The 71,538-nt window shown below is 43.6% G+C and overlaps 4 protein-coding genes across 9 annotated transcripts in view; all 4 read right to left on the reverse strand.

Annotated features, from left to right (window-relative positions):
* The window catches only part of tmem132a (transmembrane protein 132A), a 24,745-nt gene extending 22,714 nt beyond the window's left edge, over nucleotides 1–2,031 (reverse strand). For all 3 annotated transcript variants that reach the window (XM_082536902.1, XM_082536903.1, XM_082536901.1), the window contains exon 1: nucleotides 1,817–2,031. In XM_082536902.1, coding sequence (XP_082393028.1) covers nucleotides 1,817–1,830 — 14 coding nt within the window. In that variant the 5' untranslated portion in view covers nucleotides 1,831–2,031. The remainder of the gene's footprint in view (nucleotides 1–1,816) is intronic.
* Nucleotides 2,032–17,903: 15,872 nt separating this feature from the next.
* Nucleotides 17,904–34,526, reverse strand: cd5 (CD5 molecule). 2 transcript variants are annotated; one of them, XM_082537421.1, is made up of 7 exons: nucleotides 34,299–34,526; nucleotides 27,859–28,014; nucleotides 24,295–24,417; nucleotides 23,564–23,614; nucleotides 20,877–20,942; nucleotides 20,010–20,108; nucleotides 17,904–19,970 (listed from the first exon to the last, which is right to left on the reverse strand). In XM_082537421.1, exons 1-6 carry the CDS (start codon nucleotides 34,348–34,350, stop codon nucleotides 20,038–20,040), a joined length of 519 nt encoding a protein of 172 aa, XP_082393547.1. In that variant the 5' UTR covers nucleotides 34,351–34,526; the 3' UTR covers nucleotides 17,904–19,970; nucleotides 20,010–20,037. The 2 variants fall into 2 exon arrangements, with proteins under 2 accessions (XP_082393547.1, XP_082393546.1); XM_082537420.1 differs by having other exon boundaries at nucleotides 17,904–20,108; nucleotides 34,299–34,523.
* Nucleotides 34,527–38,248: 3,722 nt separating this feature from the next.
* On the reverse strand, nucleotides 38,249–49,672 carry vps37c (VPS37C subunit of ESCRT-I). 2 transcript variants are annotated; one of them, XM_082536917.1, is made up of 5 exons: nucleotides 49,273–49,672; nucleotides 48,564–48,673; nucleotides 46,406–46,577; nucleotides 44,540–44,622; nucleotides 38,249–42,388 (listed from the first exon to the last, which is right to left on the reverse strand). In XM_082536917.1, the coding sequence occupies exons 2-5, from the start codon at nucleotides 48,654–48,656 to the stop codon at nucleotides 41,672–41,674; spliced, it is 1,065 nt and encodes a 354-aa protein (XP_082393043.1). In that variant the 5' UTR covers nucleotides 48,657–48,673; nucleotides 49,273–49,672; the 3' UTR covers nucleotides 38,249–41,671. The 2 variants fall into 2 exon arrangements, with proteins under 2 accessions (XP_082393043.1, XP_082393042.1); XM_082536916.1 differs by having other exon boundaries at nucleotides 38,250–42,388; nucleotides 49,063–49,671.
* An 11,153-nt stretch (nucleotides 49,673–60,825) lies between these two features.
* The window catches only part of LOC309708675 (uncharacterized protein), a 17,443-nt gene continuing 6,730 nt past the window's right edge, over nucleotides 60,826–71,538 (reverse strand). The window contains exons 2-6 of one of the 2 annotated variants that reach the window (XM_082536920.1): nucleotides 66,395–66,461; nucleotides 66,200–66,310; nucleotides 62,494–62,550; nucleotides 61,296–61,445; nucleotides 60,826–61,160 (exon numbers count right to left, since the gene is read on the reverse strand). In XM_082536920.1, coding sequence (XP_082393046.1) covers nucleotides 61,053–61,160; nucleotides 61,296–61,445; nucleotides 62,494–62,550; nucleotides 66,200–66,310; nucleotides 66,395–66,461 — 493 coding nt within the window. In that variant the 3' untranslated portion in view covers nucleotides 60,826–61,052. The remainder of the gene's footprint in view (nucleotides 61,161–61,295; nucleotides 61,446–62,493; nucleotides 62,551–66,199; nucleotides 66,311–66,394; nucleotides 66,462–71,538) is intronic. The other variant, XM_082536921.1, reaches the window with a different exon arrangement.

Raw genomic sequence — 71,538 nt, forward strand, 5'->3', positions numbered from 1 at the left:
AGAATGAGCAGAAAAAAAAAATAAAAATGCATATATCAATCACCTGGATCACCTGCTGAGAAAGAAAAAAGAAAGCAAGCAGAAGAGAACAAGAGTAATAGAATAAACAACATCACAATGATATATGGGAATATGACAGTAAATACTAAATATTAAACATTATTGTGCAGCACATAAGATCAACAGAACACAGTGTGCTTTGAGGTAGGAGCCAAAAAGGGTGTAGTTTGTGGGTGTGATCACCCGTGTGTACACCTGTGAGCATGGACGCGCTTGTTTTTAAAAGGTTCCTTCATGTAATGATCTGCTAGAGGGTGTGGGGGGGCACAGCCCCGTCCTCCAGGGCATGAAGCAGGTATGGAGGAGATCAAAACTCCAGACATCCAGAGGCCCCCAGAACACAAGAGACCAAGGAAGACCAACAGAGGGGCAGCCGCGCTACTGTCCCAGTAAGAGCTGAGGAGAGTCCCAGATGAGGGCTCACTCAGCAGCCGCGGAGCAGAAACCAGGGGGAGTTGCAGTGACGCGCCCGTGAGCTCCGCCGGCAGCCAGCTGTGCCTGAGTGACCGAGCCCCAGGCCGAGAGGCCGGGGGCACCCCACCTCCGAAGTGGCCCGAGCGAGCCCCAGGCTCCAGGCCCCGATAAGCGGCCGCCAAGGAGTGAGCCGGTGTGTACCTGGACGCCCATCCCCGGACACAAAGAACCACCAACGCACCGACACCTGAGGGAGTCCGCCACCGGCAGGGGAAGTGGTGGGGGGAGATAGACCTCCAAACCTTGGAGGGCCTGAGATGTCCCCAGAGAGGTGGCGTCTGATACCCAACCTGACATATAGACACAGACATACAGGCACACACAGATACAAACATCCATTCCCACCCTCATGCTCTCATATGCACTCACTCCACACTCAACCAACGTGGAGACAGACATGAAGAGACGCTGTACACACAATCACACTCCCCAAGCGTACTCTACAAACCGGGTCTAGGTACCCTTGCCCCTGGAGGGGAAACTGCACCCTGAAGAGCATTTGAATCCTGTGAGTGACCTGTAAGGCTACAGGTATTTTTTAAGATCACACAAACGGCTGTAAACAACAAACCTTATGTTTCATGGCGACAGGATGGTAAATGGTAAATGGCCTGTATTTATATAGCGCTTTACTAGTCCCTAAGGACCCCAAAGCGCTTTACACATCCAGTCATCCACACATTCACACACAGGTGATGGCAGCTACAGTGTAGCCACAGCCACCCTGGGGCGCACCGACAGAGGCGAGGCTGCCGGACACTGGCGCCACCGGGCCCTCTGACCACCACCAGTAGGCAACGGGTGAAGTGTCTTGCCCAAGGACACAACGACCGAGACTGTCCGAGCCGGGGCTCGAACCGGCAACCTTCCGATTACAAGGCGAACTCCCAACTCTTGAGCCACAATCGGATTTGCACTTCAGGCAACTCGAACTTATTTTTAACGAGCTACAAAATGGCCAAAACAGAGAAAAGAGAAAAGCCTACGCGCCGTCATAGCTCAGCTGGCATGTGCCAGCACAGGATCACAGCCCAAACAACAGAAGGTACAGCTAAATATATCTGTGTGTGTTAGGAAATGTTCTCATTGGTCAGTGTCAGGATCAATGTCTGGACATGGCTCACACAGATGAAACACGCTAAAGTCATCCAGAGCAAACACACAACTGGTTACTCTGTGAGACAAACCTGAACTGAACCTACTCTACAAGCAGAAATTTGATGATACACACACACACACACACACACACACACACACACACACACAGATATAAAACACTCACCTGCATTTGTCCATTTCAGCTCCAGATTCCAACTGTTTTTTGAGGCATTTTAAAACTTGTTGACGTCACTGATTCCAGTAAAAGAACAAAAATGATTTAAAGCAAGAAAAATCATTAATATGAAAAATAATACTCTCCTTTTTGTCTTTCTTGGTTATCTTTAGTGGTATGCTGCTGCTTTAAGCCCCTCTTACTCGCTCTCATGCGTCCCTCCCTCTCTGCACCAGATTCATCCAATACAGATTTTCTCATTTAATATAGTAAGTAATCTCCTCCACGCTCCTCCCCCCATGCAGTTCTTTATGAGCTCATTGTTTCTTATAGGTTTATCTTCCTACTCTCCTCCCCTCACCCCTTTTTGTGCATCTGTCACTTTTTGTTTTCTCAGACATCTTGGTGATTCTGTGCATCTACAGTATGGTGGATTGTTGGGTAGTAGTAGTAGTAAATGTGACACTCATTACAGTAGCTGCTTATGGTTTAATGGTATGGGTTATGGTGGATTTACAGTTTTTTACAGACGCTAGGACACATTTCTCAATACTTAGGTCACTTTTGCAAAACTCCTCACACAGTGAGCACAACAGAAGTCTATGTGGGCTAAACTGAGGACCAGTTATCATTGTTTTGGCACAAAATGCATTCAATGACTACATCTCTCAAATTTCATGAATTATCTTCTCACTCAGACACAACAACTGCCAAAAATCTTTGTACGTACAGGACACTTTGCATGTGCTTACATACTGTTTTCAAAACTGTTAAACTTATGGCCAAAACAATAACACAATGCAAAACTTAAAAAGACAGCAAAATGCAACAACAATATTTTATTGAAACATATTTTAAATCTAAACATGCAGTTTAACCAGCCACAGCTGATTCTCATTGTAGATGAACATCTACACAGGTGTTACTCCTTCAATTGTTCAACTCCTTCAATTCTGGCAGCCAGAAGATTCTTTCCTAGGTGTGTTGCCCTAGATGACATAAGATGTGATGTGGATGAGAACCTGTGGCCAAATGGAGAAGACCGAGTAGATTAGCATTACTATTGTATGTGTATCAGTGGATGGTGTGTATACAAATTCTTGTATTTTGGGATTACTTAGTGCAAAAAACTAAAAATACATAAACAAATATTAACGAATTCTGCATGATGTCTGATTCATTCCAGTAACATATATTGAAATTATAAACAGAGATGTGTCCTTGTTTTACACAAGAAAACACTGTGTAATGCTACATGTTGTTAGTGTTTTTTAGGTCATTGTTTTGTGGGTGACAAAGTGTGTTTGTCGGCTGTCAACCTTTGCTAGTGTTCTGGAAGAATGAGTTTATTTGAGACCTGAATGAAGTGTTTTGGTAGTTGTAGTGCATTTTGAATGTGAAATGAACTGCTTTGCCAAGCTGAAGGTCAGTTAGGAGGATTGTGTGAACAGTTTTGCAAAAGTGACCTAAGTATTGAGACATGTGTCCTAGCGTCTGTAAAAAACTGTAATAATATGGTGATAAAATAGTTCTTAGAAGTTTTCATTGGCATTATTAAAAAGATTTTTTTTTAACTTAAATCCCTGAACAGTGACTCCTGCACCTGCAGGTTTCAGTCTGTGGATGTGAGGTTCAAAGAAGCAGGATGGGAAATCAAGTTATTGGATTTAGTTTGTTCTTATAATTTTGCTTTGGCAGTAAATTCTCTGCCACTGACTAGCTTGTTTTGAAAAGCAAAGACTTGTAAACACAATAAATAAAAAATGTTACCTAAATTTCATTTAGGCCTTTTACAGTTTCTGCTCGTTGCTTGAACACTATAAACCCATGCTTAGACTAAAGTAACACAACTTGAAGCTTTTGTTACCATACCTCAAACACATGTACCCATACCTTAAACAAAAGTGCTGCTTTGCACTCTGGTTGCAATTATGCAACACACTTACTCCTTTATGCAACACACATGGTCCTGCATACTACACTCTATTTCATACATAAGACACTTCGTTCAAAAATGAAATTTCAGGGTGCCATTTGGAAAACACATGTATCCAAAATACAAAACACATCGGGTAATTGCAACCACTCAAATATACACCTGAAGGCACTTACTTGCAAAACTGAACACCAATTAGCCAACCACAAAAAGCCCTCAGTTTAGCCATTTCAAGAACTTTGCAAGCATGGATGGAGGGAGAGCAAGAGGAAGAGGAGGAGGAGGTCAAAGAGGCCATGCACGGACCCATATTTCTGATGATATAAGAGCAACTTTGGTGGACCATGTCATCAACCACGGCCTGACTATGAGGGAAGCTGGGCAGAGAGTCCACCCACATCTAAGCCGCTTCACAGTGGCATCTGTAATAAGAAAATTCCGACTAGAAAACAGGTCTGTCTTCATCTCACTGCCTTCTACTCTACTCAGATGGTTTTCATAGTACTGTTCTACAGTTACCATATCAAGTGTACAGGGTATTGCAGGGTGCTAATGCTCCTTTTGCAGCCAAAGTGGTAGTTTCTGTGAAACATACCATGATTACTTATATTGAAGTACAGTGTTGTACAGTGGATGATACAGTATATACAGTGAAGTACTGTAAGAAAAATAAGCAAACCGATGACAATATGTGGTTGTATTTCTCTAGAATGACTCGAAGACCTTCTGGGGGAGGACGCCAACGCCTGTTCACACAACAGCAGGAACTTGCTGTTGTGGACCTAGTGAGGGCAGACAATGCCATCCGTCTCCACCAGCTACGACGGAAAATACTTGCAGACAGGCGAGTGTTCAGCAACATAGACCATGTGAGCATCACCACCATCAGACGCATCTTGGGTAAACACAGCATCACCATGAAGCAGCTCTACAGAGTCCCATTCGAGAGGAACAGTGACAGGGTCAAAGGACTTCGAGCTGAATATGTACGGGTACGTGTAACTGTCCCTTACATTTACAATAGAGTATTGGTGAAGTCCAGTAGCAGCTGAATATGTACCATATCAGTACCACATGGATCCATTCTGAGAGCTACACAGGTACCTGTGTGATGGGGTGAGGGTGCTGTATGTGTAGCACTGTAGTACAGTGATATGTTCCCCTTTTTTTCAGAGAATCTTGGCCATGGATGGAGCTGCACAGCCTCATGAATTCATTTTCATTGATGAAGCTGGATTCGACCTGTGCAAAACAAGATGACGGGGTCGTAATGTAATTGGCCAAAGGGCAATTGTGCACGTCCCAGGGCAGCGCGGGGGAAATATCACATTATGTGCCGCCATATGCCTTCGAGGGCTTCTGCACCATCATGCAATACTAGGTCCATACAATAGCCAACACATACTCACATTTCTAGATGCTCTCCATGATATAGTTGTACAGAACAGACCAGATCAGCCCAGGTTTGTGGTGATATGGGATCATGTCAGTTTCCATCGGGCTGCTCTGGTCCAGGCCTGGTTCTCCAACCACAGTCAACTTGAAGTGGTATGCTTGCCCCCTTACTCACCATTTTTAAACCCTATAGAGGAATTTTTTTTGGCTTGGAGATGGCGTGTATATGACCGCCAACTACATGCCCGCATGCCTCTTCTGCAGGCAATGGAACAGGCCTGCGGCGACATTCAGGTGACAGCAATCCATGGATGGTTTTGACATGGAAGAGGATATTTTCCCTGGTGCCCAGCGGGAGAAGACATTGCTTGCGATGTTGATGAGGTCCTGTGGCCAGACCCCAACAGACGGCGGGATCCATGAGCCCACGTATGCACAATTGTCATGATTTTTTGTTTACAGTATAGTGTTTTTTCTATTACTGTATTATGGGGGTTTTTTTGTTTTGGTTTTTTTTGCTTTATCTGAATTCATGGTACTGCAATGTACAATATTGAGTAGGTCTATTTGCTTTTTTGGTTGTTTGGAAATGTGTCTCCTGAAAATATGCCTTCTGAATGAACAATGGAAATCAAAGACTGCAGTGTTTTATATAAAGTAGACTAGTGTGTTCCTCCTGCTCTGTAAGTGTTTGCATATGATGCAAGTATGTGTCATTTTGTCGACAGAGTTACATTTTGACAAAGGAATGTTAGGTTTTGACAGCAGAGTTTAGGTTTTGAGAGTAGAGTTTCAATTTGGTGCAGATGTGAATGGTATATTTCCCAGTGTTGTGTCATGTTTACTTGTGTTTAGGGTTTTGGCACAATGAGCAAAGTTTTGCAAAATGTGTTCAGGCAACGGGCAAAAACTGTAAATACAAAAGAAAAAAAAACATAATTAAGCTCCATATCTGTAACTGTAATTCTGAGCTATTTTTCAATAGACGATAAGCTGTGACACAAGAGCAGGCCAAAGGTAACTGTATACATAAAGCATAAAATGAAATTAAGACAAGTAAGTGTGCTATATTTTTGGTTTTATTCATTTTATGAGCTCTAATAAAATGGACCAAATATGTAATTCATTTGTGATTTTAATTTAACCCTTTAACAGGTTTGTGATTGTAAAATATGTTTTGGTACTCAGATGTTTCGGTTAGTTTTGTTATGCGACAGATGAATCAGAACCACAGTGTCAGTCATTTCTTGGGTTTATGCTGATGATGCATCATCACATCCGCCTGACTTCTATCACCTCTCTCAACAAACACAATTACAGACCTGGAACAAAAGTCTGTTTGTAAGAGTGATCATGTCCATTACAGTCTTCCTCGTGTGTGTGTGTGTGTGTGTGTGTGTGTGTGTGTGTGTGTGTGTGTGTGTGTGTGTGCATGTGTGTGCATGTGTGCATGTGTGTGCATGTGTGTCTGTGTGTGTGCGCATGCATGTGTGTCTGTGTGTGTGTGTGTGTGTGTGTGTGTGTGGATGCATGTGTGTGTGTGTGTGTGTGTGTGTGTGTGTGTGTGTGTGTGTGTGTGTGCATGTGTGTGCATGTGTGCATGTGTGTGCATGTGTGTCTGTGTGTGTGCGCATGCATGTGTGTCTGTGTGTGTGTGTGTGTGTGTGTGTGTGGATGCATGTGTGTGTGTGCATGTGTGTGTGTGTGTGTGCGCATGCATGTGTGTGTGTGTGTGTGTGTGTGTGCGTGTGTGTGTGTGTGTGTGTATGTGTGTGTGTGTGTGTGTGTGTGTGTGTTTATGTGTGTGCATGTGTGTCTGTGTGTGTGCGCATGCGTGTGTGTGTGTGTGTGTGTCTGTGATAGTAATAGAACAGCAGAAGGGGCTTAGAGAACAATGGATCTGACACTGAGAGAAGAGATTAAAAGCAGAGGGAGGAAAACAAGAGTAATATACCATTAAAATTTCACTGTGCAGACCCACTACTAATATGGTTTGGCAGAAGTGTCCTGTGCTTGTGTTGAATTACCTATGTGAAGTGGTTTTGTTGTTCTTCAAGAGGAGATTGCCTTCCACTTTTTCTCCTTATGCATCAGCATAATCAGAGATGCCCAGGGTTTCCTCCCTACAGTCTCCTCATTCAAACCAAGAAGTGCTGCAGGGGGAGAGAAACATAATGAGTGGAATAAACTGGAACAAGGACTTTTTAGATGAAAGCATGGAAAATACCATACCAAATCTTTATTTATAAAACAACCACAGATGACACAAAGTCCCGTACACTGGAACTAATTAATAAAAATGCATAAAATATAAATAAAACCTATTAAAAATGTCAAATAACTAAAAGACAGGACAGATGGTTTGAAAGAGGAGTAAAAGAAGCCATTTATGTCCACTGTGAGCGACCATCTTTGAACAGAGGCGGGGTTTATGACACCAACTCTCTGCCATCTATAATCCAGTGTTGAGATCCTCCCCAGACGCCTTAACGCCCACTCACATCCTGGGCCATCTGACCTCAGGAAATCACATGATAAGGTGGGGCCAGGTTTCACAATGAGCTCACCCGAAACCCTGGCTGATTGTGACCTACACACGTTGGCTCATGTGATTAGGTAGAGGATCATCAGGGGGTCCTTTTGTCCCTCTGTGGGGGGAAACTCCCACTAGGTTTATATCTGGGACTCTCCACCATTTGACCTTAGAACTGAAGAAGCTTCTCGGATGAGAGGTGAAACGTCTTCAAGCAACTTAAAGAAGTCCAGATGCTTTTCTTTCCAACCTCCTTAGACTACGATGACCTGGATGACTGAGAACCTTCACAGACATATTACCGTACATTTTGGGAGGAACACCCTTCAACTGGTGCGGGAGCATGAAAGAGAATCAAGGAAACTAGCGGATTATAGGAACCATCTCCGTTTCAACCTAAGATGAAGACAAAGCAGAGTTGTTCCTAAGAGTTCGCGCCTTGGATCCACTGTCAGGGGATACAGAGCAGACTTGATTCTACAGAGAGCACAAAATCAGCTGCTAAGTGAAAGGATAAGACAGGTCCACTTCACTATATATGCCCTCCAGAGCAAGATTAGCCAGACTCTGCAGGAACTGAAAACCGTTCTACCCTCTCCAATCTTAGAAGAGGTTTACAAGTTTGTGAACAAGGCTCAGCGTGCCCAACACTCTAAAGGAAAAGAAAAACAATGCAGGAAATTCCACACCTTGCTTTCAAAAGGCAAGGCAAGTTTATTTGTATAGCACAATTCAACAACAAGGTGATTCAAAGTGCTTTACAGAGACATTAGAAACAAGAACAAATAAAAAGCATGATTTAAAATTGATTAAAACAAGCAAACAAGCAAACTAACTAATTAACAAACAAACAAACAAAACAGTATATAAAATCAAAACAGATAAAATCAGAAATAGATAAGATCAGTAGTTAACCATTAGAGAAAAAATGACTCATAGCCATCTCTCAGAAGTAACATTATGCACAGATACTATCAATGCCACTGATATTTATTGAGACTCATTTTCTCCGGTTGATCTTTCTGAATGTTCAACAAACTGACCCCACTGCCCATTGTTCATCCAGTGGTGCTAGTTTCAGTCATTGTGCAAATGAGTTAATACAAGTCATACCATTTTGTGTTTTCACTATTAGTGTTTTTTAAACGTGGTGCTAAATGTTAAATGTTATTATTTAGGTTACTATAAAAACATGACAAATCTGTGCATGTTGACTTTTATTGCAGTGTTCACGTTTATTGCTGTTTCTCTCTTCAGAATAACTAATCTAACTTTGTCTTCATAGTTTAGTATATGCCACTCTTCCACATTTGTCTCTTTCTTATTCTCATCTCCTTTCATATTTGTCCCGTGTCAATCCCCCCCAGCCCCCACCTCCACAGGATAATCTGCAGCTGTAATCTACCATCATCTGTCATTGTTTCTCTGGATGGAACATTTGCAGCAAGGCCAGATTAACATCCCATGCTGTGACCTGAGCAGGGAGGACAGGGCAAAATACGCCCACTCATATACAGATAGATACAAACATAGAGTCATGTTTCAGTCACTCCCAAGGACATGTTAGGCACTTTGTTACTAGCAGCCTATAACAAAAAAAGTTCCCATTTCTTTAGTTGAATCTATGAAAAGGAGCATAAACCTGGTGTAGGACCAGGAAGATGCACTGTTCACTGAAGCATCATCAGATATGGTCTCAGTGGCTGTTGAGAAGCTAGAGAATGACTTTAGTGCAGTACTACCATGACATGTGATATTACAGTCACCAGCCACTTCATTAGGTTCAACCTGCTTAAATCCCCTTATGCCTGGAAGCTCTCTTAATTCTTAATGGCACAAATAGTGCAGGAAACATCACTGAAATGACTGTCATAGATTCTAGGACTCAAGGTTATCACATTTAGGTGTGCATTTATTTACAGTGCAATCACAAAGTGCTATATACAGTGGTGCAGGTGGGGGAGCGAGACTCCAGGGATCCAGGGAGAGGTAAGAAACATCCAGTCTTCACACACTCTTCACTGGCAGCCACAGGCTCACCAAAGTCCAGGAGGGAAATCCAGGGAGCTCTGCACAAGGAGACTGGGAACATGTTAGCATTCAGAGGCAAGACAACTAGAGCAGACGATGGTCAGTAGCCACAGTAACTGGAGAGAGTTCAACGATCCAGCGAAGACTGCAGTTCAGCCGCCATCTTAAGTAATGGCTGCGATGATGAGTTCATGAGTCGCAGGTGGCTGATTGTCAGCAGGTGTGTTGGCAAAAGGCAGACCAGCGGCGGAGTATCCTGCTGTATGACGCTAGTATTACCACAATAATCACTGAAGACAGAAAGTCATCACAATATTAATCCTTAATGACCTCATAATTTCATGCAAATTGTCCCTCTCTTTTCCTGAGAACCCCAGTTTCAGGAAGTTTTTGTCTGTTTGTTTACATGCTCTCACTGGCACAGATTATAAAGAACAACAAAATAAACTATCATAGCTGTGCAGATGACACACAAATATATATCACAATTCAATTCAATTTTATTTATATAGCGCCAAATCACAACAAAAGTCGCCTCAAGGCGCTTCATAGATACAGAGAAAAACCCAACAATCAAATGACCCCCTATGAGCAAGCACAATGTCACCAGGAGACCGAGGCCCTGTACAGGCTCTTGGTAAATGCATTGAGGAAATTAATGACTGGTTGTGCCACAATTTTCTCCAGCTAAACAAAAACAAAACTGAGGTAATAGTCTTTTGCGCCAAAGAAAAACGATTACAGGTCACCAGAGAACTTCAATCTATACATCTAAAAACCACAAACCAGGCGAGAAATGTGGGTGTAGTGATGGATGCAGACCTAAACTTAGAAAAACACATTAAGACAATAACAAAGTCAGCTTACTATCACCTCAAGAATATTTCAAGGATAAAAGATCTGATGTCTCAACAGGACCTGGAAAAACTAGTCCATGCTTTCATCTTTAGTAGGCTTGATTACTGTAACAGCATCTTTACAGGTCTACCTAAAAAATCAGTCAGACAACTACAGCTCATTCAGAACTCTGCTGCTCGAGTCCTCACTAAGACCAAAAAAGTGGACCACATCAGTCCAGCTCTGAGGTCTTTACACTGGCTGCCTGTCCGTCAGAGGATAGACTTTAAAGTTCTGATGCTGGTCTATAAAGCTCTGAATGGTTTAGGACCAAAATACATCAATGACCTCCTGACCCAGTATGAACCTTCCAGATCCCTCAGGTCATCTGGATCCGGTCTTTTATCAGTTCCCAGAGTCAGAACCAGACACGGAGAAGCTGCATTCAGCTTTTATGCTCCTTATATCTGGAACAAACTCCCAGAAAGCCTCAGATCAGCTGAAACACTCAGTTTATTTAAATCCAGGTTGAAGACTCACCTGTTCTCAGCTGCATTTGAATAAAGCACCAAATCCACACTTTAAGCTTAAATTTCAAAACTTACTGTCACAGACCCGGCTCTGGAGGACTCGGGGGTCCGTGACCAGTTTTGACTGTTGTTATTGTTGTTAGTATTATTATTATTTGGTGATGTGTGTTTTCTCCACAATGCTGTGTTAGTCTGTGTCCCACTCGTATGTATAGGCAGGGTGTGGCTGGAGGATGGAGCACAGCCACCTGCAGGCCTGATGGGTGTGGCCCTGCGAAGGACTGGCCACACCTGAAGTTCCTGCCACACCTGTTGGTGATCAGGGCTCGTCGGGGGAGCTACTTAGGAGAGTGTTGGAGCTCCCACCGGCACGGGATCATTGAGTTATCGTACCAAGTTAGTGTGTCAGCATATGTCTGTGTTGTTCGTATATGCCCGCCGAGGGTTAGTGTTGACGGCTGCCTCTATGGTTTCGATGCAGGAGGAAGAGTGGTCCAAAAAGGCAGCACGCACGGGGTGTGCGGAAACACAACAGCGGGGAGCACGAGCACAGACGTCGGAGGGAAGCACGCACACGGGGTTCAAGGGAGCAACGGGGAGTTATTGTGTTTACAGCTTTTCACTGTGAATAAAGAGCACTGTTTGCATCGCAGAGTCTGCGTTTTGGGTCCTCCTTTCCCCACATCCCCGACCGTGACACTTACATTCTAACTACTGATTTTATCTGTTGTTCTGATTTTATCTACTTTTTTTAAATCAATTTTAAATCGTGCTTTTTATTGTTTTTGTTTTTAATGTCTCTATAAAGCACTTTGAATGACTTTGTTGTTGAATTGTGCTATACAAATAAACTTGCCTTGCCTATGGTTGAGGAAAGATCCCAGTCCCATGAGTCGAAACTCATGTTCAAAATCCTGCTCCTCACATACAAGGTCTTAAATAATCAGGCCCCATCTTATCTTAATGACCTTGTAGTACCATATCACCCTATTAGAGCACTTCGCTCTCGCTCTGCAGGCCTACTTGTTGTTCCTAGAGTATTTAAAAGTAGAATGGGAGGCAGAGCCTTCAGTTTTCAGGCCCCTCTTCTGTGGAACCAGCTTCCAGTTTGGATTCAGGAGACAGACACTATCTCTACTTTCAAGATCAGGCTTCAAACTTTCCTTTTTGCTAAAGCATATAGTTAGGGCTGGACCAGGTGACCCTGAATCCTCCCCTAGTTATGTTCAGTGTTGGGAAGGTTACTTTCAAAATGTATTCCACTCCATTACAGATTACATGCCCCAAAATCTATTTTGTAACGTATTCCATTACGTTACTCAATGAGAGTAAGGTATTCTGAATATTTTGGATGGATAATATATTATCATATTTTTTACAACTACATGAATGTACTGTTGCTGTGTGATTTATTACTATTACTGAAGGATACTCGTCATTCCAATACCAACTCAATTTTAAAATCTTAAAATGAAATGAGTAACAGGGTGGACATTAGGTAAGGCTGCACTTTTTGCTGCGATCTTGTATAGAAAACTATTTCTGTATCAGTCATATGTTTTCTTTCTGTCTGTTAATAATCATGTGAAACTGCACATGATTATTTGCAGCTAGCAGGTTGTTAATGCTATCCATCAAGTCTAAAACCAGCATGTTAAAACGTCAAATATTAAACACAATTAAATTATGGGGGGATGGCTACAAAAACTCCAGAGGTGCGATGTCATCATGCTCTGCGTTCTCGACACCGGACTCCGTGAATTTACGAAGTCCAGACTAGCAAAAACGCGAGTACAGATAAGATAAGATAAGATAAGATAACCTTTATTAGTCCCACACGTGGGAAATTTGTTTTGTCGCAGCAGGAAGTGGACAGTGCAAAAGTTATGAGGCAAAAATTAGAATACAATAAGAATAAATACAGTACACAACTGTACAGAATAGAATAAAATAAAATACTATATACAGTAGAATAAAATAAAATAAATATACAATAAGATAAAAATAGAATACAAATACAAATACTATATACAACTGAGTAAAAATACAACGATGACAGAAAGGATTATTGCACTTAGTATTATTGCATATGTATGGATGTGTGTGTTTGATCAGTTAAAGTCTTTATTATGGAGTCTGACAGCAGTGGGGAGGAAAGACCTGCGAAATCTCTCCGTCCCACACCGTGGGTGCCGCAGTCTCCCACTGAAGGAGCTGCTCAGTGCTGTCACAGTCTGCTGCAGACGGGCGTACATGAGTATTTAGAAACAGCCTAATAGTCTGCAGTCTATGAACTAACTTCAGCTAACACCAGCTAACAATGTTAGCTCGGTGGTGAGTAGTCTACATTAATAGTAACAAAAATCACACAGCAATAGTATGTCGCCCATCCCATTTCCAAGTAAGAAATGCATTCCTGCCCGTGCACTGCTGGCTCCAGGTCCATTTTGTATCTGACACCACTAACATTAACAGGTCGCTTACATTAGAACCTGGGGACAGGAAGAGACTGAACAGGGTGATCCGAAGGGCCAGCTCTGTTCTAGGATGCCCTCTGGACCCAGTGGAGGTGGTGAGTGACAGGAGAATGGCGGCTAAGCTGTCATCCCTGTTGGACAACGTCTCCCACCCCATGCAGCAGACTGTGACAGCACTGAGCAGCTCCTTCAGTGGGAGACTGCGGCACCCACGGTGTGGGACGGAGAGATTTCGCAGGTCTTTCCTCCCCACTGCTGTCAGACTCCATAATAAAGACTTTAACTGATCAAGCACACACATCCATACATATGCAATAATACTAAGTGCAATAATCCTTTCTGTCATCGTTGTATTTTTACTCAGTTGTATATAGTATTTGTATTTGTATTCTATTTTTATCTTATTGTATATTTATTTTATTTTATTCTACTGTATATAGTATTTTATTTTATTCTATTCTGTACAGTTGTGTACTGTATTTATTCTTATTGTATTCTAATTTTTGCCTCATAACTTTTGCACTGTCCACTTCCTGCTGTGACAAAACAAATTTCCCACGTGTGGGACTAATAAAGGTTATCTTATCTTATCTTATCTTATCTTATCTTATCTTATCTTATCTTATCTTATCTTAACCTCTTCTTACATGTTTTGTTTGGGTTTTCAGCAATCAGAATCAGAGAAACTATATACATCCCAGATGAGCTGAACCTGCGCCCAACTGTGTTCAATCACCAAAGTTGGAGAAGGCATAGAGAGGGGATAGCCAAACAAATGAAATCGGAAATGACCGCCATGTATTCTATTTATTTCAACAAAGCAACTGTATTCTGATTACCAACGATTCAAAAGGTAACTGTAACAGAATACAGTATTTTAAATACGCAATGCCAGTACATGCCGTTACTCCCCAACACTGTTTATGCTGCAACAGGTGTAGGCTGCTGGGGGATTCCCATAATGCACTGGGTGTTTCTTCTTCCCTCACTATGTGTTAACAGACCTCTCTGCACTAAATCGTACTTGTTATTAAGCTCTGTCTCTTTTCCACAGCATCACTTTATCCTGTCTTCCTTCTCTCACCCCAACCGGTCTCAGTAGATGGCCAGCATATGACCCCCTATGAGCAAGCACTTTGGCGACAGTGGGAAGGAAACACTGTCACGGTTCTGGGTCCGTTGGACCCAGTATTTTGAGTTTATTATGTTTTGGTTTAATTTTGCATCATGGATTGTTTTCTTGTTCTCTTGTTGTGGTTGTGATTATTATTATTAGAATTTCATGTTACTGTTATCCATGTTTTAGGAATTGTGGTTTCATGTATAGTTCAGTTCCATGTGTCATTTTCTGTCTCTGTGTTGAGTCCGTGTCTCTGAGTTGCGATTCATGTTTCCTGTTTTATTGTGAAAGTCTTTGTCTTATGTTAGTGTGTGTGCAGCTTTGTTCCCCCTGTCTCGTTAGCCCTGATCTCTCCCAGCTGTGCCTCCCTCCTGTTGCCGATTCCCCCGTTACTACCCTGTGTATATAAGCCCTGTGTTTTCCCATGCTCGGTGTCGTGTCGTACCATCAGGTTGTGCCTGTGTGTTTCTGTTCTCCGTATTCAGTGTTCACGTCATGTTTTGTTTTCGTACCAGCAATAAAGCTGAGGTTTTTGAGTTTCAAGTTAGTGTCTGAGTCCTGCGTTTGGATCCTCCTCTCCGCCTGCCCGCACTCAGAGCCCTGACAAAAACTCCCTTTAAACAGGAAGAAACCTCCAGCAGAGCCAGGCTCAGGGAGGGGCGGGGCCATCTGCTGCGACCGGTTGGGGTGAGAGGAGGACGACAGGATAGAAGATCACGGGTGTGTCCATGTCCTCCTAACAGATGTTGGAGCTGGATGTGTTGAGAAACAAGATCTTTTTGTTTCTTTGTGCAACATGGGCCAAAAGTGCATAGAGGACTTATTGTTGTATGAAGAAAGTTTAATAACTCAGTTAGTACATTATGAAATAACATTCTTCAGTAATAATATAGATAATCAAGATGAGGCAGTAACTTACCTCTATATATATACATATATGTAAGAAATAAGAAAGAAAGACACTGGGCAACAATGGCCTACATGGCAGAGTTCAAGACGAAACCCACTGCTGAGCAAAAGGAACATAAGGGCTCATCTCAGTTTTAACAGAAAACATCTTGATTATCTCCAAGACTTCTGAAAAAACACTCTGGAGTAAAAGTAACAGCATTTCAGAAAACATCATACCACAGTAACATTTGTTGGTGTCAGCGTGATGGTCTGGGGCTGTTTTGCTGCATCAGCACCTGGAAGACTTGCTGTGGTAAATGGAAGCACGACTTCTGCTGTTTACCAAAACATGATGGAGAATGTCCGCACATCTGTTCATGACCTCAAGCTGAAGCTCACCTGGTTCTGCAGCAGGCCAATGATCCAAAACACACCAGAATATCTACCTCTGCATGGCTTAGGAAAAACAAGATGAAGACTTTGGAGTGGGGGGGGTCAAAGATGAGCGAGCCTAAATTACATTTTTAGGATAGGGGGCAAAGACATTTCATACAGGCCCATGTAGGTTTGGATTTTTTCCCCTTACCAATAAATGCCTTCATTTAGAAACTGCATTTAATGTTTCCTTGTGTTATTGTTGTCTAATAGTTACATTTGTTTGATGATCTGCAATGTTTAAGTGTGACGAACATAAAGAAAAATAGGAAATCAAGAAGGAGGCAAACCCTTTTTCACACCACTGTGTGCTCCAGTTTGTGCGATATATAATGTTAACATGTTTACATGGTTACTGACTTCGACTGGTTATATTCCAGTTTATTGTGACAAAGCCAACACACAGCCATGGTCTTTTCCTTTTTGCTTCATCAGAGTTCTGCTGAACTGTGCCAATGAGCATGGCTGCCTTCTGTTTGCTTTCCAGCACATTTACAGTTTCCATTCACAGAAAGAGTGATGGTGTCAGAGCCAGGCTGTTTTGGCTAGCAGGGAGGACAAGGCTCTCTCTGGAGCGTTCCTACATGGTTTGAGTGATTATATGAAAGATGGATTAGTTGCTACAAACTTGCCTGTTCAACTCGTGTTGCCATTGGCTGCCACCAGGCCTGAAATGGTAATCTGACATGCCAGGTATTTGCCAGGTGGCATGAAGAGCATGTGGGGCAATGGGTCAATATAGTTTTATAGCAGGCTAGGTAGTGCTGTGCACCAAGCCTACAACCACTGACAGCAGCCCATTTGTTCATTTTCATTACTGACACTGGATTACCCAAATCTCTTAACACAACCAGCCCCTCCCTACCTCCCGTGTGCTCATGTATCTTTTCAGTTTATTGTTGAAAATATGGTTGATACAGATAGACAAACAAAAGTGAAAAGACAGAGCGAGAGAAAGAGAAAAATAAACTATACATAGATGCAGCAAAATGCATGTGATTGGTACATGAGCTAGTACCAACACGACTAAAGGAATGAGGTGACCTTTCCGGTCCAGTGGTGTAAAAATAACAATCAACATTAAAAACATAGAGCAGTTTCCAGCTGTACGTGCCCCCACATGCTCGGCCTGCAATCATCATCACAGTCCATGGAGCCGATCCCAGGCTCACCTGTCCCAGCCCCACATACTTGTCTTCCTGTGCAGTACCGCAGTTCATTCTGTTATAGTTTTCTCTGCATTTATGCCACATTATAAATTATGAAAAAAGAAATAATGCACAATGCATTACCATTACTGGTTGTATTACAATACTCCCAGTAGCCACAATGTATGTGGAGTTATTTTTTCTTGTTCAATATACAAATTCCTTATTGGAAGACTTTTATTCTTATAAAGCTTTTAGTTGGTATATCATTGGTTAGCTCTTTAAGACCACATGACAAAATGGCAATTAAAAAACTCTATTTAAAATCTGCAACACAAAGTGTGTAGAAATGGTGATTGTGAGGTTACAGGAGAAAGGACTCCTCTACAGTGACATCACTGAAGTTTTCATCAGTAAGAAGCTTTTGGTTCAAATCCTTTCAGTGGTAGTGGAGACATTGTGTGACACGAACAGCTCAACCCTCAGCCCTCACTTCACCACACAGGAGATGGAAAAATGAGCATAGTGAACAAGGAAGGGCTGATAGAAATGAGAAGAGAACATGAGAGAGAGTTAATGAAAGACAAGAGGGAAGACATACAGATTGCACCAGAAATAACACAAACAGGAAGCTGGTGTCAACGGCAAAGGAAACCACATCTCTGCACTCGGTAACCACCTTCATCCCTGTCTCTCCCCATTTTCTTTGTCTTTCTGTCTTCTTTAAAATCAACAAAATGTTCAAAGAAACAATCAGGTCAACTTGGTTGAATCATTTTACTTATGACAAAAAGTTGCACTTAGTATAACAAACAGTACTATATTACCATGTTACGCTCCAATTGTTCTTTTTCTGAAAATGTTTTGATGAGGAGAATATTTACAACATGTTGAAGATTGTTCCTGCAGTTCTCAGGGTCATCGTTGGTTATTCGCGCACAAAGAGTTCAAGTTGTGAAACTTGTAAGCAAGCAAAGTAAAAAGTAAAGTGAAAAGGGCTGTGAAGACGCTGAGGCCACTAACTGCACTAACACTAAAGATATACTCAATCAGACACAACATTTAATAGAATAAAGCACAGAAAGAAAAACATTTATCTGCAAGTTACCATTTAAAAAGCTGGAGTGCTTGCTTAAAATAGCATTTTCTGTTTTCAATCCTTCTTCATGACTAACTTTCATATTAAACAATAAATAAAAAAACAAAAAACAACTTTAGACATTTCTAATTGCTTAGTGGATTCTTCTGAATCATTGGGTGATGTGAGCCAAACTCCACCCAGGAGTTTGTTGCTCATGAACACGTCAAAATGTGATGCAATTCAAAACTTTATTCAATACAGTTATATTTAAACACAGAAGTTGTCTCAAGGTGCTTTACACTGTAAGGCAGAGACCCCTAATTAAAAATGTTTATGTGTGTGAGATATTAATAGATTAAGTGGATTAAACTAAAACTAAATGGACTGTGATGGAGATAAGGCTCTGCAAAACAGGACAAAGGATTTGGTTAAAGTTTGAGAGGATGAGGGCGACAACTCACATGTCAGAGATGTAGAAATGATTTAAATGGTCCTGTCTCTGTCTTATATTTATTCATGGTTAAGTTACAGGCTTTGCACAACATGTAAAACGCCATCTGTTTCAGTGTCGAGAGTAATTTGGACAAAGCTGCAGGTGGTGTAACCAAAAAGAAACCAAGAGTTACATTCAGACACACAGAAACATGGGGAGCTTTGCACTAAGGTTATATACGACTGTTTTAGAATAGATGTGGTTTTATAGCTGTGTGATTGAGAAAAAAACTCAACTACATTAACGTAAACTTGGAAATCTAGGTGTGTGTGCTACATCCTGTATGTTTTATTGATTTAAACGTTACATGATTGGCACTTGACAACAAACTATAAACAGATGTCTGATTTGATGAAGCTCCTTTTAATGGCTTTGTTCTTTTCCAGAGTGGAATGATTGCACAGCATTCTCTGACATCACTCTCAAAACAAGAATTGGGTGAATTGATTTGGATGTTATCTACTACAAAGTTGTGTGCTGTACAGTCATTCATGAATATTGTGTGCGTGTGTGTGTGCATGTGCATGCGTGTGTGCGCATGTGTGTGTGTGCGTGCACGCGCATGCATGTGCATGCGTATGTGCGTGCATGTGTGTGTGTGCATGTGTGTGTATGTGTGTGTGTATGTGTGTATGTGTGTGTGTATGTGTGTGTGTGTGTGTGTGTGCGTGTATGTGTGTGTGTGTGTGCGTGCATGTGTGCGTGTGTGTATGTGTGCGTGTGTGTGTGCATGTGTGTGTGTGCATGTGTGTGCGTGTGTGCATGTGTGTATGTGTGTGTGCGTGTGTGTATGTGTGTGTGTGTGTGTGCGTGCATGTGTGCATGTGTGTGTGTGTGTGTGTGCATGTGTGTATGTGTGTATGTGTGTGCGTGTGTGCATGTGTGTATGTGTGTGTGCGTGTGTGTATGTGTGTGTGTGTGTGTGCGTGCATGTGTGCGTGTGTGTGTTCTACAGTTTTTGGGTTGGTGTTGTAGCTGCCGGGCAGGGATGAGACCCTGTGCAACGTTTTTGTTCTCTCACAGTGGATCTCTCACAGTGGATCTCTCACAGTGGATCTCTCACTGTGGATCTCTCACAGTGGTGAGGCCACAATGAAACTCACTTTTACATAACTTTGAACCTAAATTTGTGACTTCTTGATAGACTCACAAAATAGGTGAAATATAGTTACAAATGAAAATATACTACATTTCCAGCTCACATAAGACAATGATGACAGTGATTATGACGGAGGAAGATGATGGAGGAAGATGACGGAGGAAGATGATGGAGGAAGATGACGGAGGAAGATGATGGAGGAAGATGATGGAGGAAGATGCAAGTCAGAGGTTGTAGTCACTGTTCCTATTGGATGAAGGCTCTCTGCTGTCAGAGATTACCAAACGATCCAGAGCTGTCGGCACACGGGAGAGACATCAGATTTAGAGCAACAAAATGAACTCTTGTGTACAGACACACACACACAGGTGTGTGTGTATTTATGGCCTTGTGGGGACATCTCGTCTCCCTAGGTGCTAACCCTAACCATTAAAAATGAATGCCTAACCCTGACCCTTATCCTAAACCCCACCATAACCTAATTGTAATCCTGACACTAAAACCACATTTTGACTCTCAACAAGGCCTTCAAACTCGTGGGGACCTGGTTTATGGTCCCCACAAAGATGTTAATACCCGTCTACACACACACACACACACACACACACACACACACACACACACACAGTCTGGATTTATATATTATATATATTTCATATACTTTTCATAACAACATGCCTGGGTCTTTGAGAATATTATTGATGTGGCTAGATGCTGAAGTCGGTGTTTTTGTTAAATCGGGGATAAAAATGTTTTCCTCCGCCACGTCGTTTACCTCCTGTGGTCTGTTCAGGTTCAGTACTCCTCTTTTACAGACTGGACCAATAACTGATTTGGACAGTCCTAAAGTTTCCTCTACCTGTGATGTTTTTCTTCTGTTTAGCCTAATTATGACCTCTTTTATGACCTTATCAGTGACTTGTCCTATTACTTTTGCACTTGTAAAAGTATGTACATGTATGTAACAATTAAATTCTAAAATTTGAAATGCATTTTTCTCAAATATTGTAAAGAATTAAAGGAGGAAATAATTATACATATTTTTTGACTTTGTGTGTGTTACCAGGGTAGGAGTGTCTCTTATCTCCATCATTATTTTTAACTGCCGTTTTCCCTCGATGATAAGACACTGAAAGAGACATAAAGAGATGGGATATCCATTACTTTTTTATATGTCTACATGTTTTTCCTTTATTTTTCTGATCATCAACAAAGCACACAAACCACCCATGTACATTAACGAGTGCAGTCCTGTGAATAAGACAATTACATAAACTTTATGAGTCAATAGCTTGTGGAACCACCTTTAGCAGCAATAACCTTAAGTAATCATATTGTGTAAGACTGTCTCTTGCAGATCCTTATTCTGCCTCCATATTCTTTACAAAGTTGCTTTAGTGAAGACCTTCAGTGTGTTTGCATAAATGTTTTTCTAAGGTCCTGTCACAGAATTTAAAATTCAATTCAATTCAACTTAATTTACATAGCGCCAAAAGACAACAACAGTCACCTCAAGGTGCTTTATACTGTACAGTAGACCCTACAATAATACATACAGAGAAAAACCCAACAATCATATGACCCCCTATGAGCAGCACTTTGGCGACAGTGAGAAGGAAAAACTCCCTTTTAACAGGAAGAAACCTCCAGCAGAACCAGGCTCGGGGGGGGGGGGCATCTGCTGTGATTGGTTGGGGTGAGAGAAGGAAGAGAGCCAGAGATTAATAACAAGTATAATTCAGTGCAGAGAGGTCTATTAACACATAGTGAGTGAAAAGGGTGACTGAAGGGAAAAACTCAATGCATCATGGGAATCCCCGGCAGAAGTGACTGCATTGGGCAATCTTAAAAGTAAGATAGTGTCTGTCTCCTGAATCAAACTGGAAGCTGGTCCCACGGAAGAGGGGCCTGAAAACTGAAGGCTCTGCCTGTCATGGTGCCTGTGCTCACCAGCTGATCCTGTATTAGGCAACATGTGTTTTTGATGTTTTTGCTCTCTCTCTCTCCTGCCGGGGCGATGCTCATTATGGGCTCCCCTCCCCCCCCCGGCCCACGCACCTGCCATCTCCACACCTGCTGCCTATCTGCATAATCGTGAGCCCTACTTAAGATAGCAGCACTGTGCTAATCGTCGCTGGATCGTTGAGCTATCAGCATCAGTCGCTCAGTAGTTTGAGAATCAGAATCTGTGAGTTGTTTCCATCTGTTCGCCTCTAACTAAAGTTTATGTGTACAGATCTTTCCCGGACCTTTCCCTGCCTGCCTGTCATCTTGTGGACGAGTGTGTGGATTTGTGTAACCCAGTTGTGGAGAGAGGAGAGTGATTCTTTGGAGCGCGTCTGATCCCCTTCCTTTCCCTCCAGCACATTGTATATAGTATCACCTGGTGTTGTCTGTATCAATAAACTGTCTTCTCTACAAGGATTTCTGGTCTGTGCATCAGTCCGTTAACTGAACGTGACACTGCCTCCCATTCTACTTTTAAATACCGCCCCCTCGGCCTGTGCTTCGAGGTTTCTGGTAGTTAGAATGACTCGGGGGTGCTGATTCATTTAAACTAACATAATCATCCTGCTGCAACCAGGTTTCTGTAAGGCAGAGTAAATCGATTTGTTGATCAATTATTGAGTCATGTACTAACAGAGACTTGGAGGAGAGAGACCTCTTCAAACGCTTTGAAGTCTGGACTTTGTACCATTGCAACACCTTGATTGTTTTCATGGTCGACCTTTCAGATTTTCTTTTTTCCTCATATTTGACCCAATTTGAGTCAAGCTTTACCTGTCATTCAGATGGCCTCACATTTGACTCTAGAGTATTATGCTATACAGAGGAGGTTGTGGCGTGGTGATGTGATTGTTTCCATTGTTGTCTCATAGCAAGAAGGCCCTAAGTTATAATTTACTTGCTGAATGGTTGTCTGTCTCTATATATTACAATCAGTCATATGCAGAGTGTTCCCATCCTCTTGCCCTGTGACCAATGGAATAAGCCCCTGATTTGGATGGATGGATAGATATGGCTTAGATAGTTCATGGTCCACTCGAGGACTGCAAGATGTCTGGGTTTGCTCAAAGAAATGTCAAAACACCCAGGAGCAACGTCTCAGTTTAATCTTCAGGCTTGTGAATGCTGATTATAGTACAATATGAAAAAGACTCCACAAGTATAGGTTCTTTGGAAGGATTTCCAGGTAAAACCTCTTTTCTTAAAAAAAGAACACGGAAGCACAACTTAAAGTTGCATTTGAACAAAACACAAGACTTCTGGAACAGTGTTTGGATCAATGAGACCAAAAATGAAATCCTTGGCCATAATGCACAATTCCATATTTGGTAAAAACCAAAGACAGCAAATGTCTGGAAACAATCTAAAGCAACATTGTTACAAACAGGAGTTCCACAAGCCATCGGATCCATTGAGTCCTGTGAAACACTTCTTACATGACCATATATCAAACAGGGTACTATTTTGAAATACAGTATGTTCATACTTCTTCCTACTCCTTTTCAGACCAAACATTGTTACATTATGTCAGACGATTTTGTTTTATTTCATTATATATTTTTTGTTTATCTGAACACATACGTGTGTGTGTGTATATCTACATATATATTCGTATCTGTAAATGAAAATATATGTAGTGTGTATATATTGTTTTTTGTTTTATATGTCTGAAACAAATAAAGATACAATACAATACAATGTGATCAATGATATTAGAGCTGAGACTTAGAGTGCATGACTCACCGCTGTGACTCTGTGTTGGTCCTATCCAACGATTCTGCCTCCTGTCTGAAACTGGAAATCAACAGTGAACATGTGTGTCAGCACATTAGCTATGCCATACTCTGGTTTCTCTGTTGTGTGCCAATTAAAAACACTCCCAGAAAGTTGATTCTATTCATCGGTACATTTACAAAGTGACCAAATCTAGCACCACTGGCTAACAATGGGCTGTGAGGTCAGTTGCATGATCATTAATATGCAAATTGTCACATGACCACTGATCAATACCATGAGTACCATCCACACAGAGATGACTATGGTTGCAATCACATCATTGTAAGATGGTGACAGTTGTACCCTTAGGCCCCCTCCTTGATTCAGAGATGGTCTTTTCCAGAGATGGTCTCCTCGACTCCTTGATCCTCCTGGCACTTACCAGTGTACACTATATTACTCTGTTTGTGCCAATGGAGCAGATCCTTGGGGTGATTTTTTGCAAAATGATCCTATTGGTCATTGTGCAAATGTACTGTTTATAATGTTGGGGAAACCTGGAGTCAGCTGAGACTAAAGAAGTCACTTGGATTAACGAAATGGTCCCCTCATTGAAAACGCCATTTCCAGATGAGCAGAATGAACTTTCTTGGATTTCACTATCTGAATGACTGAGTGTGCATCAATTTGAATCTGAAGTCTTCCAACAGCACGTCATCTATTCTATTTTATTCTGAAAAAGACCTGTGTGTACTCACATCTCTTCTGCAGGGCTTTTACAGTAGGCCTGGTGAAGCGCATCAGGAAAAGGATGAGCAATATGCAGAAGAGCAACGCTGTCATCACTTTGTAGGTCTTCAGCTGTGCCGCGTCCTTCTCAGCTGGACACACACAAACAGGAAAACACACATATTATCTGAATAGCACATATACTGTATGTATAAAAGCTGGTATTCTGTGTAAAGTACAAATAATAGTTTAACGCAATAGTATACAGATAATTTATTTATTTGATAATAGTACAAAGGTTTGGCATCATCTTTTTGAAATAACTAACATTTTTGTGAAGAATCTGCATATGTTGCTCCTAAACCTGCCATGTAGCATTAATGTGGTTTTACACAGACTGCTCCACGTTTTTATCAGAGTACAGCATGAAGCCAGTTAGACTTTTGGGAAGTTGCTCTCATCAGTTAAGTAGCAGAGGGGGTCATTAATTAGTTTCAGCTTCTACTGTGTTCACGACATTACCAACATGTTCAGGAACAAGAATGAGACAACCTCCAAAACATGAATGGTTTTACAGGTGGAGGCCAATATTTTTCCTTCCTCATCTTTTCTGACTGTTTTTTCACTAGTTTTGCATTTGGCTAAGGTTGGTGTCACTACCGATAGCATGAGGTGATGCTTGGACCCCACAGAGGTTGTGCAGGTAGTCCAACTCCTCCAGAATGGAACATCAATAAGTGCTATTGCCAAAAGGTTTGCTGTGTCTCCCAGCACAGTCCAAGAGAAAGGCAGATAGGGCTGTAGAAGGTCCTTAATCCATCAGGAGGACCGGTATCTGCTCCTTTGTGCAAGGAGGAACAAGATGAGCATTTCCAGAGCTGCAAAAGATCCTTTGGCAGGTAACCGATTCTGATTGTTCTGACCAAACAATCAGAAACAGACTTCACGAGGGTGGCCTGAGCAGGCAACTGCCTCTAGTGGGCTCTGTGCTCACTGCCTGGCACCATGGAGTTGGACTGGTATTTGCCATAGAACACCAGAACTGGCAGGTCCACCACTGGCACAATGTGCTTTTCACAGATGACAGCATGTTGACTGAGCACATGTGACAGACGTGAGAGGGTCTAGAGAAGCACGCTGCCTGTAACATTCTTCTGGATGACCGATTTGGTGCTGCATCAGTGATGGTCTAGGGACACATCTACATGATGTCACAGGCCTCTACAGGCTTGGCAACAGCACCCTGACTGCCATTAGCTTTCAGGATGAAATGCTTGCACCCTTGGACCCTACACTGGTACACATTCCTCCTCATTAGGAGCATGTCCCAATGTTGTCAGGCATGCATACAAACACATGGGGGCTTGTGTGCATGCTCTATTGCTGCAAAGAAATTTAGGTAAAATGGACTAGCCCGCAGCACCTGTCTTTGAATTCAGTCCTCTGTAGGGTGATAATTTACATTTCCATCAAACAGTGTGAGATCTTCTCACTCCCCGGGCCATGTCAGTTTAGATATCCAGCGTGGTTTGTTTCCCCACTGAGATCTGATTTCTTGTTTTCCAAGTCTTCCTGTGATTTTTTTCAGCATATTTATAGAAAACAAGTTGTCAGCTGCACTAAGGGAAACCACAGCATCATTTCCACCCTAAATGTGTTTGTGAGTGCAGTGACGACCCATGTTTACAGGTAATGTTTGCTAGTGTTTCTGAGGCCTGGCATAAATTAACAGAATCAATATAGATTCATGTATTTATTTTCCCTCAGTGCCGTCTAGACTCCAAGATCACAACTGGTTTCGGTTGTCGATCATAAATTTAAAAGAGTATCACATGTGTTGCAGTTCTTAAATGCACAACTTAAAGTCTGCAGAGAAAAAACAAGTCAAACCACACGACATGAAATTGGCACCGTTGAACATCTACAAAGACCTGCAGACAGCAGACCAGCCTTTGACCCACAGCACAGGCTGGCATGTTGTTTGCTACTCCAGGGCTCTAGAGTGCCACCAATTTGGTCGCAAATGCGACCAAATTTTTCAGTGGTGCGACTAAAAAAAAATATTTGGTTGCACCTGTGCGACCAAATGTTCGGGTAGCAAAAAAAAAAAAAAAATCTGCAACCTTCCCTGTGGTCAACAACAGACACATTTTGCCCCTATCGTGGACTAAACCAATCAGAGATAGTAAGGGGCGGGACCTCTCTGATTGGCCGTGGTCCAGTTGAAAGTGCAGGTGGAAGAGAGAGGTGAGTAGCTTGAATAAAGCGATATCGATTCATTAAATCCTGAATCGACTTTTAAATATAACTGTGTTTTGCCAGAAACGGCAGATTCTCAGATTAAAGCTCACAAAACCATTTCAACAACCAAACAGCAGATGAGAGCAGGTACACGGACTCCACACAAAGACGTAAACACAGACCCGACGCATCAGAATCAACTTTGTCTTTCTCGGCTTTCTCACCCGACGGCCCGCAGACGGACACGCTGTCGGAGCTCAGCGATCCTGATGCGTCCGGTCCGCGCTGTGTTTACGTCTTTTTGTGTTGACTCTGAGCTGCAGGTTTTGTCTCTCCAACCAAAATTCACCGAGCCAGCAGCAAAAGAAGCAGCAAACTGCGCTTCACATTTGATCAATGTCGTCATGAATTTTTGCTGTTTTGCTTCCACGACTATTAAAATCACACTCCATGCACAGCTAGCTCTCTCTCTCTGTACTTCAAGAACAGTTTCCGTCTCCAATCTCTGTTTTCTGTATTATTCATTGGCTTATTACCCACCAGTCTACCGTTGTTTACAGCGCTGTCGGCTGCTGTCTTTTTCTTTTTCACTTAAATGACCTCAGACAAGAAAGCCTGTTTTTTCTGTTGTTCAATACTGAAGAAATTTAAACTTTATATGCAGAACATTGTAGAATATTTTTAAGGTTTTCTGCTATAAAAAGCCAGACCAGGAAAATCTCCTTCATGTTTTTCTGTTTTATTCTCAGTTACTTTCACACAAAGGCATCTGCTGTGATGCTCACAATTCTGAAGAAGTCAGTGCTGATAAATGATCAGAGTTATAATATTTCTGACTGTCTGAGGCTAAGTTGAATCGAATCGGGACTTTGAAAACCAGAATCGAATGGATTATAGAAATCAGTGATGATACGCAGCCCTGGTGAGCAGCCTAGGCACCACAGACGTGGATGTAGCTGTAATAGGAAAAGAACTATTGCTAACTTTTCTGTTAAGGCCTGATCCTTCTGAAATTCATAGCCAGTGCTCTGACGCGGTGTCATCAATCTTTGAATGCTGAAAAAGCACAGTGTATCCAGAAAAACACATTATATTATATCAATTATTATAAAATTTGTGTGCGCCTAACTTTTGTGCCGGTACGCCCATGGCAAAAAGTTAGTCTAGAGCCCTGTACTCTCTCAGTAACGCTGTCACCTTGATGATCTCTGCCTTCAATCCAATCCAGCTATGGCTCTCTGATCTGACACACATCTTTCAAATGATGCCTGAATTGTGTTTGTTTTTTTGTTTTTGTTTTTTGACCAAACAGGAAGCGGTGGATAGAAAATGCAGGATTACCACAACATTACCTTTACATTTGGTTGAAGAAGTGACTGCATTGGGCGCTTTATTCACAACGTTTGTAGTTTTAGAGGTGGTGGCAGTTGTCACAGGACTGCTAGTCAGGGAAATGGAGCTGACAGTGTAGTTTTCAGTTTGGGTATAGTCTGGAGTTTGGGTATTTCCTGGAGGACACATATCAGTTAGTATATATAACAAAAGTACAACAATAATGAATGTGTCCCCCTGTTGTGGACTTCAGTATGTGGACTAGAGACGCTGTGAATCAAACCTTATGAAGACGACCTGCAGGGAAGAATAAAGTTACAAGAAACATGGAACAAAATCATACATTTACAAGAGAAACAAAGATATTCTTTAAGATTATGTTTGTGAGAAAATAAAAAACAACAAACGAAAAGATTTTTCAAGGAACAGCATCCTTAAAGTTTATCTTCCATTGGACGGTCGTTGCTGTGAAGCTGACTATGACCCAGCTAAGCTCCTGCAGATTACAGCATATAAACCTTTGATCCTCATCAACTGCAGACGCACATTCAGGACCTGCTCTACACTGTTCCAAAAAATAGTAATGTCACAGCATCTTACTGTATATTTTACAGTTTTGTCTTTCTAGAATATCATTACATTTACATAAGTAGACTGTGACTTTACATGTCAAAGGTAAAATAGCATCACTGTAAATATAGTAAAACACAATTTACTTGTTTTTTAAATATATTTTTTGTACATGTGCATATTTAGATTGTAAAGATACATTCAGAAATGTATCATAATCTCACAAATATTTGTCTGTTATGTGAGAGAATGATCTGTTAAATTCAAATGTAATACTATGGAAAAATATATAAAATGATCGAAAATTAATGAGAATAATCAATAATTAAAGGAGCATTTGAATTGTAAGTTTGCTGAAAAGTTCATGTCATCCAGGTCTGATTCAATAATTCAGAGGTAACAAGTGAAAATATAATTAATAGGAATAAAAACATAAAACATTGCACGGCCACGCTGTGCTAATTATATATTTTTAAAAATAAATGTAGAGGTAGGAATTGCAATTAATATGAATCTCAAAGTATTCCCAACATTCCTGAACAGAAAGAGGCCTCTGCACCTGGGGTGAGGGTGTGGCCATGAAAACAATGTGACATGCCATTGGATGTTGGGACATCCATCTAAGCATCGGCCAATGAATGTGAACTAACAACCACAAGGTTGCGGGTATGGCTGCGCTGTAGGAAAATCCTAATGTGAAAGTATTTTACTGCATTTTACAGTTTTGTTCTGTTCTTCTAGAACATCATTAAAGTTACGTAAATAGACTGATTTCACATTTCAAATGTAAATTAACGTTAAATCATTGTCATGATTGTTAAATATGCATATGTCTGTACATATGCATATTTAGATACAGATTCACAAATGTATCATGCTTTCACAAATATCTGTCCGTTATTTGAAAGATTGAACTGCTATGGAAAAGTATATAACATGATCCCTATAAGCTTGTGTTACATCACATAAGTATTATAATCATTGCTGTTTCTTCACCTACCGCCTACTGGTGATGGCCAGAGGGGCTGATAGTGTGATATGGCAGCCTCGCCTCTGTCGGTCTGTCCCAGGGCATGCAATCCATTATTATTTACGTTAACTGTATATTTCTGTACATTTACGTATTATGGTTCATATTGCCACATTCAGTGACCTTGTTTACAGGTAATTTCATTGTTTGATCACATTAAAATGTTCCTAATTTAATGTCTAAAAGCACTTGGAAAAGGCAGAATCCCATGTGAAGTGAGCCCTATTTACATTACTGGAAATAACCGTATTTTCATGAGGAAGTTATTTTACGGTGGTATTTTGGCGCCCCAGCTGCTGGACTATTACCGTTTTTTTAAGATGTTTTTTTTACAGTGTACTCAAAGCACTTTGGAAATTGGTGAAACCAGAAGAAAAGACTTGATGCTACAAATTTATAGTTTTGTGAATTTTGTCCCGCATGTTGGAAATGTTATTTTTTAGAGCCGTAACAAACTGTAAAAAATGACATCAAAGTTCATTGATGGATATTTAGTTTTTAATCAGCGATGACTTTCTTAGTAAACTAGTAGCAGGTACGTGAGCTCTGATGTGTTTTTAGATAGCACCTTCTTATTCTTGAAACACCAGAAACCATCTTCTATTTGGTGCCGCTGAGCTGTAGTGGTGACACAAGTTTCAGCGGCATGGATTTCAAAGCCTCTGCAAACAGAAGTGAAACTATGTGCACGACTAAACCGCTGTAGGGAAACATGTACAGATAAGACCTTTTTATATAAAGATGAACAGTACAGACTGACCCACATTTCAAACTTATCTTACTAATAAAATATGCTAATTTTATCTGGAATACATACAAAACATTTCATATGTATGCATGTTATTTTTAATTTATTTTTACTGGTATTTTTTTCTTATTTATTTTATCATTTGGCTTGTGTCACAGTCGAGGTTTGTGTGGATCAGAATGAACAGGAAAGCTTTAAAAAGCAATCGTTTTTAGGGACAACTAAAACAACAAACAACAAAGTGTAAATGTACAGTAGTACTACCATTAAAATGTACCCGACGTATCAAACCAGTAAAATTACCCTTTGAGTATATCATGAACAGTATCAGGTCATTGGGTGCTACTCCTAAAGCATAATTCAGTGCCCGTTCGAATGTGAACTCTATTGTATGGTCATATTTGGCTGACGATAACAACGACTGTTTGCACTACGACAAGCAGATCAAAATGGCCAAAGAGGCTGACGGCCCCTCTGAAGCATTTTCTCTGTTTTCTGCAACAGTGTCGGGCAGCGATCATCCGAGGACCCTGAAAGCACCACAGGTGACCTTTGTAGACGGTCTAAACCAGGGGTGTCAAACTCAAATACACAGTGGGCCAAAATTCAAAACTGGAACAAAGTCGCGGGCTAACGTTAATATTTATTGAAAAATAACAAAATCTTCCTCCAGATTTAAGAATGAATCTCTTCTTATGGACTCAATTTTTGCTGGAAAACTGAATATGGAACAAGCAAAGCTTAATACTAAACAATATATATATTAGCTGTATGATACCAGTAGGCCAGCTCTAATAGTAATTTGGTATGGCTTCGCGGGCCAAATGTAATTAGGCTGCGGGCCAAATTTGGTCCGCGGGCCAGAGTTTGACACCTGTGGTCTAAACTAACATCACATCTTGCATTCACCTTGATTTTATTCCCTCTTCCTGCTCAAAATGAGTCTTTGTTAGTATCTCGAACTCATTGTCTCATGTTATCGATCCACCGCTCAGGATCATTGTGCTGCTGAAGTAACGCGCCGATACTGAAGTATCTGTGGGGGGTATTTTAAGTACGCTATATTTTTCCAGCACTTGCTTTTACACTACAAGCCACAATCACACATTTATACAGTGCTTCTTCTTCTGTTATCTTTACTACACACACTCGCACCAACAGATAATCAACAGTTCAGTAACTTGCTCAAAGATATGAAGGAACTCTGCAGAAACCAGGAGCGATACTCAGATTAGTGGACGAACGCGGTGCTAAATCGTATCTGCCAGTAAAACTAGTGTTTAATAAGAGTGCGCTTTTCTCTGTCAGTTAAAGCAGGTTTCAGACTCACTGATGTCATTTCTAGCTTTTGTCTCATTCCAGGTAAATTATTACCTGTAAAAATGACTCACAGCACATCGTTATCTCTCCATATATTTACTTTAGTAACTAAACTCATGAAGATTTGTAGATTAAATAAGATCAAAAGTCCAGCTGACGGTTGTTTCTGCAGTGCATCATTGATGCCTGAAAGAGGGCAGCTACAACACATCGCACAGGCTGTAACTGCGCTGTGGTGTGAGCGCTGGTGATACTCTGTTGTAATAAAAATGAGTTCATGACCGTTTTACAGTTCACAGCAGTTTACCATTGATTTGTTGCATTGGTGTTATGACAGCATTTTTTATTTTGGTTAGAAAAATAGCTTTTTCTCATCACTATCCATTCCAGACTAGCGATCGACACAATAGTACGCAGCACCCTGAATACGCAGTCAGCGGTGGACAAACTCGGCCCAGCTGCTGGGATATCACAATATCAGCATGTTGGTGAAGACAAGAGTCATACGAGCAGCACACATTAATGACGAGTTGGCACCAGAAATGTTTTTCCTGTGCTCAGATTAAAATCAGTCCAAAATAAAAGAAAGATGAAGACAAAGGATGATTTGGGCGATACTTTGCTAACAGCTTCCTAGTTCACTAAAGATAACGACGAAGGTTTTGACGCTGAGTAAAACCAGCAGGATTGTAAATGCAGGGAGGATTTGTGCTTGTGTCGGTGGCCTTTAGCTGTGCTCTGTATTGTTTGCATCATCACGTACTGCATGAAATAATGTGCAGCAGACAACATTTAACCTTTGAAATCTCTTATTTTAATGGATGTGAATAATCTGCATCTGGTCTCTTTATTCTCACGTTATTTGTAACCATCTTCTGTCTGTTTTTGAGGTGTTATTTTATTCTGTTTTTTACTTCTTTCCCCGTTTAAAACAAGTTTAAAACCATGTTGCAGTCACGCGTGCTTGGTGCAAACACACAAAATAAAACAGTGTAAAAACGATGCTTGAAAACTTCCTGCATGCAGTGTGGGTGTCTCCTGTAATTTATATTCAGCATTGTTGTTGCATGATGTTCACAGAACCTGAACGACCTTAAAGCAAATCAGATTTAAACATCCCACATCGATAGTTTTCAACATTTTCCAATCGTGTGAGCAATGATGATGCGAAACAGACAAGAATTAAATGTTTAATAAGAGGCTAAAATATATATTTAAATTTATTTTAATGTTCGAGTGTTTAACAGTAATTTTCTTATTGTCCTGGTGTTATCGAGCTCACGGCTTTATAAGAAAAATAATGCATTTCTCAGGTTTACGACAAACTTTGCGATGCTTGAATTCAAATTGACGCTTCTGTCAGCAGTTTAAGGTCAGTAACAGCTTTTCATTAAAAACAAGATTTTAGGTGATGGAAGGATGAAAGGCCGATCAGACCTGCCAGGCTGTGGCGACGGTCGGCACAAAATCACCTGGATAAAAAGGTGAAGTGGAAGAAATGAATTAGAGGTCTCAGAGAGCGGGTCAGACGCCAGCGCCTTCAATGGAACGGCGCTCTGCATTCGCAGCAGCAAACGGACTGACACTGGAAGGACGACCCACTGACACCATGCTGGTGTGTCTCTTGTCTGTGTTTTATTTCCCAGAAGCTGTTTTTGTTGGAGTGCATTGTGAGGCTGACTGGGCCACACCGATCTTTGACGCTCCTGCAGGTTTTCACTACTGATGGCAAATGACATGACGGACAGCGTTCCTCTCCAACGCCTGACGTGTGATATGTTAAAATGACTTTGTTGTTGAAAAGAGTAAACATGCTCAGTGCTAGTTTCCTGCTGCTCCTTTTGTTTCCATGTCTAAAGTATTTGTGAGTGTTTAGGGTCCGTGGACCACAGCTTTGTGCTGCTGGGAGACACTGGAGCCCACGGCGTCAGTGCACATGTTAAACTCGGTGAACAAATAGGAGGCCAGTATTCACATTATCTTTACTATACTTACTGTACTATCTTTAGTATTTTAAGTTTGTGGGGTGAAAATAAGTGTTTGCTTCACTTTTTGAGGAAGCACCTGTTAGCTAAGTTCAGCTCCACAAAGAGGCCTTCAGCAGAGGAGCAGGACGCTGCTGCTCAAAGCTTTGAGTTCTTAGTGACGCTGACAGTATTTAGCTCATTGTTGGTGGTGTGGTAGAGGAGACGCTGCCAGTTAGGTGAAACCAATACGATGAGATACAGCAGACTCTCCGGACTGTAAAATATCCAAGTTAATTATTGGTGACACGGACGTGTTCCCGTGAGTTAGTAACACAGTGACCGCTACCTTTATAGTCGTTACTATAAAGGTTACAATGCAGGTCACTGAATGTTTTCAGCAGTGACACACGCACAACAACAGGGCTGACACTGTAAGATGGTCGTGTTGTTGTAGTGTGATGCAGTGATCACAGAGTCCTCCACACGCTCACTCTTTACCTGATGTTTGTTAGCATAAAAATCAGCTCCGAGCGTTCATTCATCCTCATGGTGAATATATAACAACATGTCAAACCACGAGCTCCACATTACAGCTCTAAGCTCTCGATTATTGCTCGCTCATCAAGGTTTGTCTGATGAAAGCAAAGTTAAATGAAAGGACGGACTTTACTGACCTCTCGCAACAAAGTGAGGAGTTTATCTCGTGCCCCTAAGCACTGCGTCTACAATGCATCCACAGTTACAGCGAAATGAGACAAACCGGTCTGACTGAGAGGCCTGCTTTGCTTTTAGTATTCAGTTTGCCCCAAAATAAAGCAGACTTACCATTAGTCACAAGTAAGAGCGCAGAGATGATCACAAGAGCCCTCAGATCCATCACAGTATCAACGTGCCACCAGAAGGTAAGTGAGAAGGCAGACAGACGACACAAATCAGATCAAGGCAGCAACAACAGTAAACCTGATGTGAAAGGAAATGATGCAGAAGTGTCAAACTCCTCTGCCCTGCCCTCCCTCCCCCTTCTCCAGGCTGTGAATCACTTCATCCCCAGCCTGCTGCTGCTGCTCGTGCTTGTGCAAAAGTGCAAATTTCCTCCCTTCAAAGCGAGCTGAGTGAAGAAAGGCAGAAAGGGGTGGGGAAAGTAGCACGATAAGAAGCGAGGAAGAAGGAAGGGGTAGGAGGAAGAGGTGAAGGGAAGACTTACGTGCATGTGTGTATTCATTTTCACTTCAGCAGTTCTGACTCACAAGTCTCTGTCGCCCGCCGAGTCCGACTGCAGCAACATAAACCTGTTTTCAGGTGGCGTCGCTCTCGGTTAGCTTTAGTTCTGAGGCTGAAATCTTACACCAGTGTGTCCCTCTGCTTTTCATAAAGACACCAACACACACACGCTGTGGAAGCTTCCTCGGACACCTGACTTTAGGGGTAACGAGCCCACACGTGTTAACATCTATACGTAAACACACATAACGTACATATTTACAGTCGTGGTCAGATGTTTACATCCACTCATCACGTGGTCGACTGTCATGTTAGTTTAGGGCTTTTCTTTTTCCAGGGTGGAACAGCTGTTCAGCTTTACAAAGAAGAGTTTATTTTGGATCATCCAAAATACATGAACTGTTTCTAAAGTATGTATTTATAAACCCCACTAACGTTTGGTTAAGTGTCTCTGTTGTAACTTGACTGGACATTTTTGTAGTCATCAACAACCCGCCTGACATTCAACCTCTCGAGCAGAGTTCTTTTAAAGTGGCTGGCTTCCCGGCACACAGCCGGCTTTGGGAAGGCCATTCCACAAACAGATTTGTGGTGAGCTTTGACTGTAATGAAACTGTGTTGTTCCTGTGGCTGACTAACTGATTCAAATATGAACAACACAGTTTATAAAACAATGTCTGCATCTTTATTCTCCCCCTTGAAAAAAATCCGTGCACACAGCACACTCGTAGAAGTAAAATTTACACAACACATTACTCCTGAATAAAGTGGGATTAGCGTGAGGACACAAACTCTGTGCGGCCAGGATGGCTGCGTTTCTGCACCTCCCACATTAAACAATGCTCAAAATAAAATCAATATCGTATTATACACGATACTGCACATTGTAGATAATCGAATGTATAACAGGCTTACAGCAGTTTTAAGATAAGTTTAAATTCTTATAACACAGCATAAAGTCACATGACCTCTAAAATTCACACAGCATATTTATTCATTTTTTATTTTTTCTTCTCTGCATCTTTGTTGTGCATTTATTTGTTGTAGTGGTATTTCACATTGTAAAGCGATTTGTGCAGCCTGTTGGTAATGTGCTATATAAATAAATTTCAGTTCAGCTCATTTTTACTTCAAACATTTCAAACAGGTGCCTTCACAATCATTACAAAATATCATTCCATTATTTGTTTGAAAAGGAGTAGGCTGAAGTATTTACTTATTTGTCCCTACCCCCTCAAGTTTTACCTCTCATTCATTTAATTTTTTTTTTGTCTTAAATTAAACAAACAATAATAAAAATATATATTCGAGTAAAATCAAGTGTTGGCTTTTTTTAAATTCTCTATTTTTAACATGTTTGATTTTATTTTCTGTTTATGTTATTTGTCTATGTTTAGCACGTTTGATTTTAAAGTGCTTAATAAATAAAGTTGGTGCTGAGAGTCGTTCATCGTCACCCTTCAAAGGGACGCTGCAGCATGAAGAAGAATAAAAGCAGTGCAGCCATGTTATTAGCAAAACGTAAAGACAAGAAAACAAACTTAATACAAAGTTGTAACACAAAATACGGCACACTCAGACAGTATGTGTCAGCACACACTCAGTTTGCCGTGCTGTGTGCAGACAGACTGGGGGGGAATACAGTTTGGCTGCTGGAGCAGAGCCGAGCATCGAGTTGGCTGTTTGGGTTCATGAATGTAAACGTTTTCAGACATGACAAATTAAGATGTTTATACCAGGTTATGATAAATATTATGTGTTTACTTTATATATATATATATATATATATTAATAACAGTGAGCTCTCAGGTAACACGCTGTAATCTGATGCACTGGGGAAACACAAGAACTGTGCTGCTTACAGCGAGCTACAGCTGCAGAGCGTAAATATCAAGCACATTGTCAGAGATCTTTTCAGTACAAGACATGAAGCAGTTACAATGTTCCAAAGTAAGAATTCATATAACATAAACAGTACAGGGAGGGACGGGTGGCTGTAGCTCAGGAGCTCGAGCTACTCATTTGCTGACGGGACGGTTGGTGGTTTGATCCTATGCTAAAATGATTTCATCAGAGTGTGAATGTTAGATTCACATAGTAGAAAGTGAGACGTGGTGTGTAACGTGCTATAATCACTGCGGCTTTTTAAACAATGATGTGTTGTATACATGTGACAAAAACATGTACATTTGATCCCACAGCAGGATCTGGAGGCCCTGTGTGCGTGCTGTCATGTTAGCAGCAGATTAGCGTTTCCTTAGACTTCACCATGTGCAAAGATCCGAGCATAAATTACGACACCACAAGATGACAAGTTTGTGCAGGAACTGTGACTAAGTGAACTCATACATCATCCTCTGGGTCTGTGACAAACAAAAATATCTTGTGTTGTTGATTCATCTCGGCGTGGACTTTGCACACTACTTTACTCCGTCACCTTCGTCACTCTCGTTTTCTCTCATTCTCCACCTCTGGTTTACGGCGCCGTAGATACGACAAAACCCCCACAACTTTCAACTCCTACTCCTCTCTGCACTGAATTTCCCAAATGTCTGCGCGTTTTCCCCTCACAGGAGCTGGCGTCATGAGCTTCACAAACCATCACCCACAGCACATCCACGAGCTCGTATCAGTCTCTCAGGCAAGAACGTGATGTTTGGGAATAGTGTTTGCAGCGTATACAACAAAACTCACTGACCCATCTAAAAGGAATTGTAAATGAAAAAGTCTTTGAAAAACCGTAATGTCTCAAATCAATATCATGGTATATCACAACACACTGTAACAAGTGCAGCACGTGGACTACTGAAGTGAAAGATGTGACATTTATTGACATATTAGTTCCTCAGACATGATCAGAAGAATGATTTTTTGCACATTGACACTGATCTATGAATCATTCAAGCATGAAAACTGCACCATGTACCATTTTTAAATCTTAAATCTTTAGTAACTTTGTCAAAAAACACACCATGTGCTCCCATTTCTGTACTCGAGTCTGTGAGAAATGAAAGAAAACACTTTGACAGCCATAAAATAATAATTTTACACCAACAAGGTGAATCCCAAAGTGCTAAAAAGGGAAACTTGTGAAGTACATCCTTAAAATACCTGAGGAGGCTCTGGCGTCCTGAGTCCAGCCGCTGTCTGTGAGTGGTGCATGCTGTGGAGTCTTACGTCCTTCCACGATGCCTCCTCTCCTTCGTTCCCAGTTTCCTGCTGTAAGTAAGCACGCTACCATTGGACGCCATCGTCCTGCGTTTGTGTTTCCATCCCGGATGCTCTCCAGTCCTCGGCCTCCTTCCTTCCATGTAGCGTGCAGTCTCATGGTCCTGGTGTGAAGCCCTCCACTCATGTAAGGAGCTTCCTTGTGTTGATATCAGTGGCTCCTCATTGATCCAGTTAAAACCGGGTTTTCTTGGTATTAGAGAACTTTACACACCTAACTTTGATGAGTGAAGGTTTTGATAACATTTAAGATTCATTTTCATGACTCGATGCACCTCACACAAATCATTTTTATAGCAGTATGACTCCATGAATCCTAACGTAATAAAGACTCTGAGCATTTTACTTCAAATCAACTTGTTTAATTATTCACAACCAAAACAAGAAAGAAAACATTTTCTCTTTTTCCATCTACATCATCAGTAATAGAATCCCTCCAGATCAGAACCATTAAATCAATCTGATATTTCCCTCCAGAATATTAATGCTAACTATATTAAGACATCTGCCTTGTGCTTGTTCTAAAACACTGTAAAACTATTATTATTGTTGTCGTCATTTTTCCTAACAACACTGAAGTCCTCAGGACAAATCCACCACCGTCATGTCTTTATCGTATGTGAAAGCTCGTCATGCTCGGGTTATTGCAGCATCTCTATGTGAAGTCGTCACCTACTCGTGTTCACGTAAAACCAACTGAAGCCAGCGAGACATCTGCTGTGTGTGTGTGCAGTAAGACTCCACAGGTAACACCAGAGGGCGACGTTAGCACCAAGAGAGGTGCAGCGTCAGCTCTCATCCAATCAGACGGCGCCAGTCTGTCAGCTGGTGCCACTGTGTGGACATCTGAGGTACTGAGAGCTGGATTCAGGTGAGCCATCACATGCACTCTGTCAGCTACAGCTCACATTTACCTGTGAGGAGTAAGGCACCCTTTATAAAAGACTAATTCACCTAATGCTGAAATATTTGTTTATATGTTAGTTTCTATCAAGCATTAATCAATTCAGAGTTGGCAGTAATCGTAAACCAGGAAAAGCAAACAGTGAACTGCCAATTACATCGACTACTGCCATGAAAGGTCTAAAGTACATTTGCAGTCACTGCCCTCGGGGTACCTGGTTCCTGCAGAGGAGCTAATGCTGGTCTCTTTCCTTCAGTGTCTTTGCTCTGTGACAGACATCAGCACGGTGAGCGAGCGGTTTATAAAGAGAACCTTACTGCCGTGGCTTAGCGCTCTGTGGCTAGTAACAGACAGGTCAGTTACACGCAACAGCTGACTGTACCTGTGCCTCTAAGTGTTTTCTATGTGCAGACGGTACACGAGTGAGTTTCATCAGACTCCCTCCCTGTTCAGAAGAGCGAACCTTCCATCTTTGTTAACAGCAGACCTTACAGCAAGTCTGATGCTCGTGTCTGTGGTGGAGCATGTGCTCCTTCACCACAGCGAGCCACTTTACACTTCTGCTTTCTTTCTGACAGCCAGCCGTCCATCACAGGCTCTTTCAGACAGGCAGAGGAACAGAGGATGGTTATACTAACCTGGTTAAATAAAAAATAAATGACCTCTCCAAACACCACAGAAACCTCTGTGTGACTGAGTGTACAGTGACTGTTTGCTGACTGACTGAACACCTGCTACTGCCACTGTGAAAGCCTTTGTGCTAGCAGTCTTAGCGACAGCTCTTAAAGCAGGAAGAGGTGATCTTTGACCTTGGCAGGGAAGTCAGCTGATATCCAACTTCTTCTAAATCATGTAACATCTGAAGAAGCGTGGCTCACACTGGCTACTACGATAATGACTGAATGTATCCGCACAGTGCTCGCCCTAGCATTAGCCAGCTCTCAGCTGAAGCCTGCACAGCCCGTCTTCAGGTACAGATTTACCGTGTTTTGATTAACAGCAGGTTCAACTTTGCGTGTCTGACATGCACTGAAACAAAAAGGATTTCTGCACACCGCTCTCCGCTGCACAACCACACCGGGATTCCTCCCCCTCTTTAACATCATCATCATCATTCAGTCGCCTGAACTCTGAGCTCGCTTCACTAATGCAGCTTTCTGGAGCTTTCTAGCGGTGCAGTATTTCTGAGTGCCAGATCACTTTAGATTCAGTTCAGTCACTTGGAGGGATGTAAGGTACAGCTCGTCACCAAAGAAATGTGAGATTTACGCGTTTGCCTGTCACAATGTTGGCACTTCAGTTTAAAAATACACACATACTAAATTCCCTTCAACACCTCCACCTCACCTACGATGGTCTGCAGTGCCAAAGTGTTTGAAGCCAACACAAAGCTTGACTTTGGAGAGCCTCCGTGGACCAATCAGAGAGGTGCAGGGAGCACACAGCAACATGAGTGACACCAACTAATCCCTTTGTGTCAGCTTCTCCACGATAAAACATGCTTATAAGGAAATCAAGAGTGTGACCGTTCTGACAAGCGACCCTTCCTGGGTTTCCCTTTGAATTACTTATTGGAAAAATACAAAACAAAAGATCGTGAAGATGTGTGGAGAAAACCAGAAACCTGCCTACAGTGTCGGTTCTCCAGCTAGGCTTCCACTCACAGAAACAGACATGTTTGTTGACTTTACAGAAAAGTAGGAAAGGACATCACAGTCGGGATCAGGAATCTGAAGAATTTTCCAAGTCTGCCTGTTTCCTCTTCGAGTGCTTTAAGCAGGGCTGAGAGGAGAAGCTGCTGACACAGCTGCAGCTGGGGACGTCGCAGCACCAATGCTTACAGTAGCTTCCAAATGCTGTACATGTACTGTGACCTGGGAATACACGTGGTATTTTCTGTGTAGTGTACTGTAGGTTACACACGGTGGGCTCTTGTTTTAAAGGGGCAGTGCGCACACTGCTGCTGCTGTTGAGATAGTCACCGGCTGTTTCTACTCTGGTATCTGCTACTGGCATTGGTGTGCACTACTACAAACGTAGTACTGTGACATCTCTTGCTGCAGTTTGCTTCCTCTGTCCAACACTAATGAAAGGAAGAGGAATGAAAGCAGTGTCATCAGCAGAAGTTTCTTTGGTTAAAGGAAACAAAGTGGCCGCGTTCACATTCGCTTGCAACTGGAAGAGCTGAATATCCGGGCAGCTACAGATAAGAATATGGGAACTTCAAACCCTGCACTTCAACTTCATGTAAGAATCGTACTGTGCACCGGCCTTCTCCTTTTTAATGGCATCATTTACGCCCAGAGGTCATCAAAGCAGAACATAAAGCTTCCATATCTCGTCGGTGCTCACAGAAAACAATGTGAACCACACAGACTATGGCAGGGGATGGGGACACTGTCACAGAGTGTGATTCTTGCCATGTATTTGTCATAAGGGGGAGTGCACTTGTGTCTATAAGGACTTTCTGATTGCCAAACAGCAACACACACACACACACACACACACACACAAATGACATGGAAGAGGAGGGAGGAGACAACGATGTGCAGAAGGAAGAAGGTGAGTGAGCCAGAGACAGTGTTTGAACGCTTAAACACAAACGCAACAACCTGAGACCAGAGTAGGGGGAGTCGGTGGGTCGACAAAGGAAGGGCAAAGAAATAAACAGAGACAGACTGATATTAGAGAAATAGTGCAACAAAGTAAAGCGAGAGACCTCTTGAGTCTGGGAGCATCGGAGAAAGGACAGGGCGAGGAGAGCAGGAGTGAGGGAAGAGAAAATGGTGAGACAGCAAAGGAGGAAAGATTTAAGAAGAAGAGAGACAGCGGAGCAGCAGTGCTTTCAGGAGTACGGCTGTGGAACTCCATATCCCGGTCTGTACATGGGTCTCCCTGTTGCTGACTGAGAATTGGAATAGGCTGGCCCAGATGGGTAGCTGTAGCCCCCGTAGCTGTAGGAGGCCGGGTAGGGCGCAGGGCCACTCTGAGCGTGGCTCGGGGTGTACTGGCCAAATGCTGAGCCCGGATGTGGCGAAGGAAAGGAGGGCTGGGCCGGGTAAGGGCAGCTGGCCGAAGCTGGAGGCCCAAAAGGGGGGCTAGGGCCAGAGTAGCTCCCTGCCGGAGGGAAAGCTGAAGTGGGACCTGGGTAAGGAGGGAACTGTGACGGGGCATTGGCTGGAACAGAACCTGCTGCTGCCACTACAGCAGGAGGAGTAGGGCCCGACACGGGGTACGGACTGTAGGGGAGCCCAGATGAGCCCCCTGCAGACGAGGACACGGGCTGAGAGGCGTTCTGAGGTTTGGAACTCGGCTGCTGTTGATTCGTCGTCGTTGCTGTTGTTGTCTGTTGATCCCACGGTGACAGCGGGGTGGCAGAGTCCTCTTTCAGGCATGCTGACGACGTCATGGCGGTGGCATTGCCCTCGCTCCTCTGTCGCAGGATTTCTTGGAGTTTCTCTATCCGTACGCGTCTTTTGTGAGCGAGTGAGCGCAGGGAGAGGAATCGGTCGAGGAAGGAGTCCAGCGGAAGAGATCCCTCCAGAAACTCATCTGCTAGAGCCTGCGGGACGAGACAGGTAAGACAAATGAGCGGTGCTTACTGCTGAGCAGGTATCAAACTACCTCTAAGGTCAAATTACTTGTAGTAGCCACAGACTAATGATGTGCTGCGGGGTGGGACCCACTGCTTCACAACCTGCACAATGTGACGGCACCCTGAAAACAAGCCCACAGCCTGCCACAGCCCAGATAAACAGCAGCCGCTGTTAAAGGAAGTGCAAAATCCTTCAAAGTAAAAGCATTTCTAGTTCGGATAGGTCTGCACTGCTGAGCTGCCCAACTAGATAACACAGTGTGCCCAGGGGCGCACTTAGTCCAGCTAGTCTTTAGTTGAATTTCCTGATGAATGAAGCAACTAATCCAAAACACAGCACGGAGACACGAGCTGTTCGGGCGACTGGACGAATATACTGACTATCGCCGATAGACTGAGCCCATGAGTAGGTTTGCTAATAATAATGTAGCTAATAGAAGCAGTCAACAGAAATACAAATAATAGCGCTGTTTTAACAACACCCTCTTTCATCTGCGATGCCCCTCCTCACAGGGCACTCAGATGCTTGTTGGAGCTGCAGAAGCTGGTGACAGCCTAACACACTCAGCTGGATGGTGGACGCGTGCATGCTCCTCTAAGTTAGTCGTGTTTGAGGACTTTGCTCACACTATACGTCTGCACGAGTGACACACCGCTGTGGTTACATCCTTAGGTTTACCTTTTTCATCCCAAATTGGTGATTGGCGAGTCAATGAGGGGTCATCACGACAAACACGATTGCATGACAGACAGTCAAAATCTCTGAAATGTCTCTGTCAGCGTATTTTGGGCAGTTTGTCCAAAGTTCGTTCGTTCTGCGCTCCAGATTTGAATGGCGTTAATCACGTTAATGCAGCGTTAACGCTGACAGCCATAATTGTTTTTGGAAATGAGTTCGTCCATGTTTGGACTTCTGTGTTGTAAACACGCAAATCAGTCCGTGCATAATTACATTGCTCCGCCCATCACAAAGCCTGCGCATGCGTAAATATATCGCCCAACCCTAGTGTCCACCATGCTGTCACAAACAGGTGGGTCGCATATTTACAGGCATCAGTGAGTGTGGCTGAGTAAAGAGGAGGAGCAGAGTCATCAGGAGGTCACGTGGACCCTCACGCTCGCTGCCTGATGGTGACGTTTACGTCAGTCACATCTGACTGGAGCATAGTGAGCTCGTGGGAAGTAGAATCCCAGCTCACCCATCCATCGCTGCTTTTCAGGGGGTGGGTACCATAGGCAGCAGCTCAGACGCTCTTCCACAGGGACAACAAAGCGTTCCCAGCTTTTGTCTGATCACTTCAGTGAAAGCTGACCACATCCTGACACCTGTGGCTGCAGCTCAGCTGGCAGAGCAGGTCACCTACTAACCAGATGGTTGGTGGTTTGATCCCAGTCTGCATGCCAAATATCCTCGGGCAAGAAACTAACTCCACGTTGCTTTCTGATGCATCCATCGGCGTGTGAATGTGTCCATAAATTTTTATGAAGAGAAACTAACTTTACACTGGCGTAGACGTTCACAGGCTGAGACCTTCTGAACCAAAGACATCATCTGATGGTGATTTGTGTGATTCCAAAACCTGCATTGATGTGTCAGCATTAATGGGCTCTTCACTCAGGAGCAAATTCACCGTACCATGTGCACTAACGCACAGCCAATCATGGCTACAGAATGCATCGTGTAATGATATCATACCAGGTTGTCTGTCTGCTCCATCTCAGAGATGGCGGCATCAAAAATAATTTTGATTGGTCAGACCACAGAACAGTCCAGTTAATCTGAAACAGCCTCAAAAATCCAACTTAAAACTCATCAGTGTTTCATCGAATGGTACATGCATTAGTGGGTGAAGCAGGAAACGCTGCTCCTGAGCCCACACACTGACTTCCACCACGCTGTCATGTCTGCATGCATGCAGAGACTCATAAGAAACAACACATCCCATCTTCAGGAAACTCTTTAATCTATTCGTGATCGTCGGCGTTTAGAACCCAACTTTAAACTGTTGCCTTTCGCTCATATTACCTGAACATGCTGAGCCCACGTTAAAAACATTGACACGTCTGCCTTTACGTTAAACGATGCACCTGCAACATGTTTGACAGTCGAACACTGACCTCTGACTCTTCTTCTGTTTTGCTGCCCTCTGTCTGTAGTCTTGAGAACAGCGCTTCTGGAGACACCTGACCTGCCATGCCATCTGAGGGGAGCAAGAGTTAGAAAGAGACCGAGTATGAGCCTGGGCGTGTCTGATGATGGAAACATTAAACGCTCAGATAAACGCTCAGACTGATGAGAGCTGTGGACTCACATTATTATAATGGATTAAAAACACAGGCAAACTGAGAGGCATGCTGGGAAATTCCCACCTGTGTGTCCCACAAATAGACTTTACCTGGGTGGGCTGCACAGGTACAAGTCCAGCTGCTAAGGACAGAGATTCTGCAGACTGTTTCCAAACGAACGTTCAATAACGGTGCTGAAGTGCACACTTTCAGCTTTGAATCAAGAGGGTTTATACACATTCTGAACGAACCATTTTACACACAGTGCCTCGCTCACTCTGGCTCGGTGGCTGTACACAGACTCAATACTGCCATGGTCCCCTCATGTATCGATCCATCTATCTGGCAGCTCCACCTGCACAGCGGTGGAGGAAGAACTACGACTCACTGCAACACTGCACATTCATCTGGTGCCAGTTTATTAGGATTTGTATGTATTGGGCACATAAAGACTCAGCTCTCTGAAGCTGGCGCTCCCTCTGTTTTTAAACACAGACACAGATAACCATGTACTGTCGCACAATGAGCCACTGTCAAATCACCAGCTAACCTGCCAAGCAGGTTTTTCAACAGGTTCGAACTGGGAACCTTCCTTCACTGAGGTGACTGTTTATTACCGACTCACTCTTGAAACTCCGTCTGACTATCAGGTCCATGAGGTTCGTCCCACCCAGTCTTAGTTTGGCCCATGGTACATGGCTGGCGTTTATATGGTGTTTTTCACTCTCACCTAACACTTCAAGGACATTTGAACTTTGAGCTGCATCCATGAACACATTTAACAGCCTCACATGCAAACCTAGATGGATGCATGAAAGAGTACCTGGGGTATCTTCTCCAAAGGCACTTCAAACATACAGATGCAGAAGAGAAATAATAAAATCCTGAGTCACATAAAGCAAGGCTTTCAGGGGCCACGGTGAGGGATGGGTCCAGTGCCCACACTGTGTGTACTACTACCACACCCAGGGCACTGGCACTGCCAGCCTCATACTAGGAGCACCTGTGGTATAAATGTGAAACTCTTTTCAGAAAGGCTGACCTCTCATTTTGAGGTCAAGGTCACCGGGATTCAGAGTCATCTGAGACTTTAATTTTAGTAGATGTCAAACTCACTTTACATCATCGCCTGACCCCGACCAGTGACACTCCCCTTTGTGCGTTTAACTACACATTAAATGATAAAGAAACGCTGCTGTAGTAAATGATGCACGGCTCTGACATTTTCAGAAATAAATGTGTAAAATGACACCAAGTGTACCTATGTAAAAAAAGAAAGTCCTATAACAGACGGAAAAATAGGAGCAGTTTGACAACAACACCCCATCAGGTGAAAAACAAAGAAACGCTTCTGAGTGACACTTCAGGTCACTTACTAACCAGAAGGTCGGTAGTTCGATCGCTGCCTCCTGCAGTCTGCACGCCAAGATACTCAACCAGGTTCAAGTTCATCCATCAGAGTGTGAGTGTGTGTGAATGTTGTAGTAAGAGCTCAGAGAGAGTAGAAGAGTGCTGTACGTGAATCAGTCCAGTTCCCATTTCAGACATTTATAGTCAACGTCCAAAAAGACAAATCTACTTTAACCTTTTTTGACAATCAGTGGCTTTTATGTGATCATCGCACGTGATGAAAACTCACTCAGTGACACAGTGAGTCAGGTGCAGTCAGTAGTGTGCAGTGTTCATCCCTCCCCCTACCTTTCAGGGAGCAGTGCTGTCTATAGGTTTCTCTGACTGCCTCTAGTTGAGAATATCTCTCCACCAGCAGCTCCTTCTGCGACTCCAAGCGAGGCTTCATGTCCAGGTTTTGCTCAGCCAGGCTGCGATTTGATGCCAAAGCCATTTCTCTCTCCAGCTGGATGTTCTGGATCTGAAACAAAAGCATGTGATGCAATGGGAATTAGAACTTTAAGTGTCGGCATCAAACACGTGTCTGTGTAGATCCTTCAGTGTGTCTGCATCACCACATATACAAGTACTGAAATGTGGCGTTTAGTAAGCCTCAGCAGTCTTCTCTAAAAGACCGAACGATGGACTGACTTGGTGGAAGGATGTCAGCAGATTCTCCTCGTGTAGAACATCGAGTCATATCAAAAGCACTACTGCAACCACAGCGACTAACACAGGAGCCTCGTGTGTGCTGCAAACGAGCCGGATTCTCCATCTTGTTCTTGGCGTGTAAAATAACTGCAGTTAATAAGTTTGTTAGGCTGACATAAGTGTGTGCGTGTCCTGTTCCTGTACTGTGAGTACGCGTCACAGCTGAGGCATATCTTTACAGTTTTAACACGAGCCTGTGTCTTTGTGTGTACAGCCCTGCGATGTGAAACAGCTGAACAACGTTCCTAACGCTGCGTTCAGTCAAGTCAAGACCAGGATCCGGCCCTGGACTGGACTTTGGTGGCATCAGTGGGACAGCTCTGCTGTCTGTCCGCTCTCTGCACAGCTCATCAGTTTTATCTGACTGCTGTTTTTCATGCGTGAGTACATAATGTTTATTATTTTGTGACGCACATATACAGCTATGGGGACATTTTTTCCACGATTACGACCCCAAAAACATCACACGACTTTCACAACAGTCTTAATATGAGACGACTAGAACTCAAAGGAAACTGTGTCGCAGCGTCATTATTTACTGACTCAATATTACACATTCGTCAGTGGAAAACGTCTGTTGGCCTCTGGGATTAGCAGCATGTTTGAAAGTGTCACTGCGGTCAGGCTGGCATAAAGAGTTGCCCAAAAAGCCTTCACCTCATTTCTTTCCATTTTGCTTCCACGCAGTCAGACGCGTCATTTTCAAAGTGAGCAACAGTTCTCAGGCTTTTCTTTGGACACTGGCTGTTTTCAGTACTTGTACCTGATCATGTTCAGGGGAATGTTATTTGGTTTGTTAAGCCACCTAACTCTGACCTATAAATCACTCAAGCAGAAAAATCGGCTCACTCAAGGGATGAACCAGTATTGTGTCTGCACACAACAGGCAGCTTAGCAAAGTTAGAAATGTCATCTTCAGGCACTTTGTTGCTAGCAGCATGCCACAAAGCACGTCATTTCTTCCCATTCCTCCCAGTTGAAGTTATGAAAACTTAACACAGCGTGACAACCGACAAAGTGACTCTCTACAAGCTTTAACCTGAAACCCTGCTCTGTCTTGGCGTGCACTCAGTCCTTAAAAATCGGATTAAACTGGATGACAAATGACGAAATGGCAGATAAACCACTGAGACTCCTCTCACAGGTGACTGTGTTGTCTCTGTTCACCTTGAGTAGCTCAGGTTTCTGCAAGCTTGTGTCAAATCAGCAGTTCAATGTCAGTATCTAACCTAATGATTTCAGGAGATCTGCCAACATTTGAAATCATCAGAACACTTTCACAAAACAAAACACCTGAAGTATTCTGGACTCAGTTTGAACCAGCTCAGAGATAAGGGGACATGAGTCAGTCATTTGAAATAGGAGGTGATGAAGGACACGAAGTTCCTCGGAACAACTCAACAATTTTGCATGACTGCAAACAAAGCAAAGGTTACAGGGACATAGGCAAATCCCTATTTGCTCACTTCTAGGACAATTATAATAACTCCTAACTTTATTATTTTGAAGAAGAAAAGTACCACACAACTACTGAACATTTAAAACTAAAATGCTTCCCACTGACCGCCTCGTCTTTGTCACTTTTCACTGAGCTGATGTAACCTTGGCAGAAAGACTTTATAGACCGTTTGAGATTTAAATTAGAAACCGGTTGTAGGGTCACTGCAATGCCACATAATCAAACTCCTGACTTCTCATTAAGGGAATTTAATCGGCGTTTCGACAAAGGGGAAGAAGAATGAAGCACCAGTTTCACCTCATCGGACTCCAGAGCCATCGATTCCACCCTCTCCGGACTGTCCAGGAGCTCCTGTAGCTCTGATTGGCTGAGGTCCTGAAGCTTCTCCATTTGATTTGCCAGGATGGCTGTCCAACATAAACAAATCAGGAAAGAGACATTAGAAACGCTCGTTAGAGACAGAAAGTTGACATTTACAATCTCCGAGCAGCCATGAGCCGCTCTGAGGCAGCCCGGAAAATCAAGAAAACACCAACCACGTCCCTCGCTGCTGTTCCCTAAAGAAAGTCACCACGATGTAGGCGATATATGAAAACTGCACTTAGTTATTTTCCCGCAATATGCCATTAGACAAATTATAATACAACAAATTAGCCAATGACGGCTAACAGCTAGCTAGCATAATAAAAGCGCAGTACAAACATATGGAGGCAAGTGACTGTAGGCCCCAAAACACAACAAGCTGCCTGGGCGCACAGTGAAGCGAGAACACGGGTGAAAATGAGCCGGTACTTACACGACGCTAGCAAACCAAATTCAGTGCGGCACAGAGTGGCGGTGACATCCAACAGCACCTATTTATTCCAACTGACAGGTGACGTGACACGTCCTCGGGATCTGTAATCTGCCCCGGCTCGATCCACACACACAAACACCAACCGCTTTGTTTCCGACGCCCTTTGGCCGCAAAGCTATCTACTGCTAATCGACCGACGTCCAATCTCACCTGACGGCTCGGCGCTAAGCGATACGATGACAACAGTCGCTATGATCGCAATGTCAGGCACTCAGCTACCGTCAACTTCGAAGGAAGCTCAGCGATTTGGTGCTCAAAACCGGAGCTTAGAGTCACCCCCTCAGTCCTGACGACGACTGTCAAACGCCGGTGTCTTCCGAAGATGCCTACTTTAATAAACACTCGACTACAGTCGACAAAATGCTAGAATGGAGGAAGAATTTCGCTGAAAATAGGAAAGTTTCACTCCACACTGACAGAAACCGCCGCCATTTTTGGAAGCCTACACGAATTGCGGGTGGTATTCGGACAAATCCCGAACATTCTGAATACAGCGCTCGTGAACTTTAATTACATCGAAGTTTGTATGTATAAATGCTTCCCGATAATTATTATTTCTGGGCACACTTGGATGTAATTATTTTAACTGTGTCCGTTTTCCCTAGTGTGTCCCCCATAAGGCAGGGTAATGGTACAGTCCGGTGCTCAGCTGATATAAGGGAAACCCCTGCGTGACTGTAATGTTCCGTCCTCTGCTGTGATGTCCACTTTCCACAGCGGCAAAAACACCACTGAATCCATAAAAGCGAGCTCTCACGTATTTGGCTCGTATTGCAGGCGGGTTTGTGAGCAGTAATAGCTATTAATACTAATAATAACGTATTGTAGTACTTTTTCGAGACTTGTCTTCAAATGTTATGTTTTCCTAACTCAGTGGTTCCCAAACTTTTTTGCCAGGCCCCCCTTTGTTTTACAAGAAAAATGTTCACGCCACCCCCGCGCGCGCACATGCACGCGCAAACACATCCTTTAACCACACACGCCCATATTTTGCTCCATTGCGGTTTATTTCACACCTCAAACATTTAGGAAACAATTAACTAAATACAGGTAATCTGCAGGTAGTAATAAAATAAACTACTAACTCTTTTACGCTGCGTCCGCACCTACACGGGTGATTTTGAAAACGTAAACGGCGTTTCGAATCACCGAAAACGGAGATTTTTTTAAAACTCCTTTTTTGTGTTTACGTGTGGACGAGGAATACAGAGTTCGTCATGCAACTGCAAGACTCAGCAGTCCATCTGCATCTTAAGGATAAAGGACACTCTTTCGAGGATGCCAATGTTCACATTTTGGACAGAGAGGACAGATGGTTTGAAAGAGGAGTGAAAGAAGCATCTATGTCCACTGTGCGCGACCATCTTTGAACAGAGGCGGGGTTTACGACACCAACTCTCTGCCATCTATAATCCAGTTTTGAGATCCCTTCCCAGACGCCTTAACGCCCACTCACATCCTGGGCCATCTGACCTCAGGAAATCACATGATAAGGTGGGGCCAGGTTTCACAATGAACTCACCCGAAACTCTGGCTGATTGGGACCCACACCCAGTTTCACACCTTGGCTCAGGCGATTAGAGGATCATCAGGGGTCCTTTTGTCCCTCTGTGGGGGGAAACTCCCACTAGGTTTATATCTGGGACTCTCCACCATTTGACCTTAGAACTGAAGAAGCTTCTCGGATGAGAGGTGAAACATCTTCAAGCAACATCTTCATTTGCATTTCTGAAACTATTTGTTGAACACTGAACTTGCCAAAAGAAAAAAAACAGACTGAACATACCTTCTTAAATAAAACCAAATAAAACCTAATTAGAATGACTAATTGAACTCAATGCCACTTTTGTCCTTCTTTGTTAGGCACAAGCCAAAATGTCCCATCCCACCACATCCCAAACACATGCTCTGTTACTGGTTGACAGCTGATATTTTGCTGTGTGGTTAGCTTTACAGAAACCCTCCCTTCTACAGATTGGTGAGTGAAACTGTAGGTTTCTATGTTACTCGGCAGTAATTAGCACGATTCTGTGTCCACACAGTTTAATGATATTCAACTTAAATGAATTATGTTGAACTGAGAAAGCACTGGGTGACAATGGGAAGGGAAAAGTTTGTTTTAACAGGAAGAATAACTTTGGACACATTAAATAAAATGTAAAGAGGAAAACTGCAAAACCATCCCCTTAAGTAACAGCAGTGACACAGTGCACACGTTATTTCCTCTGGAATCAGAGATAAGCTTGTTGAAAGTGTCAGTGTTATTAATGTTACAACACTAATGCTGAAGTATTGCGCATTCTTGATTTTGCAGGGATATAATAACCTGAGCTCTTTCCCTGTGGATGATGAGAGTTTTTGTAACCATGGTTACTCATTGTCACGCACACCCGTGTACAGCACTCTGAGCAGCTGCATGATTTCAGGTTTACACCATCACAGATGTGTTCGCCTGTCCCTCTGACCTTCTGTCGTACTTCATTAGGAATGAATAAACAACTTCGAAGCACTGAGAGCCTCTGATTCACTTACACAAGTTTGCATTAGAGCCAGAGGCAGCTCCGTCTCACCTCACGTTTGTCTTTCTCGTTTACTTTTTTAAATAATTCTTATAACCACTGTTGAAGTCTTTTAGCTACCTAATCACCACCAAATCAGCCGGCTTTGCAGCACAGCTGCTGGAGTCCTGCACAGTGTTGAACCCTGTTTGTCACCACTCACAGTTTACAACAGTAAACATATAACATAAAGCTCACAGTTATACTCAGCTGGTATTGATTTCTTTGATTAGGGTAGTTTGGTGAGACAGAGATGGAAGTGTTTCAAATGTGACTTTGCTCGTGATAACCAGAGATAAATGGATTCTGTCCTTTGATAAAGACCTGGGGCTATTCAGAAAGTTTCCTGTGGCTAAAGACGTGCTGATTCAAAGGATAACCTTCACTCACTGGTAACACTGGAGTGTAAAAACTTAATCCTGTCTGTAAAACCAGTTTTGCAACGTTCTACCACAAAACTGTACAGGTTACTCTACACACAGCTGGCAGATGTAAAGGAAAAGAGCATCAGTGCTTGTGCAGCCTAACTGCTAATCCCTGGGTAACTTCAGAAGATCAAGCCACTTCCAACATAATGGATTAAAGTAGAAATACATCCATCTTTTAACAGCCTATCCAGTACGTGCTTATGAAATTGCAGACACGGTTTCACATAAAGCTGCAGAAGTAAAATATAAATTAGTAACAATACACTAAATGTTTACTCTACAGGAATACATGCAGGGAAATTCTAGTTCAAAGTAAAGTGTAAATATGAAGGATTTTTCTGTATTATTTTATGTGTACTTTCCTGCAGTGAAAGCTACTGCGACATCATCTATTAGTCCTGTTTTAAGGGAAGGATATGACGAAGAGGGCGGGTCTGACTGAAACTGTTTGCCCATTTCCTGATGACCTGTCAATCATAAATCGTCAGTCTAGATTAGATTAGATGAAACTTTATTCATCCCTCGGGTGGGTTCCTCCGGGAAATTCAGTTTGTGTAATATAATGTAATATAAGCTTCCATTGTGAAACATAGTATCAGTACAGAATGCAGGTTTAGGCGCTTTGCATTTTTGCACCGCGAAGCTATCGCAATGTTTCTGTTTAATGTGATTTTTTTGTTTGTTTCCTTTGGTGTTTGGTATAGAAGTCATATCCTTTAATCCTTAAACACAGCTCTAACCATCTCTGTTTTATTTGTTTATTTTACTTTATTATTCACATTATTATCTGTGCCCTGTGACTGTCCAGGCAAAGAAGAAGGCCAAGCCACCTCGGCTCGGACCACAACCCCCAGGAGAGCAGGCCAGCAACCATCCAAAACGAGCAACGCCGAGTGGGGAACGGTAGGAGGTGAATCCCCACCCCCACTCTCAATGACAGTTTCTCACAGGGACCGAGGCTCAGTGAGCCTCCAACCCAGATCTAGCTACAGACACACAGAAGCTGCACAAAGACATCCACCACACCCTGTGATTTGAGGATGGACAGGTGCTCCAACCAACCCTGGTCCCAGACAGGGTTGAAAAATGGGAAATGGAGACAGATGGACACACAGCGCGGCCATCAAATCCATGTGCATCGCCCTACGTAGCTTGTGCTCCTCCCGCTCATACCTTGTGTGTGAGTGATGTGTTTTCAGAGGAAGTGGGGAAAGGAAAGGGTTCAGGATGTTTAAGACTCCCAGAAGGAGAGAGCCAGCACAAAGAGTCATATTTCCTATATACCACCCACTGAGAGAGAACCCAGAGCCCGTGTCAGCAGCATCCCAGGCCATCGCTGCACCCAAGAACCCACAAGAAACCTAGAAGGTGGGAAAACTGACAGAACGAATGAGATGACAAAGAGAGCAGAAATGAGCTTTGTCTAAAGGGTGGCAGATCTCACCCAAAGAGGACTAGCCACCCTTCAGTCATCCAAGAGGTGCTCAGAGTAGAGCCCAAAAAACAGCTGAGGTAGTTTGGGAATCAGGGGGAGGTGTTCGGGTGCCTGGGTTTTCAGTTTTGTGTTATTTATGAACTTTGATATCATTTCTAGTCTTTGGTTTCTTTATTAGAGCTCTGTCTTCTGGTTTCTGTGTTCCATAGTTACTCCCCTGGCTGCTGTGTCCCCTTGTCAAGTCCGCGTCTCTGTGTTATGTTTCCTGTTTCACTTTGAAGTCCGTGTCTCAGGTTATTGTTTCAGGTTTTGCTTCCCCTGTCTCGTTAGCTCTGATTTGCCCCAGCTGTGTTTCCCTTCTGTCTCTCATTCACTGGCTGTGTCCGAATTCAGGGGAAGGAAGCAAGGTCCCGCGGTTTTCCATGTATTGCCGCTTACATACAGCTAATTTAGATTTTTTCGAATTGGTGATATGTTGTGGGGAACAAAGACCAAATGCTTAATTTATGAAAATGAGGAGAAAACGTTCACCTCTTCACTAGGGTGAAGAACTGGGCCGCTACGGCGTGGATGTACAAGAATAAATCACTTTACACATCATATTCATATGAGTACGGTCCCATTAACCCTCATGCTGCACAGCAGCAGTCCCCCAACCTTTGGTGCGCCACAGACCGGTTTATGTCAGACACGGAGCCTTTAAGGTGTCGCAGATAAATACAACCACATAAAATGATCCGACCAAGACGAAAACTGTTGTATTTTGTAAATATAATAATAAACGTGAATGTACTGTGTAATTGTGTAACTTTATTAGCAGCGTCCTCCTGAAATGCGCCAACATTGACAGTAACATCCTCCTCTCTGCCGCTTAATGCTCTCTGGTCGCTATGGTAACGTGTAAATATGTCTTTCAAAATAAGACGCACAACTACAACAAGGGGAAAGACCCAGGGAAACCGAGTTAACGATACAAACCCTGAAAACCATAAATTTCACAGCGGAGCCTCAACTCTCGTGGCCTGGTACCAAACGACCCACGGACCGCTGCTGTGCAGAACCTGTGATGTCCAGACGGCGTTCCTCTGCTGTGAAAACCTTTGGGTTTAGGGATTAACATAGTTGCCATGGTTTCCTCTCTTCTCTTATGTGTTGTGTGTGATCAGGACAATTCTGGAGAAGATGGGCCTGCAGGGGAAAGTCACCCGCTTGCAGGCCAGAAGACATGAGATAAGTTCAAAAAATACAAAGTACGTCTGTGTGTTATCAAGAAGATGATTCTTAAGAACACAAGTTAATAAATGTGCAACTACTAAGAGTTGTTGTGGTGTTTTTATTTGCCTGCTGTCATCTTTGATTTCCTCTGCCTTTAGGATTGCAAGTATCCAGGCTCAGGAGAGGGGGTCAGTGGGAAGCCCACTGCTGTGCTTGGCCCTGGTTTGCCCTCATGGATGAGGTGATAGGGCAGATGCCTTCCACTAAGCCTCCTGTCCTAATGTCCTCTCTCCCTGAGGACACTCCAGGGCCAAGCACAGCAGTGTGTGACCAAAACGACAGCGATGACGAAGCGGCTCAGCCACCTACGACAGGGAGGAAGAGGAGAAGAGATGATGAGCTGCTAGACCTCATCAGAGAGGACATGAGGCAGCAAAGAGAGGCTGAGGAGAGGAGAGCAGGGAGAGGATGGACCGACTGTTTCACTTCTAGAAAGATCAGTTCCCAAATGACGTATGTATTGAGAAATGCATTTATTTGAATATATTTGTTACATTGTTATATGTGTTGCATTAGTTTAAAGGTTTTATGTTATCAATAAACTGATTCAAACAAACAGTAATTGTCACTGAACTCAGTTTGATTTACAGGCATTTTTAACATGTATGAACATGACCCTAACTTTGAACAGTATTACTTGGATATTAAACAAGAATATTTCAAATACACAGTATGTAAAGATGAAAAACAATATTTACAGTTGTTCACACAGGATTAAGCTGAGTGACCTGATCAACTCCAGGCAGGTCAGGTGGCAGCTGTTTTTTAGCCGGTTTAATTTTACTATCTCTTTCCGACCGGGTTCCCGCAACTCTAAGCCTGACGCCTTGTCCCGTCAATTCTCTCCCAAATCTGAGTCTGCAGGGGCGGCCACTATCATCCCCTCGTCCTGCGTGGTGGGGGCCGTGACGTGGGAAATCGAGAGCCTGGTGCGGCGTGCGCAGCTGCAGGAACCGGACCCCGGTTCGGGCCCGCCTGGCAAGCTGTTTGTCCCGTCGGCCGTGCGCGCACGCGTCCTGCACTGGGTGCACGCTTCTCGATTCGCCTGTCACCCCGGCGTGCGTCATACGGTTTCCCTGTTAAAGTGCTCCTTTTGGTGGCCCGCTTTGGCGAGTGATGCCTGCAAATATGTACTGGCCTGCAACACCTGTGCATGCAATAAGAGCCATCACCTGGCCCCCCCGGGCTGCTACACCCCCTGCCTGTCCTGGGTCGGCCCTGGTCGCATATTGTGGTGGACCGGGTTGCCGCGTTCCTCTAACCACTCGGTTATCTTCACCATTGTCGACAGGTTCTCCAAGGCGGCGCATTTTGTCCCTCTATCTAAGCTCCCTTCTGCCCTCGAAACTGCTCACTTGCTCGTTGATCACGTTTTTCGTTTACATGGGATTCCTTTGGACATTGTGTCTGACAGGGGACTTTTTGTGCTGCTTTGGGGGTGGGGGTGAGCCTTTCCTCGGACTATCACCCGCAGTCTAATGGACAGACTGAAAGGGCTAATCAGCAGCTGGAGTCCACTCTGCGCTGTGTGGCCTCCTCTGACCCCGCTTCCTGGAGTAGTCATCTTGCCTGGATCGAATATGCTTATAACTCCCTCACCTCGGCTGCCACTGGTTTTTCTCCGTTTGAGATATGTCTTGGATATCAGCCGCCGCTGTTTCCTCTGGAGGCGGAGGTTGCAGTCCCAGCGGTGCTGACCATTTACGTCGCAGTCGGCGGATCTGGCGCCAGGCTAAGGCAGCGCTGCTCCGGACTGCAACTCGGACCCGCCATGCTGCTGATCGGAGGAGGACGCCTGCACCTCGATACACGGTGGGCCAACAGGTTTGGCTGTCCTCTGCAAATATTCCTCTGAAGTGCATGTCCAGGAAGCTCGCTCCTCGCTTCCTGGGTCCTTTCACGAGCCAACGCATCATCAACCCTGTTTCTGTGAGGCTGCAGCTGCCGGCCTCCATGAGGGTTCATCCCACATTTCATGTTTCTCAACTCAAGCCTGTCTCTCACAGCCCGCTGTGCCCACCCTCTGGGGGACTGGGAGGGATATGGCCCGGAGGAGCACTCCTGGATCCCTGGGGCCTTTATTGTGGACCAGGGTCTTATTACGGATTTTTACAGGAAGCATCCTGACAAGCCTGGAGGGCCGCCGGGAGGCATCCCTTGAGGGGGGGGGCTACTATTACGAGTCGTTGGGCATGCGTGTTGTTGTTCCTGGGTTTTGTTTCCCTTTTTGAGACACAGGTAGGCGGGGCGGTGCTTGATGGTATTTCGGCACACCTGCGGTGCATTGGACGTCGTCAGTGGGAGCATTGATGGAGCTGAGTGACAGACGTCTGGTGTCGGAGTATTGTCGCTTCCACAAGTGCTAACGTGCTTTTGCAAGGTTAATCTGTTGGTTCCGCGCTACTGAGCTGCATGTTTTAAGATCCGTCTCCTGCCTGCTTTCCCTCTACACCAGCCTGTCTCGCCGCCTGCTCGCCTGCCTGTTTCTTTGTGTGCTTGCCCTCTTTGGATCTGTGACAGAGACTTACCTCGCGCCTGCCTGTGACCACTGCCTTACCTGTATTTCGGTGTTTCAAGTAAGCTCTCCAACTCTCCCCGTCCGCCTCAGTTTTACTCTCGACGTTATCCCCTAACTCTGTTTTGTCCCTCGTCCTCAGGTAGCTCCGGTGCGCCATCTATCCTCCCGCATACCTCGGCTCCGTTTCATCCCCTCGGCTCTGTCTCCTCGCACATTTACCCGGCCACTGTATATAGCCCCTTCCCTTGTAAATATTCCCGTATCACTGTAAATAAATCTGCTTCACCGCGATCCTGTGCCCGTGTGTGTTTCTGCCACTAAATCCACCCGTTTAAATTCCCCAAACAAGCTCCTTCATCATAATTATGCAAATTCTCATGACCATTGATCAACAACCACCATGGCCATGAGTACCATTCACAGAGAGTTGGGGAATGGCTGCAATCACAGCATTGTAAGGTTCAAGGTTCTTTATTCGTCACATGCATCGTTATACAATTATAACACACAGTGAAATGTAACCTGACACGCTCGTCGACTTGTGCAAAGGGGGGGAGAACTTTTTTTGTTTGCCTGTCCCGTTTGGCTCTTTTGCATCAGAATTATTGTCTAAAGGCAAAGAAAGATGCCCAACGGATTTACTTTAACAAATAGACCATCCCAGCGGTAATGGTCCATTTGATTCACCTTTTATTGTTTATTTTATTTTTTATTTTTACTTGCTGAATATGGGACAGACTTGAATGTGGAAAAGAAAAGGGAGAACGGAAGAGGGGGAAAAACAGCTGAGAAGAGGGACTTGGGTAAAGGGCAAAAAACAAACCAACAAAATAAGCAGACAAAAAAATACAAATATCGATCACCTGGATCACCTGTTGAGAAAGAAAAAAGAAAACAAGCAGAAGAAAACGAGAGCAACATAATAAACAACATCACGATGATATATGGGAATATGACAGTAAATACTAAATATTAAACATTATTGTGCAGCACATAAGATCAACAGAACACAGTGTGCTTTGAGGTAGGAGCCAAAAAGGGTGTAGTTTGTGGGTGTGATCACCCGTGTGTACACCTGTGAGCATGGACGCGCTTATTTTTAAAAGGTTCCTTCATGTAATGATCTGCTAGAGGGTGTGGGGGGGCCACAGCCCCGTCCTCCAGGGAATGAAGCAGGTATGGAGGAGATCAAAACTCCAGACATCCAGAGGCCCCCAGAACACAAGAGACCTGCGGCCTGCTGAAGGGGGGGCCAGTAGGAGGAGTTGGCCGTCCGACTGGGGTCTGGAGGGTGGGGCCTCCCTGCTGCTGCGGAGTCGGGGCGGTCTGCCTCTCCCCACCGCAGGGAAAAGGGTAACACCACCTGGGTCTGGGTGCAGTTCCCCCTCCAGGGGCAAGGGTACCTAGACCCGGTTCGTAGAGTACGCTTGGGGAGTGTGATCGTGTGTACAGCGTCTCTCTATGTCTGTCTCCACGTTGGTTGAGTGTGGAGTGAGTGCATATGAGAGCATGAGGGTGGGAATGGATGTTTGTATCTGTGTGTGCCTGTATGTCTGTGTCTATATGTCAGGTTGGGTATCAGACGCCACCTCTCTGGGGACATCTCAGGTCCTCCAAGGTTTGGAGGCCTATCTCCACCTACCACCACTTCCCCTGCCAGTGGCGGACTCCCTCAGACATCGGTGCGTTGGTGGTTCTTTGTGTCTGGGGGTGGGCGTCCAGGTACACACCGGCTCACTCCTGGTGGCCGCTTATCGGGGCCTGGAGCCTGGGGCCCGCTCGGGCCACTTCGGGGGTGGGGTGCCCCCGGCCTCTCGGCCTGGGGCTCGGTCACTCAGGCACGGCTGGCTGCCGGCGGAGCTCACGGGCGCGTCACTGCAACTCCCCCTGGCTTCTGCTCTGCGGCTGCTGAGTGAGCCCTCATCTGGGACTCTCCTCAGCTCTTTCTGGGACAGTGGCGCGGCTGCCCCTCTGTTGGTCTTCCTTGGGGGAGAACATTTTAGATGGCACTCATCATCAGAAAGGTTGCTGACTCCTGCTCTAAACCCACCGGCACATTTCAAATTCCTTTACTTTTAAATATGTTCATATTGTCTATTTTGTAAAATGTTCAGATTGTCCATTCCTATTTAATCAGAATCAGAATACTTTATTAATCCCGAAGGAAATTCACTTAATGTACAGAATTCACCTGCTTGCTGCATACATGATACTACTGCACATTCACATAGAAGTCAGTGTGCCATATGACTGAAACATGAAACAAACAAACCCATCAGCACATAAAAGCGAAAAATCACAGCCCGGTAAAGTCCAGCTATGGTTTGCCGACCCCTGGTTTAGTGTCTAGAAGAGAGTCGTGTGTGTGTGTGTGTGTGTGTGTGTGTGTGTGTGTGTGTGTGTGTGTGTGTGAGAGAGAGAGAGAGAGAGAGAGAGAGAGTCTCTCTGTCCTTGCCCGGATGATGGTAAATGGCCTGTATTTCTATAGCGCTTTTCTAGTCCCTAAGGACCCCAAAGCGCTTTACACAACCAGTCATCCACCCATTCACACATGCGTGATGATGCGGAACCTTCTACCAGATTGTAGAAGTTGGAACAGTTTGTTGCCAGGATGGGACGGGACCTTGTGAACAGTCTGCAGGGCACTATTGTGTTAAACGCTGAACTGTAATCAACAAACAGCATTCGCACATAGTTACCCTGTTTCTTGTCCACGTGGCTGAGGGTGGTGTGCAGGACGTGGGCGATGGCGTCCTCGGTGGATCTGTTGGGTCGGTAGGTGAACTGGAGCAGATCTGTGGTGTCTGGGATGGAGGAGGAGGAGATGGTGACAGATGTACCCTTAGGCCCCTCCTCCATTCAGAGATGGTCTTTCCCTTTTCACATAAATGGCCTCCTTGACTCCGCCCTGATACATCCTCATCATTGAAAGAGTGTCCACTGGCCTGTAGGTGTAAATAGACTGCAGAGTCCTGGCCTGATGAGGTGGCTCTTCTGTGTTGTGCCATCCGCTTCGCCAGAGGTCGTTTGGTTTCCCCGATGTATAAATCCTGGCAATCCTCCTGCACTTAACAGCGTACACTATGTTACTCTGTTTGGTCGGGGGACCCGATCCTTGGGGTGGACCAGTTTTTGGCGCAGCGTGTTTTGGGGTTTAAAAGCCACAGAGACGCGGGGTTTAGAAAAAAATGTGATAACTATTTAATATAAGTCAGGAAAGATATTGAAAATGAAAATATGTAACAGCATAACTGATGTATGGGTTAGGGTCACATGATTCAGCCCTGACTAAAGGTTTTATCAACAAAAGTTTGAAGACTAACAGTGAGGCCATCTGTCTACTGAAAGCAGACTGGAAGCTGGGAAAAGGGAACAGTGTGTGCAATGCTAGGCCTCCCCATCACCAGGAGCTCAACAGAAAATTAGATGGTAACTTTAGTACAACCAAGCTACCATTCACAAAGAGGTCAACCTATGAAGACCACATAATACAGTGACAACCAGTAATCACATTTATTAATGAGGGTCTTTGTTATACAGTGGTTACAAAACATAAGATATAGTGAAAGTAGTTGTTTGTACAGAGGGTGGGATCAGTAGATATTCTGACTTGTCAGTAAAGGAAAAGTCAGATTCCATTAAGTTTTCTTACACCAGGAATCAAGCTCAGGACACCAAAGTAGAATGACTACTACAGTGGTTTTGGTTTGTGTGTCTCAGTTTGTCTTCAGTGTTTTGAAGGCGGCGATAGAGAGGAGACAGTGCATGACCACAGCACCGGTGTCAAAGAGCAGCAGCAGCAGCGTCACACTCCAGGAGTAGTCCTGCAGAGCACAAGAGAGACAGGCTGTACTACAATCCACAGGACTTTTAGGATTAGAAAGGGGGAAAATGAAAAGAGATCAATGTGTCAAAATAAGTGAAAGGGGAAAAACCAAAACATAACTGATGACACTGACTGCCAGTAGTTGTGGGAGGCAACCCCTCGAGTAGTAGTCATCCGAGCATGTGACTTCTCTGGGTGATGTGTGGAGGGTGTAGTAATACAGGCCGAAAGCAAGCAACGTCCCCAACAGACCAACCACATTGCTGCAGACACAACCTTGAAGCTGCAGAGGAGACAGTGATTTTATTAATCATGCGAGATTATGTAATACAAAAAATGCTCATTTTATCAGGAATGTAATCAGGTATTGGGACACTGTGAGACATGATAGCAGTCTTAGTCTTTTGGCATGTTTCTTATACTTACTCTACATGTTTCAGAACAAACTAATTTTAAGATTACACAAACCTGAGTATCATTACTTTAAAAACTGTGTTTTTGAAATGTAATGATTTTACACCACATGCAACAGGACTAAAACACTTTAGCTTTTTCCTCATCGAATGGGCATCATCAGGATGTTTTTGGGAAACCTGAGTGCCTTTGTGTTCTTCTTGGTCAGCATTGGGTTCCTCCTAAGCCTATGCCCATGCATTTTTGCCCAGTCTTATAACTGAGGCAGGTGAGGCCTGCAGGTCTGTAGATGATGTTCTGGCTTCTTGGAGCAATTTTGCTCTCACTGTTGTTTACTGGAGTCCCAAAGCATTACAAATGTCTTTGTAACACTTTTAGACAAGGTGTGGGGAACTCCAGGCCTCGAGGGCCGGTGTCCTGCAGGTTGTGTCCTTGATCCAAAACAGCTGATTTAAATGGCAAAATGACTTCTTCAACATGTCTTCAAGTTCTCCAGAGGCCTGGTAATGAACTAATCATGTGATTCAGGTGTGTTGACCAAGGGTGAGATCTAAAACCTCAGGACTGTGGCCCCCGAGGCCTGGAATTGCTCACCCCTGGTCTAGACCGACAGACATCGATGACTATTGTCTCAGCTGCTTCTTTAGTTCGATGCTTGCCGTTACTTTTTGAGGTCTTTCAGGCTACGTCGCAAAAACAAGAGTGCTCAATCCCAGTTATGCCAAGGATTCTCTCACACACACACACACACACACACACACACACACACACACACACACACACACACACACACACACACAGCAGTGTATTTGCTGTTAGAAAACCCGTCTAATGTGATATTTTAGTTTTTGAGTTTGGTTTTTTTGTTCCCTTTTTTTTCAATCTGACCTTCACATTAGCATTTCATGCCAACTCACTAGTAGTCTGCTAGGGTTCTTTTCATTGGCCATTGTCAAGGACCCCCCTGCCATAACCTGCAAGACACACAAGAAATATAACTGGAAGGTTAATGTTGCTTCAATGATAAATGATAGCAAGCAGGAGCGCACAAATCAAACAGTGTACAAGTCAAATATGAAAGAGTAGAACAAAATCCTCGAACTAAGGAATTCTTTCATTTGTTGGGGCGGGGGGTACACACAGCACATGGTTTAATTCAACTTACAAAAATATTTTAAAATCAAAAGCTTTTCCATTTTGAACGATGAGAGATTCCAGTTGTTCTACAGTTTGTGGCCTCCTTTACTGTATGAACTCTTATGATGCACCATGTCCTACATGTACTCCAACATGTAGGACAGGATTCACACAAGGCCTTCCCTGAACAAAAACAACATGCGTACTGTGTGTATATGCAGGCAATGGGCAACTTTTTAGCTCTTTTCTACTGCACTTGATCACTTAAAGCACTTTATACAACATGCCTCATTCAAGTACTTTTTTCTACCCAAGTGCTTCATATACAACATACACCCACTCCAAAGGACACTTTGTACACTCTGTTTATTCCCATCAGGCTGCAGGCCAAAAGACAATTTAGTCTGCAGGCTGGAGCCACGAGAAATCAAAGCACCTACTTTCCAGTTAGTAGCAGAACTGGTCTAATGTGAGGGACTAAATCAATCATTTGAGATTAAAAGATGTTCAGTCTCATCTCTTTTAATTCTTATTCTCATTTTTATTTTCATGTCTATTTAAGCTTAATTCATAACAGTATTTATAACAGTATGTTTGCACTGAAGCACCGCAGCAATTTCCTAATGTTGTAAACCCGCTCAACATTTGGCAATAAAACCCTTTTTGATTCTGATTCTGATTCTGATGCTCCCCCAAAAGTGCAACAATCTGATTCTTGCCATAATGAAGTCAGTTACATTATGGCAAGGACCCGATGCACACAGTGTGTGGAGGCTGTATGGGAATTTCTTTTACTTATGTATTAATCACATCATTTTATTGTATGATACCTTGGTGCCACTGGATTTTAACATGTCTCACACTCATACAGTAAGACAGATGGTGGGGGTGTAGTAAGGAAGTTGGGGGAAGCAGACAACTCCACAGGAAGAATCTTTTGTGTCTTCGAGGACTCTGGGAGGCAGCAAGGGAGTGTGAAACAGCTGTGTACTGCCTTTTGTTCCTGGAGAAGGTATTTAACTGAGAGCCATGCTGGGCTCAGACTCTGCTGACCGTCTGTCCCGCGGTCATGCAGGGACTTCATCAAGCTTGGTTGTCTGTTCTTTGTGTTTTGATTAAAGAACGTTAGCTACCGCTCACCGCTCGTCTGCAGCCTTTATTTGAATGGAAAACTTCCACAACAAAAGTGAGAGTCCATTTATTCCTATTAGCCACAATGACAACAACCACAGTAATAATTATGATTTTATACTGCGGTGTCTTTTCAGTCGAGGTGAACTCAGTCCTCCTTCTCTGGCCTCTCTCACAGACAGTTTTGGGCTAATGTAGACAACAGGGCTGTCGACCCAAAACGGCCCCCAGGCTTCTGTTCGAGGCATCCATCTACAGATTAAAACTGGCCAGAGGGGCCGATGGCGCGATATGGCAGCCTCGCTTCTGTCAGTCTGCCCCAGGGCAGCTGTGGCTACACCTGTAGCTGCCTCCACCAGTGTGTGAATGTGAGAGTGAATGAATAGTGGTATTGTAAAGCGCTTTGAGGGCCCTGAAAAGTGCTATATAAATGCCATTATTATTATTATTATTAAAAGGGAAGGAAAAGTAAGGGTGTGGAGTAGGGGTTCCCCACAGGGAACTGGTCAAATGCCGTGTGGGATCTGTCACAAAGTGGAAATTTGTGTTTATTTTATGGTTTATGTTGTTTTGATCATACTTGTTTTATCCTGATATTTATATTGCAGTCCCAACAGCAAGAAGAGTTAGAGGGGGAGGCGACGGGTGTAGTCAACAGCAGGCCTACCAGCCTTAGCGGCTACACATCCACTGACCTGGGTGTGTGGCATCTTTGTGATTGAGATCAGATAGGTTGCTGGTCTGCACCACGAAACTAAGCATGAACTAGCAGCAGTTGCCAGTCAGACCCAAAAACTGCTTCACCTCTTTTTTGGTTCTGGGACGATGGCTGTAGTTTTGTCTGTCTGCAGGCGCACCTGCCTGCCTCCCAGGTGATGCCCCAGATAGTGTGCCGCCCTCCATCAATGTGCTCACTTCTTTTTGGGTTGGCTATGAGCCCTCCTGCCTCAGGGACTCCCGGACACAGTAGCCCATGGTCAAATCCAGCGTTGTGAAAAAACAAGCAGTGCCTAACTGGACCAGTAGCTTGTCAAACTGGGGCTTGGAATAAACATCAACCTGACAGCTTGTGGTATCCCACACAGAGCCATAAAGACCCATTTCTCCTCACCACAAGTACTATGGAGCAACACCAGGAACTGCAGGGCTCTATCACTCCCACCTCCAGCATAGACGCCACCTCCTTCTGATAAATTTGTCTTACATGTTCAGGTAACCAATAGGTGCGTGACTGCACCACCACGCCAGAGCACATTTCAACAGTGCTCTATGAGTGTAGTACAACCAGGCAGGGGGAGAACACATCTGCAAAGTGCTGTTGCAGTACAGCAACATCTGCTATGTGGGCCTGTGTGAGATGGTCATCACAATGGAGCAAGACAGGAATGGTCGAATCTGGCACCTCTGACGACTCATCTTTCCTTCACCAGTCTCATCTGAGAAGCTGTTCCAGCCCAGAGCATTCTCACACCCAAGGCGTAACATGTCGACGTTTTGTCACGTCCCGCGGCGTTCCTGAGGAACGCGAAAGGAGACCTTCGGCGTTCTTATGGTACGCGGCGGGTTAAGGCTGGAATCCAGTGCAATGATGCTCCCGCAGTAATAGACGTTCCAGCCCTGTATTCCAGCCCTAAACCTAACCTTATCCCTAGCCCTGACCATAACCTTATTCCTGATCTTATCCAGGACTTTAATGATGTTAAATAGCGTGTTTCTAAGCGATTTGAAGAAAAAGAGCGAACATGTGTAGATTCAGTCCAGACGGTTCTCATATGTCCTCTTTTTTCCGAGGTCGTCATTTAGGAACGTGGTGGGTAGCCGAAAACGTAATATGGTGACGATTTGTCACCTAGCGTAAAATGTTACGCTTTGGGAGTGAGAAGGGTTGTCCAGCCTCTCTATACGCTTCGACTTAGTGGTATATCTGCATGTCCCTGTCCGATCGCACTACTTATTAGTCAAGATCACCCAATCGCCATGTGACCACAAAGGGTCCTTGCCACTTAGCAAGGATCCTTGAGCTAGAAGAAAGAAGCAATACAATCAAAAACTGTCTGAGCCTAGCCCCTCTGTTGTGCAAGCTCTGCTGACGTTCCTGGGCCTGAAGCAAATTTTCCCGGGACAATCTCCCATATGGGTGTAGCCTTGCTCTCAGGTTCTGAACGTACGCCCTAGAGCAGGACATCTACACATTGGAAGGTTGGTGGTTCAATGCTTGGCTCCTCCAGTCTGAGTGTCAAGATCCTGGGCAAGATGCTAACCCAAAGTTGTTCTCTGAAGCGTCCATCAGAGTGTGAATGTGTGTGAATGTTACGTTATGGCTGCAAATTGGTGGAGGAATCATGAAGTACATACCACAATTCCTAAGACTAGTGGCAGTATGAAGAGTTTTGGAAGACTTTGGTCAATGTAAGCAAACGGGGCAGAGAACAGCACCTGGAACAGCCCCAACAGGATGGTGAGCACCTGCGCAAAAGACAACCACTGAATAATATATATGAAGTTACAAGTGAGCTTCAGCCAAGCAGCTTAGTTGTGTCTAAATCTCACCGCAACACTCTCAGGGTCAAACCAGGCAAAGAGGCGACGTAACCTTGCTCCCTCAGAAGCCATGTCACTGCAAGACAGGAAACAGTATATCAAACTGCAGTATGGACAGTATATCCACACAAATGTGGACACAGGCAGGTGAGAATCAGTTCTCAAACAGTTCAGAAATAACAATGAGACTAAGAGCTTCACTAAGTGCTACTGGTAGACTAACCTAAACATCACACCAGTGTAAGAATTGGTGGATGACTGGATGTAGCGTAAAGCGCTTCTCAAATATGAAACAATAAAACCAGTGTAACAGTATGATTCAGGTTAACATAAATATGATGAACTGTTACAAACACATGCACCTGAAATCTTTACAAAACATTAAAAAGAAACTCTCCCACTGTGAAAAGGAAATCCTCGGATACACAGGAGTAAACAGGAGACCACTTCATTTGCAGACAAAGTCTTTAACCTGCACACTTACCTGGTACTCAGTATGCTACACAGAGACATCTGCATGCTGTCTTATGCTTATATGAAGATCAGAACTATGATGAGTCACTAATTGCCAAATTTGTAAAGTCTACTAATCACAAAGTGGGGTCTGTCTACAAGACATGGGGCACAATCTGGAGGCCAAATGGAGAACAATAGGAACACGCTATGATGTTGCCAAACGTTCAGTTGTTAGAGTACTTTTGCTGTTCTGGGATTTATTCTTCCCGATTTCTCTTTTCTGCCAGAAAAACAAACAAACAAAAAAATCAGCTCTGTTCTGGTCAGAACTCAAAGTCAGATTTATTCTTAATCCCACTAAAAACATAAACCAAGTGCGGCTAAAAAAATAAAAACATACCCAACCGGACGATAAAGCAGATTAAAAAAGAAAAAGGCTATGCACAGACCCACATACGTATGTGTGTGTATGTGCTGTTTGTTTGGAAAGGCTCTCATGCATTGGGGAACAGAGAACACAATGAGATAGGGAAAGATAAAAGTAACTGCGTGTTAGTTCATTAAAACCACATGTCAGAATCCTCTTGGGAAGAACAGGAATGCTGCAGGACAAGAAACAGATGGTGGTGAGAAGAAGGAGAAGAGGGAAGGAAAAAGAGGAAAAGGCATGAAGAGGGAAAACAGATTGATAGGCAGGTTAATAAAATAGTCTTACAACAACGTTTTCTGCTTCACTACGCTGCCAACATTCACTCCTTTGTTCATGTGATGTATTCTTACCAACGTGGGGATCCCAGTACAGTTCTGCATCCCAAAGAAGCAGAACTTTGAGAAAATGGGATTCCAGTTTTACATTTAGTAGAAGTAGTTTTATTCTTTGTATAGTATTAATATTGAAGAGCGAAGTGCTCTAATAGGGTGATATGGTACTACAAGGTCATTAAGATAAGATGGGGCCTGATTATTTAAGACCTTGTATGTGAGGAGCAGGATTTTGAATTCTGGATTTAACAGGAAGCCAAAACAGGAGAAATCTGCTCTCTCTTTCTAGTCCCTGTCAGGACTCTTGCTGCAGCATTTTGGATCAGCTGAAGGCTTTTCAGGGAGTTTTTAGGACTTCCTGATAATAATGAATTACAGTCGTCCAGCCTGGAAGTAATAAATGCATGAACTAGTTTTTCAGCGTCACTCTAAGACAGGATATTTCTAACTTTAGAGATGTTGGACCTCGATCTTAAAATACAGTGAGACACCTCGATCACTGAGAACAGCATTTCCCATATGGATGCAATGTTTTTAAACAGATGTGTATTGATGTTCTTTTCACTTCATCTACACAGTCGTTCCACACTCTGACACCTGCGACTGTGATGCTCTGATATTTCACATTAGTCCTTACTGCCGTCGTGCTGAACATGATGATTTGGTGACATTTGGAACAAGTTCTGAATGTTGTGGGATAAAGAGTGTGTGAAAGGGTGTTCTAATGTAAGCATTTAATGTGATAAAAAGTGTATTGGATGGTTCTTTGTTCTCTGTTATTCATGTATATGTGGTGTCCAGTGACTGACAGTGTGCATTACAGTTCAGACGATGGAGATAGGGTACAGACAAGTGGAAAACATAGTGAATATGGGCAGCTACAGACAGAACACATACAAAGCTCTGTCAAGCATACTGCTTAAAGTTTAGTGTTCTTGGTGTTCTTGGTCTATGTGAGTTTTGTAGACTTTGACTGTGGAACCTCACGATGTTCATCCTTCAGACCAGATTGGATGTGAGTGTCCATCTTTAGATATCATATACTTTAATCTACTAAAGCTCCAAAACTGTGGAGCAGCAAGCCACCCACTCCTCACATCTTAAACAGGTTTAAACACTGTCTCAGTGCCTGGGCACATGTGTGTCATGGTTAACTTTACACAAGCTGCTTTTCCTCTGTAAACCACTTTGTGACTGTTTTATTTTTACTTTTATTTTTTAAATCCTTAAACTCGCTATATAAATAAATGTAAACTTTTTCATTTACAAACATTTTACCATACACTTCTATACAACCAGATCTTTATACCAGCCAGAGGAGTGCGCCCCCGGTTGGTCATTGGAAACAAGAACTGATTTGATGAAACGTGTGTGTAACATCAAATCTATGACAGCACTGATGGAGCTGCCATCTCGTCGTATTTGCTGCCATTGACTGAATCCTGATTTGGACCCTTTCCAAGAATCTTCTTCTTCTGTGGGGATTCCACACTGTCACAGTCTGTGGTGTTGGTGTCAAACACTGCTCTGTAACGAATGAGTATGAAGTACAAAGATATGAGCTGTTTGTTGAGCTGAAGAGAAGGAAGTGTCGAGATCTACTGTGAGAAACTGCTGAATGTACAAGTGTGTGTGTGTGTGTCTGTGTGTGTGTGTGTGTGTGTGTGTGTGTGTGTGTGTGTGTCTGTGTGTGTGTGTGTGTGTGTGTGTGTGTGTGTGTCTGTGTGTGTGTGTGTGTGAGTGTGTGTGTGTGTGTGTCTGTGTGTGTGTGTGTGTGTGTCTGTGTGTGTGTGTCTGTGTGTGTGTGTCTGTGTGTGTGTGTGTGTGAGTGTGTGTCTGTGTGTGTGTGTCTGTGTGTGTGTCTGTGTCTGTGTGTCTGTGTCTGTGTGTCTGTGTGTGTGTGTGTGTGTGTCTGTCTGTGTGTGTGTGTGTGTGAATAGACCATGCATGTGGTTACATGAGCTGTTTGTTGAGCTGAAGAGAAGGAAGTGTCGAGATATACTGTGAGAAACTGCTGAATGTACAAGTGTGTGTGTGTGTGTGTGTGTCTGTGTGTGTGTGTCTGTGTGTGTGTGTCTGTGTGTGTGTGTGTGTCTGTGTGTGTGTGAGTGTGTGTCTGTGTGTGTGTGTGTCTGTGTGTCTGTGTGTGTGTCTGTGTGTGTGTGTGTGTCTGTGTGTGTGTGAGTGTGTGTGTGTCTGTGTCTGTGTGTCTGTGTCTGTGTGTCTGTGTGTGTGTGTGTGTGTGTCTGTCTGTGTGTGTGTGTGTGTGAATAGACCATGCATGTGGTTACATGAGCTGTTTGTTGAGCTGAAGAGAAGGAAGTGTCGAGATATACTGTGAGAAACTGCTGAATGTACAAGTGTGTGTGTGTGTGTGTCTGTGTGTGTGTGTCTGTGTGTGTGTGTCTGTGTGTGTGTGTGTGTCTGTGTGTGTGTGAGTGTGTGTCTGTGTGTGTGTGTGTCTGTGTGTCTGTGTGTGTGTCTGTGTGTGTGTGTGTGTCTGTGTGTGTGTGAGTGTGTGTGTGTCTGTGTCTGTGTGTGTGTGTGTGTGTGTGTGTGTGAGTGTGTGTGTGTGTGTGTCTGTGTGTGTGTGAGTGTGTGTGTGTGTGTGTCTGTGTGTGTGTGTCTGTGTGTGTGTGTGTGTGTGTGTGTGAGTGTGTGTCTGTGTGTGTGTGTCTGTGTGTGTGTGTCTGTGTCTGTGTGTCTGTGTGTGTGTGTGTGTGTGTGTGTCTGTGTGTGCGCACGCGTCTGTGTGTGTGTCTGTGTCTGTGTGTGTGTGTGTGTGTGTGTGTGTGTGTGTGTGTGTCTGTCTGTGTGTGTGTGTGTGTGAATAGACCATGCATGTGGTTACATGAGCTGTTTGTTGAGCTGAAGAGAAGGAAGTGTCGAGATCTACTGTGAGAAACTGCTGAATGTACAAGTGTGTGTCTGTGTGTATGTGTGTGTGTGTGTGTGTCTGTGAATAGACGATGCATGTGGTTACATGAGCTGTTTAGGGAGGGTCGGGTTCTTCTTCTACTTTCCTGCTGAGCAGATTGTCACACCAGAAGAAGACTGGACTCAGTGAGCAGCATTAACAACGACCCAACATTAGTTTAATTTCTGGCTTATTCTCTACTTATTTTTTGTCATGTTGAATTAAAGTATGAAAGGAACTGAGAAGTTGGTAATGAGTCACTGCTTCCCCATTTGGACTTTCGGGCATGGCAGGAAAGGATTTCATCAGGGCATGCTTCCTCTTCTGTTTCATTCAGCTCAAGAACAGTTTCAGAAATCAGCATTAGGATAAAGTAGAGCAGTTAAGTTCGAATACAATCAGGTGATTTAATTACATGATTCCTATCATTTGCTTAAATACAATATTTTGCACTTTAAAGTCTAAATTTGTGGACATTTGTAAATCTTTAACCTAGCCTTTTTAGGCTCTATAATCAGGAGGGCTACTTGCACTTGACTAGATTTTCATCATCTAGATCAGGGGTGTCAAACTCCAGGCCTCGAGGGCCGGTGTCCTGCTGGTTTTAGATCTCACCCTGGGTCAGCACACCTGAATCACATGATTAGTTCATTACCAGGCCTCTGGAGAACTTCGAGACATTTTGAGGAGGAACATTTAAATGACCAAATTACCAAGGACACATCTAAAACCTGCAGGACACCGGCCCTCGAGGCCTGGAGTTAGACACCTGTGATCTAGATGGATCTACTCCCCAGTTTCTGCACTTGCTGTTGGGGAACACCCTTTGGAATCAGAAACTCAAACCCTTCAAATGGACAGTCGGTCCACACTTCCTGTACAGGAGTGAACGGCTGATCCACATTTCACAGTTGTAAACTGGAGCCATAGAGGTGCTCCAGAGTATATAACCACAGCACAGTACAGACAGGGAAAACTGTTGTTTCGGGTAAAAAGCTGCATGAAGCCATTTCAAGTC

Source organism: Aulonocara stuartgranti (genome assembly GCF_965226115.1).
Source record: "Aulonocara stuartgranti genome assembly, chromosome: 6".
Lineage (NCBI taxonomy): Eukaryota > Metazoa > Chordata > Actinopteri > Cichliformes > Cichlidae > Aulonocara > Aulonocara stuartgranti.

Excerpts from the sequence above, each read along its gene's own strand:
- vps37c (XM_082536917.1), bottom strand. The coding sequence starts at position 48,656 with ATGGAGAAGCTTCAGGACCTCAGCCAATCAGAGCTACAGGAGCTCCTG. Across the intron at positions 44,623-46,405 it reads ACAGCACTGCTCCCTGAAAG|ATGGCATGGCAGGTCAGGTG; the intron begins GTAGGGGGAGGG and ends TGCTCCCCTCAG. Across the intron at positions 42,389-44,539 it reads AAACAGAAGAAGAGTCAGAG|GCTCTAGCAGATGAGTTTCT; the intron begins GTCAGTGTTCGA and ends CTCGTCCCGCAG.
- cd5 (XM_082537421.1), bottom strand. The coding sequence starts at position 34,350 with ATGGATCTGAGGGCTCTTGTGATCATCTCTGCGCTCTTACTTGTGACT. Across the intron at positions 28,015-34,298 it reads GCTCTTACTTGTGACTAATG|GAAATACCCAAACTCCAGAC; the intron begins GTAAGTCTGCTT and ends TGTGTCCTCCAG. Across the intron at positions 20,109-20,876 it reads TAAGAGACACTCCTACCCTG|CTCTGGATCGTTTGGTAATC; the intron begins GTAACACACACA and ends GTGTGCCGACAG.